At 42.2% G+C, this 72,089-nt stretch overlaps 1 long non-coding RNA gene across 1 annotated transcript; it reads left to right on the plus strand.

Annotated features, from left to right (window-relative positions):
* Nucleotides 1–40,107: 40,107 nt before the first annotated feature.
* LOC133474452 (uncharacterized) lies at nt 40,108–50,177 on the plus strand. The gene is made up of 3 exons (XR_009787511.1): nt 40,108–40,166; nt 48,392–48,461; nt 49,986–50,177. It is a non-coding gene; the product is annotated as an uncharacterized LOC133474452 (long non-coding RNA).
* Nucleotides 50,178–72,089: the final 21,912 nt, after the last annotated feature.

Genomic DNA, 72,089 nt, shown 5'->3' on the forward strand with positions numbered 1-72,089 from the left:
GGTCACATCCTACCTGTGGGGCATAGCCACTAATCACATTACACATAACACCCTCAATTTCAAATTTCAGCCTCATCACTCGATCTGATACTCTTTTCACCTCCAAGACATTCTTAGCCAACTCTTCTTTTAAAATAACCCCGACTCCATTTCTCTTCCCATCTACACCATGGTAAAATAATTTAAACCCTGCCCCTAAACTTCTAGCCTTACTGCCTTTCCACCTGGTCTCCTGGACACACAATATATCAACCTTTCTCCTAATCATCATGTCAACCAACTCCCGAGATTTTCCTGTCATAGTCCCAAATTTATGAGACCACCCTAACCAAAATAAGGTTCCTGCCAATTAACAGCATAGGTAATTAACAAATTGTTTTTATGTTTCTGCAGTGGTTAATACACCAATATGTAGAAGCTCTAATATATCTGTTAAGCTCTGTAGCAAAGAACGGGTAGCATCAAACTACTAACTTAGATATTGTGTAGTGTCCTAGTGCACAGTATCATAATGTTAACATTGTTCAGCATTAAATCAAATTGCTGAAATATACATCATAGGCCTAGCCTACTTGTGTGGAAATGGAGAGTCGTCTTCAAAAAACAAAACATTCTGCAGTACTGTAATCTACAAAAAAAGGTTTACAATAGCAGCACTGAGCAAAGGCACTTCCCAAATAAGTCAAACATAACACATCAGACTAACTGCTCAGCATCAGGGAACTTGTAGGTTCTTCTGTAAGAACACTAGTTGAGCCTCATGTTCAGGTTTAGGCACCCTTCTTTTTGCAGTGACCACATCACCTGCAGTCGAGAAAACCCGCTCTGCTAGAGCTTTGGATACACATGTATCGCTTTGACATGTGTGAGAGGAGGGGGAATGTGACCTGATGGACACACCACCAATTCAAAGGGTCTTCAGTGAGAAGCAGGGGTGGGGATTTACAGTAGCTCTCCATTTCCTCTTCATCCCTGGCATAAGGTGTCTTTGCTTCTATTGTACTTTCAGTGTCACTGAAAGACTGTCCCAGCAAACTCACAAGTAGGGATGAGGTCTTTCTCTTTAGAGCAGAGGGTCCATGCTCTACATTTTTTTCTTCTGTAAGAGTTACTGTTCCCCCAGGTGCTTCATCCACTTTTGTCCTCATTAGCACTCTCTCATTCTATGTTTGAATAAAAAAATAAAACAAAAAAATAAAATTATTAAGCAATTAGCACATTTTAGCGAATTTTACAGCTCATATCTTGTAAGAAAAACATTTTATCTTTTAGTCTCAGTTTAACTTTTGTTCATTGTATCTTAAGTTAATATTGTGATAACCATTTTAATGTCACAAGTCTTAGATGAAACATTGTGCAATTACCTCCAAAGATGCAGCCTCTTCAGTCAGTTGTCTGTAGATGTCCAATCTTTCCTCTTCTGTGAGAAAAGGATCTAGGGCAGAGGAAGTATGAAGGATCTTCTTTTTCTCTTCACCTTTGTACTTCTCCAGGAGATCTGTTTTGATGACATTCTAGAGGTCGAGGATCATGGGTGAGTCTCCGATGGTGTCGATCATGTTTAGCAGGAGGTGCACATTTATCGGAGCAATGAGAGACTGTTGGATTTTTCTCTTCCAACATCAATGTGGTTGGATCCTTCATTGGCTTTAATTCACACAGAGCATCCTCTGCATTTGACACATCTGTTTCATTTAGAGTGCAGAAGTCTGACTCTCCCTTTCTCACCTCTGGAGACAACAAGGTGGCACAAATTGCAGGTTCTTGTTCCAAGAACCTTTCGACCATGTCGTATGCACTATTCCAGAAACATCAGTTATTAGCTTGTGATTTTTCAGGGCCAGACATTTCTGTTTCACTCTCAATCAATGATTTGCTGTAGAATTGTTATGGAAGACTGTTGATATTTTTCGGACTGTTTCCAGAAGCCTGGACCGCGTGCTCACTTTTAGCAAGATTCAGACTTTGGGCAAAAGATTTTACATGAGGGAATTTCCCAACTTGAGCTGCAACGATCACGTTTGCTGCGTTGTCTGTCACCAGCACAATGTCTTTGTCTGACAGCTGCGATTCATCAACATCCTCAGATATTAGCAATGCCAGATGACCACGCGTGTGAGACTCATACACGGCTCTTGTTTGCAACACATGAGACAAAATTTGCCAGTCCTCACTTATGTAATGTGCTGTAGCTTTTAAATAGGACTCCGTCGCGACAGAAGTCCATGAATCACATGTTATGGCTACACGGCTAGCCTGGCCTATTGAGGCTATTACCTTAGCTTTGGTTTCGTTGGATAGTGCAGGTATAACCTTTTCAGGGAAGTGGCTGCGTGATAGTAGCTTATACTGTGGCTCCAATGTCTTTACCAGGTGGTTGAACCCTTGGTTTTCTACGACCGAAAAAGTACGTAAATCCTTTGCTATCAAAGCGGCCACAGACTGGGTAATTCTCTTCACCTTCTCTGAACTGGGAGGCAAAGTTGAACGCATTTGAATTATCGTTGTTTGGGCTGGGTCCACTGATCTAGTAGCAGTAGCAGGCGTTAGCTTCTCTGGGTGGAAATGGCTAACGTGCTTTCGCAGATTGGTGGTATTTCCAAGGTATTTGATTTTTGAGCGACATATCTTACGCACACCGTGTGTCTTGTCAAGTTCTTGCTTTCCTATGACTTTGTAAAATCCAAAATGAGCCCAGACATCTGCTTTCTATATACCAGGAGCGTTTTCGGCTGGTCAAGTTCCATGTTTTTTTTTTTTTTGGTCTTGCGATTTGCAGTGATGTGTCCCTTCAGGATTACTGTCGCCTGCCATAAAAGCTGTTGCGGTTGTTGTGATCTAGCTCGCATACGCTTGTGTTTATGGAATAAAGATGATGCTTGCTGAGTGTAATGATAATAATAATAATAATAATAATAATAATAATAATAATAATAATAATACTCGATTATATCCCATCACTGCATCAATGCAGAATCGTTCATGTCTGCATTGCAATGCATCAAAAATGATTATTTTCAACAGGCCTAGCGTCCATGGGCATGGACGTGTCCAAATTCTGATATTCCTATTCAGTTGGTCCCTTATTGTGGGGTGTGCTTTCTTCAATTGTTTCTGCAGTAAGTACTACACCAATTCCAATGAAGTTGGGACGTTGTGTTAAACAAATAAAAACAGAATACAATGATTTGCAAATCATGTTCAACCTATATTTAATTGAATACACTACAAAGACAAGATATTTAATGTTAAAACTGATAAACTTTATTGTTTTTAGCAAATAATCATTAACTTGGAATTTTATGGCTGCAACATGTTCCAAAAAAGCTGGGACATGTGGCAAAAAAGAATGTAAAAGTTGAGGAATGCTCATCAAACACCTGTTTGGAACATCCCACAGGTGAACAGACTAATTGGGAACAGGTGGGTGCCATTATTTGGTATAAAAGGAGCTTCCCTGAATTGCTCAGTCATTTACAAGCAAAGATGGGGTGAGGTTCACATCTTTTTGAACAAGTGCACGAGAAACTAGTCCAATAGTTTAAGGACAATGATCCTCAACGTACAATTGCAAGGAATTCAGGGATTTCATCATCTACGGTCTATAATATCATCAAAAGGTGCAGAGAATCTGGAGAAATTAGTGCATGTAAGTGGCAAGGCCGAAAACCAACATTGAATGCCCGTGACCTTCGATCCCTCAGGCGGCACTGCATCAAAAACTGACATCAATGTGTAAAGGATATCACCACATGGGCTCAGGAACACTTCAGAAAACCAATGTCAGTAAATACAGTTCGGCGCTACATCCGTAAGTGCAACTTTAAACTCTACTATGCAAAGCAAAAGCCATTTATCAAAAACACCCAGAAACACTGCCGGCTTCTCTGGGCATGAGCTCATCTAAGATGGACTGATGCAAAGTGGAAAAGTGTTCTGTGGTCCGACAAGTCCACATTTCAATTTGTTTTTGGAAATTTTGGACGTCGTGTCCTCCGGGCCAAAGAGGAAAAGAACCATCCGGACTGTTATGGAAGCAAAGTTAAAAAGCCAGCATCTGTGATGGTATGGGGCTATAGTAGTGCCAATGGCATGGGTAACTTACACATCTGTGAAGGCACCATTAATGCTGAAAGGTGCATACAGGTTTTGGAGGAACATATGCTGCTGCCACCCAAGCAACGTCTTTTTCATGGACGCCCCTGCTTATTTCAGCAAGACAATGTCAAATCACATTCTGCGCGTTTTACAACAACGTGGTTTCGTCGTAAAAGAGTGCGGGTACTAGACTGGCCTGCCTGCATTCCAGACCTGTCTTCCATTGAAAATATGTGGCGCATTATGAAGCGTAAAATACTGTTGAACAGCTGAAGCTGGACATCAAGCAAGAATGGGAAAGAATTCAACCTACAAAACTTCAACAATTAGTGTCCTCAGTTCCCAAATGTTTATTGAATGTTGTTAAAAGAAAAGGTGATGTAACACAGTGGTAAACTTTTTTTGGAATGTGTTCTAGCCATAAAATTCTAAGTTAATGATTACTTGCTAAAAACAACAAAGTTTATCAGTTTGAATATCTTGTCTTTGTAGTGTATTCAATTAAATATAGGTTGAACATGATTTGCAAATCATTGTATTCTGTTTTTATTTATGTTTAACACAACGTCTAACTTCATTGGAATTGGGGTTGTAAAATTACTATTCACAAAGAATGTTAAATAGCATGCTTGAGGGCCACTGACTAAGCATCCATTATTTAATGAGCCACAAAACGAGAGTGTTGCTCACCCTAAATGCCAAGTGAAGACAATGTAAGTGGAGCAACTACAGCCTCTGAATGCAACATTAAGTAATATTCATTCCAGTTCATTCCAGACGAAAGTAAGGACACATTTCCATTTTTTCCCTCTTTAATGAGTACTCTATTGTATGTCAACCTATAAGATCTTTACCTACCCATGTGTATGCCCATATAGTATTTAATTTTTTTTCAGAAGAAGGGAATTCAAGATTACAATGTTTGATCCCGAATGAACTTTACTTTTTTACTTATTAGTAGGTAAGTATGTATGTCCTTTCATCCATCTCTCCATTCGTTCATCCATTAATCCATCCATCCATCCATCCATCAATCCATCCGTTTTCTATACCACTTATTCTGTTCAGGGTCATGGGGAGCTGGAGCCTATCTCACTTGTGCGAAAGGCAGTATTCACCCTAGGCTGGTCGCAGTCAATCACAGGTCACATATAGAGATAGACAACCATTCATGTACATACTTTCACTCAATGGGAACTGAACCCATCTCAAGGAAAAGTTAGGAGGCTGGAATTTGGCAAAATGATCCAAAAATGGTGGTTCATTCAGACCAAAATGGCAGGCTTCCTGGAATTTTTCAGCATGTGTTTTTAAGACTATTTGTGGGTCGTCTCATGAAAGACACGTCTAGTAAATTTCATGTTGCAAAGCTAACCTATATTTTGGGGCTGAATTAAAAAAAAAAAAAAAAAGCCACATCTCTAGGTCTTCTAGTTCTCTAGGTTGTCTTTAAAGAACACCTGGAGATGGGCAAAATGACCCTTAAATGACCACTTGTGAGGGAACATATTGGCACTTTACTGATCATCCATCCAGCCTTTCATTTTCTTCCCCTCATCCAAGGTCGGGTCGCGTGGGCAGTACCTTTAGCAGGGAAGCCAAAACTTCCCTTTCCCCAGCCTCTTCGTCCAGCTCTTCCATGGGGACCACGAGGCGTTCCCAGGTCAGTCTGGAGACGTGGTCTCTCCAGTGTGTCTTGGGTCATCCCCGAGGTCCCCTCCCGGTGGGACATGCCCGGAACACCTCACCAGGGAGGCATTCAGGAGACATCCTAATCAGATGCCCGAGCCACCTCATCTGGCTCCTCTCAATGCGGAGGAGCAGCGGCTCGACTCTGAGACCCTCCCAGATGATTGAGATTCTCACCCTATCTCAAAGGGAGAGCCCGGACACCCTGCGGAGGAAACACATTTCGGCCGGTTGGATCCGGATCTTGTTCTTTCTGTCACGACCCACAGCTCGTGACCATAGTTGAGGGTAGGAACGTTGATTGACCGGTAAATTGGAAGCTTCGCCTTACGGCTTAGCTCCTTCTTCCCCACACCGGACCGATACAAAGTCCGCATCACTGCAGACGCTGCACCGATCCGTTTGTTGCTCTCCCGTTCTATTCTTCCCTCACTTGTGACCAAGACCGCAAGATACTTGAACTCCTCCACTTGGAGCAGGATCTCATTCCCGAACTGCAGAGGGCACTCTTTTCCGACTAAGGACCATGGTCTCAGATTTGGAGGTGCTGATTTTCATCTCAACCGCTTTACACTCTTTACAACTGCTCCAGTGAGAGTTGGAGATCACTGCTTGATGAAGCCAACAGAACCATATCATCTGCAAAAAGCAGCGATGCAATACTGCGGCCACCAAACTGGACCCCCTCTACGCCTCGGCTGCGCCTAGAAATTCAGTCCATAAACGTTATGAACAGAATCGGTAACAAAGGGCAGCCTTGGCAGAGTCCAAACCTCACCAGAAACGAATCTGACTTACTGCCGGCAATCCAGACCAAACTCTGACACCTGTCGCACAGGGACCGAACAGCCCGTATCAGGGGGTTCGGCACCCCAGAGGCACTATCCCCGATGTCCACGTGATGTTGCAGAGGCATGTCAGCCAGGACAGGCCCACAACATCGAGAGCCTTTAGGAACTCCAGGCAAATCTCATCCACCCCCGGAGCCTTGCCAACGAGGAGGTTTTTTACCACCTCGGTGACCTCAACCCCAGAGATAGGAGAGCCCGCCTCAGAGAACCCTGACTCTGCTTCCTCATGGGAAGGCGTCTTGATGGAATTGAGGAGCCGACTCAATACGTCCCAATTCGAGGTCGGCAGCGCCCCATCCCCGCTATACACAGTGTTGATGGTGCACTGCTTCCCCCTCCTGAGACTCCGGATGGTGTACCAGAAAGCAGTCCGGAGGTCTTTCTCCATGGCCTCACTGAACTCTTCCTACGCCCGAGTTTTTGCCTCAGCGACTACCAAAGCTGTGTTCCACTTGGCCAGCCGGTACCCATCAGCTGCCTCAGGAGTCCCAGAGGCCAAAAATGCGGTATAGGACTCCTTCTTCAGCTTGACGGCATCCCTCACAGCTGGTGTCCACCAACGGGTTCGGGGATTGCCATCACGACATGCACGAACACCTTACGGCCACAGCTCTGGTCGCCCCCCGCAGAACATGGTCTAGTCAGAATTGGTGGGAATTGAAACGCCTTCTGACAGGGAATTCTGCCAGACGTTCCCAGCAGACCCTCACAATACATTTGGGCCAGCCAGGTCGGACCGGCATCTTCCCCCACCATCGGCATCTTCCCCCCACCATCGGAGCCAACACGCCACCAGGTGGTGATCAGTTGATAGCTGAGTGTTCAAGACATGCCGCAAGTCCGATAACAGAACCACAAAGGTGATCATCGAACTGCGGCCTAGGGTGTCCTGGTGCCAAGTTCACATATGGACACCCTTTTACTTGAACATGGTGTTCGTTACGGACAATCAGTGATGAGGACAGAAGTCCATTGACAGAACACCGCTTGGGTTCTGATCGGGGGGGAGGGCATTCCTTTCAATCACACCCTTCCAGGTCTCACTGTTATTGCCCCCGTGAGCATTGAAGTCCCCCAGCAGAACGATGGAGTCCCCAGCGGGAGCGCTCTCCAGCACCCCCTCCAAGGACTCCAAAAAGGGTGGGTATTCTGAACTGCTGTTTGGTGCATAGCCACAAACAACAGTCAGGACCCGTCCCCCCACCCGAGGACGGAGGGAGGTTACCCTCTCGTCCACCGTGCTGAACCCCAATGTACAGGCGCAAAGCCGGGGGTCAGTAAGAATACCCACCCCCGGCTCAGCGCCTCTCGCTATGGGCAACTCCAGAGTGGAAGAGAGTCCAACGCCTCTCGAGAGGACTGGTACCAGAGCCCAAGCTGTGTGTGGAGGCGAGCCTGACTAATAACTGATACTAATGCATATTTTTTTTCCTATCTCTGTAGTGTTGATGGCATCTTTGTAGATTATCTAGCTTAGTCTCCTTTTCACAGCCAAGTTGATGGTGAACACGTATTCTCACCCAGCTAATTATCAGCTTGGAGCGTAATGAAGGTTTATAGATGAACAAACATAATTAGCAGGCATTATGCAGACCTAATGGATGGAGGGGAGTGGGGGGAGTGAACAGGTGAGCGTGGAGGTGGTCTTTTGTTTATGAGCTAAGGGTATATCATAATGAGCCAGGAGAATCAGAGTTGATTAGTTGTGACCTAAATGTGTTCTTAAGCTGCTCTAATGACGAGTATGTGAGGCGATATCCGCTCAAGCACGCAAGTTACCTTATACCACTGTCATGTGGTGCATTATTAAGGCAGCCAATCATTGATCATCCGGCAGAGTATCCGCACTTCAGCTTGTTGAGGACGAAGGTCGTGAAATTTGTATGTGAAAGGACAGAAATTAAGGGTATATATTATGTGTATGGATATGACCTTATATATTATGTGGCTAGATATGTTTACAGTATGTATGTATGTACTGTATATATGTTTACAGTATTTATATATGTATGTAAGTATGTACTGTATGTATGTATGCATGTATGTATGTGTATATGTATGTATGTACTGTATGTATGTATGTATGTATGTATGTATATATGTGAATGAACATATAACGAGATTACATTATGTGCATGAATGAACAGATATTTTCAAGCGAATGGCGAGTAAAGTGTGGATGATAGACATTTTTACTGTATGTTTTTACTGTTATGTGTGTAAATGGACGGAATGTTGAGTGTGTATGTGTAAGTGAATGGACAGAAAGACATTTTATTTGTCTTGTCGCTTGGTCAAATGGATGTTTACAATAGGCGTGTTATTGGATAGCCATTTACTGTATGTGCGTTTAGATTATGTGTGCATGTGAACTGACATGTTTACATTGTGTGAATGTATATGGGGGACATATATTTACATTATGTATGTGTGAGCTGATAGACATATTTTACTGCACTGCAAACGGAAATAGTAAAACTTACCAGGAATAAAAAAGTAAAATTAGTGGTTAAGTATTGTGCACCTTAGTGGCACTAGCTCACAGAATGGTACTGTTCAAGTTAACTTACTCAGAAAGTCTGAGTTGTCGGTTGGAATAATGAACAGCAGGTGGCGATAATATTGCTAATGCAGCTAAATCGCTGTTGAAGAAGGCGCAGAAGAAAAAGTAGCTCAGTCTTCACATTTGTACTGCAAAATTTCCCACTGACCCACACGTATCCTATGTGCCACCTGCATTGTCGAAGAGGAGGAAACTACTTTTTAGAGAAAGATAAAAAACAAACCTTGATGTTCTGAATTTAGACTATCCAAATGAATTGAATGAATTTATTCAGTTTCATTAGAAGGCAAGTCTCTGAAACCCAAACTACAAACATTGAAAAACCTGCTTCTGATTTTGGTTGTTCATGGCAAATAACTGGAATATGACAGTGCAAACAAATGCACAACTTTAAGTTGAAGAATAACATTGCTGTTCCAGTGTTTTGAGGCACTACATTATGACTGCCAAGATTAGTCAACTAATCGATTAGTCGATGTCTAATTTAATAATCAATGTCATTGTTGTCTCGTTTTTCTCTCAAAACTGCATCTGTACCTTCCGCTACCTTGTCTGCCTATTTGCTGTGCCGCACATGCGGACTAGTGGTAATCCGGGTCTGCCGTAATGTCACCAGAAAAGCTACCAAACAGTAACATAGGCTAATGCAGCTAAAACATTTGGGAGCATATCACAAAATTGTAAAAGAGAAGAATTAGCAAAGCAAAATCTGCAAGGAAGAACCCTTTTTAGGGGTACCATCATTTTTTTGTCGAAGTCACTTTCATCAGTTTAAAAAAAAAAAAGAATTCTGTTAAACCACAATTCATTTTTATTTTATTAGTGTTATATTTTTATTTATTTATTATTACTTTTTGTCAATTTCAAGTTACGGTATTTCTGTGACCACTGTAGGTTTTTCTTCCATTAACAGAGGGGTACTAACAATTTTATCCACGTGTATGTCTGCATGAAAATGGCCTGACGATGTTTTTGTTATGTATGTGTCTGAATAGAAAGTCAGATGTTTATATCATGTGTGTGACTGGTTAGAGATGTTTAGTTTGTGTGTATCCAAAGGAACAGACTATGTTTGCATTTTTAATGGTGAGGCAGATGTTTAAAAACTGTGGTTTAAATCGTGTGTGAATGGACAGACTGTTTACATTATGTGTGCATGAATGGAAGACAGCTTTTTTCATTATGTGTGTGAATGGATTTACTGTATAGCTCAATATACAACATTCTATTCCACAAAATGTGTGTGTGACACACCAGTAATCAAAGCGTACCTAACAAGTGGCACTGTTATTGGCCTTTAGGGAGTCAATCATTGATCATCCAGCGGCGTATCGGCATGGTGGCTCGTTTACAATGAGACACGGCCGGGCAGGTAAGCCGTCGAGGTTGCACAGAGGACCTAATAATTGGGCACATGTCATCCACCGAGTGAAAAAGTGCTCCTGGCTGCTGCGGTGGCGGCGAAAATCCTGTCCTACATTAAAACGAGGCAAGAGTAAATCTGCCATGCCGTACAAACTGCGCTGTGCAAGTGCGTGCTTATGGTCAATTGAGTCTGGCCCCGGCTGCCAGGCTGGCATAGAGAAACAACATCATCGTGATAACGTCCCCCCTAAAAGAAAGTCTTTGAAAACAAGGCTTGATTAAAGCAGTTTTCTATGAGCAAGCGTGCTATGTTGTCCTTACCCGCGTCCCTCGTGAGTGGATGCGCTGGATCCGCAGGTGGGGTTCCTTTGTGGAGAACAAATCACTCCACTCGATAAACCCTGATGGACCCGAGATGAAAAGAACATGCCAAAGTCACCTTTATTCATTTTTTTAAGAACACAGTTCATTGTGAGTGGGATTACACTCATTCATCCACTCACACTGTGTGTGAACTGACAGACTGTCGTTGACGTGAGAACGGAGGGACATTTTTATGGGAACGCGTAACGGTGGAGATTCTGCGCTTTCTAGCCACACCCACGCCACCACGGTCTCACCAGTTGGAAGTCGAGTGCACTGACCACTGAGCTAAAAGCCCGGGCCGCAAACACAGCAGTCAGCACTCTCTTTTGAGCATTCCAAGGACTGAACTTTGACGAACGTAAATTCGCATCGCGCAAGCTGGCAACCATTACAAATGGACGGACAGAATTTTACTTTTTGTGTGTGAATAAATGGACATCTTTACTGTTTGTTGCATCTAAATAAACAAACACTTGTTTAAAATATGTGTGTAAATGGATGTGATATGTTTATACTATGGGTGTAAGATTAGACATGTTTGGATAGTCATTTGTATTGTATGTTTGCATGCAAATGAACATACAATTGTTAATATTATGAGTGTGACTATGCAGAAAAAATGTTAACATTGTGTCTATGAAAATTAAAAGGCAGATGTGCGTATTATGTGTGGAAAGGGACACACATACATTGACATTATGCTTGCATGAATGAACAAACAAAACAGTTTATACTATATTTATGCAAAAAGGAAGACATGTTTGCATTGTGTGTGTGAAAGGATATTCATGTTGTAGAATCCCATAACGCGATAACGGCCCATAACGTAATAAATTTGCCCTTTTAAAAATGTAACTGGCTCATAACGTAATAACCTTTGGCCAATAACATAATAATTTATCACGTTATTGGCCTGGGGAAAAAAAGAAATCTTTGCAAAGGTAATAACTGAGCCAATAACGTAATAATATACTAATATCACTTTTTTTAACTTTTTGTTTTTGGGTGTAACTGAAAATGCATACGCTCTCAATCTCTGTCAGTCTCTCTCGCTCTCTCCATGTATTTGTCTATTTAACTTGATGGTTAGCATGTACTCTAGTTTAGTTCAAGCTATCTTCAAATGTAGTGAACATTATAGGTTCAGAACTTGTATTACGTTATTGGCCAGTTATTACGTTATGGGCCTATTACATTTCAAAATGTATTAGGCCCACAACGTAATTTAATATTATGTTATGGTCTCAGTTATTGTGTTTTTTTTTTTTTAGTAGGTCAGTAATGTAATAATCAGCCACGAATGTAAGAAGGTATTATGCTATTGTTATAGGTTCAGGACTTTTATGATGTTATTGGCCAGTTATTACGTTACGAGCCCACTACATTTTAAAAAAGGGCAATTTTTTTTTACGTTATGGGCCGTAATGTGCACACATTTTTCTTTATGATTTCATGTGAATGGGCAAACATTTACCTACATTATGAGTACTTCCTGTTTGGCAAAGAAAAAGCAAACTCTCTCTTTCAGACTATATTCTTCAGCTTTGACCTCCACAGTTGGCAGAATTAATGGTGAAAGTTTGGAAGGTTTGTTATGAGCAGTCGCCCAGACCTTGCGCGCCATAGGGACTATTTTGGAGAAGGACAACACGAGCGGTCGATGATGAATAACCTCATGTCTGTTTCATCATCATCACCATACTGTTGATTGGTTTTGAAGGTCAAAGAATCCATCTGTTTTTTCGGTCACATATTCAATAGGACGGGATATTGCGGCTGCATGCCGGGGAGGAAATAAATCAGTGTTTGTTTGGCTTTGGAAACAGCGCATTGAAAGACTTGAGCTTCTTTTCATTGCGAACATAAAAGTCGACTACTACTTGGTATGGTACACAACATTTTGTGTCGAACATTGTTAAGAACCCATCTATAATCGACCCTTACTTCTTTGTGTGAGTGTGTGTGTGTGTGGGGGGGGGGGGGGGGGGGGGTTGAATAGCTTCATATGTTTACTGTATTTGTGCCTATTCGCAGATTTTTGGGGGGAGAACCTCAGGCCAAAGTCATGTCTAATAAAAATAATGTTTGTGGCACCATCATGTGGCCAAGGAGCTCAACTGAACTGAGGGGAGGAGCTTCGTTTAGTCAGGCAATAAAGCCTTATCTAATAAAAAAAGAATAAAAATTCAAAAGTGCTTTCCCGCATCCTGTGACACTGATAGGCAATTCCAAACCTCTTTAGGTGGATGTCAATTACTCGCGTATTTTGCTATTCGGCAGGGCTCGACTCCTATGTCTGGAATTGCGGAGGAAAACTGTACATAATAACTGTATGTGTGTTGGCAAATGGTCAGACAGATGTTTAAATTATGTCAATCTGTGAATGGACTGACAGCTCTTTTCATTGTAAAAGGAAAGACGGATGTGTGTGGATGGATAGACATGTTTTATTGTATGTGTGTATGCAAATTGCATATACTGTAAATTATGTGTGCATGTGAATTGGACACACCGGTGTTTACACTTTGCATGTGAATGGATGGTCATGTTTCCAATGGACGACAGATCCGACAGACCTTGTGCGTACGTGAATAAGACAAGTGAGGCTGTGTAAAAAAAAAAAAAAAAATAGAAGATGCCCAGTGGCATGCATTGTGACATCCGCAACTATGCACTTGTTAGTTTATTTGTGTGTCGACAGCAGTAGCCTTGTTGGCATAGACATGGAGCAACCGTTCAGTTGTCTTTTGTCTGTTGTCAAGTCTTTATGATGCCACTGCATGTATGTTGAATGGGTGCTTTTAACCCAGCCAATAGAAATCCAAATACTCCCACCTGCCCCCCTCCACCATTCTACTGTGACCAGTCCCCTGTAGGTGCTTAACCTCCTCTACTCTATTCTCCAGCCTAAAATGTCACTCATCACTGCAACTGACCACGAATTCTGCCCTGGGTACATTATTAAATCCACAGCAGTGGCCCCCACATTCTTCCTCTCTGGTGGATCCATACTCAGCGGGCGGCCACCTCCTCCTACCCCTCCTGGCCGTTTTATCAATCTCATTGCTTTTATTCTTTTATTCTGCTATTTCTCGCTCTCTTTGGCTTTAAAGACCAATGTCGATGCCCAGCGAAAGAAACAAGTTTGGCTCAGCTTTTAAAAAACAGCAATAAAAACAAAAAATAGAAAGTTGAATTGCCCTTTTTCTTTTTCTTTTTATATGGCTAAAAATAAGTCTTTAACCCCGCTGTTATTTTGTTTTTCCTTTCTCATACGTGTCCAACATGTTTGAATGTAATCTTTTTTAAAGACAACAAAAATAACAAGAGGACTGTATCTAAGATGGTAGCCTTCTGTTTGAATGTTGATTTCTGTGTGTGTGGATATATAGATATTACATTGCGTTTACATTGTGTGTGTGGACATTGACATAGCGTACAGATGTTAGCATTTTCTGTGTGAATGGATGGACATGGTTTATATATACGTAAATGGAAAGACACTTATTGTAAGTGTACATGTGACTGGAGAGGTAGATGTTAACGTTACACTTGTCGCCATGGGAATGGACAAACTTTTGTTTACTTATGCATTTGAATGGCTACAAATGCTTCCGATGTACTGTATGTGTGTATGTGAATAGACAAATTATTGTTTACATTATGTGTGAATGTTTTATGTATGCGAATGAACATAGGTTTTTACATTAATATATATGTACTGTATATAAATAGAAAGACAGGCGCTTACATTTGTGTGTGTGTGTGTGTGTGTGTGTGTGTTTGCATCCGTGCACTTGAATGGACAGACTGATGTTTACTTTTTAGTACTTTTTTTTTGTTTGTCTAAAAATACACGCTGGCATCTTTACCACCGCTGGCATTTTGTTTTTCCTTTCTCATGCGTGTCCAACAAAAGTAATCTTCTTCTTCGAAGAAAACATTAATAAGAGGACTGTATCTCAAGTGGTTGCCTTCTGATTTAATGTTGATTTAGTTCAACCTGTGTGAAATTGTTTTGTTGTTGGCATTTGCTAAAGCCTTATCACACTTTATGTCTGGTTTGGAAAAGTAATTCAGATTAACATATGCAATGAGTGTACAAACAACTATACTTTATATTTTATAGTAGTCATGAAACATTTAAGTTATTAAATATTAAATTTAAATATTAATATAATATTAAACATTATAAAAGTTATGAACAAATTGCTAAAGATGGATGTGTTTGAACATCATTGTGCATACAGCCAAAACGTAAAAGAGAAATGTGTGTGTGTGTGTGTGTGTGAGAAAGAGAGAGAGAGATGTGCATTCATCCATTTTTCATACCACTTTTCCTCACCAGGGTCACGAGGCGGGGTACACCCTGAACTGGTCGCCAGCCAATTGCAGGGCACATAGAAACAAACAACCATTCGCACTCACATTCACACCCATGGGCAATTTAGAGTCTTCAATTCACCTACCATGCATGTTTTTGGGATGTGGAAGGAAACCGGAGTACCCGGACAAAACCCACCCAGGCACGGGGAGAACATGCAAACTCCACACAGGCGGGGCCGGATTTGAACTTGGGTCCTCAGAACTGTGAGGCAGATGTGCTAACCAGTCGGCAACGGTGACGCGAGAAATGTGTAGTGTGTATGTAAATAAACGACTATTTTGCATGTTATGGTGACAGAAATGTAATATTATCAAACATTCATTAAGGGGCAGTACTGTATGTGCCTCCCTGCATCCAGCCCTGTCCTCAGGCACGTCTCTGATACTGTGATAGAACCTGAGAAAACTTCGCAGGACTTGAATACGGAGGGGGAAAAAATGGCCAAAATCCATTGTTTCAGGCAACGGGGCTGCCGTGGCTGCCATGAACATAGTGTAAGCATAGCTTTAGCAACATAGCGGTAGAAAAGCGGCAAAAGCATGTCTTACACATGTCCTGATTGCTCAGAGTAACATTGCTAAATAATCAAAAGAAAGTTATTTTGTTACATAGCAATAGAATAGCAATGTAGCCCTATGGGGGGCACAAGCCAGTGCAAACTGTAGTCCGGTCCCAAGCCCGGATAAATGCAGAGGGTTGCATCAGGAAGGGCATCCAGCTTAAAACTTTGCCAAACAAATATGAGTGTTCATCCAAAGAATTCCATACCGGATCGGTCGTGGCCCGGGTTTACAACGTCCGCCACCGACGTCGTCAACCTGCAGGGCGCCGTTGGAAATTCAGCTACTGTGGGTCGAAGTCGAAGAAGAAGAAGAGGTGGAAAGCGGGTTCTTTGGCAGAAAGAGAAGAGGAAAGCACAGAGCCTAGAACTGAATGTGGGGACTTTGAATGTTGGGACTATGACAGGAACATCTCGGGAGTTGGTTGACATGATGATTAGGAGAAAGGTTGATATATTGTGTGTCCAGGAGACTAGGTGGAAAGGCAGTAAGGCTAGAAGTTTAGGGGCAGGGTTTAAATTATTTTACCATGGTGTAGATGGGAAGATAAATGGAGTTGGGGTTATTTTAAAAGAAGAGTTGGCTAAGAATGTCTTGGAGGTGAAAAGACTATCAGATCGAGGGATGAGGCTGAAACTTGAAATTGAGGGTGTTATGTATAATGTGATTAGTGGCTATGCCCCACAGGTAGGATGTGACCTCGAGGTGAAAGAGAAATTCTGGAAGGAGCTAGACGAACTAGTTCCGAGCATCCCAGACAGAGAGAGAGTCGTGAATGGTGCAGATTGTAATGGACATATTGGTGAAGGAAATAGGGGTGATGAAGAAGTGATGGGTAAGTAAGGCATCCAGGAAAAGAATTTGGAGGTACAGATGGTGGTAGAATTTGCAAAAAGGATGCAAATGGCTGTAGTGAACACTTTTTTCCAGAAGAGGCAGGAACATAGGGTGACCTACAAGAGTGGAGGTAGAAGCACGCAGGTGGATTATATCTTGTGAAGACGATGTAATCTGAAGGAGGTTACCGACTGTAAGGTAGTGGTAGGGGAGAGTGTGGCTAGAAAGCATAGGACGATGGTGTGTAAAATGACTCTGGTGGTGGGGAGGAAGATTAGGAAGATAAAGGCAGAGCAGAGAACCATGTGGTGGAAGCTGAGACAGGACGAGTGTTGTGCAGCTTTTCGGGACGAGGTGATACAGGCTCTCGGTGGACGGGAGGAGCTTCCAGAAGACTGGACCACTGCAGCCAAGGTGATCAGAGAGGCAGGCAGGAGAGTACTTGTTGTATCTTCTGGCAGGAAAGAAGAGAATGAGACCTGGTGGTGGAACCTCACAGTACAGGAAATCATACAAGGAAAAAGGTTAGCTCAGAAAAAGTGGGAAACTGAGAGGACCGAGGAGAGGCGAAAGGAATAAATTGAGATGCGACACAGGGCAAAGGTAGTGGTGGCAAAGGCCAAACAAGAGGCATATGATGACATGTATGGCAGGTTGGACACTAAAGAAGGAGAAAAGGATCTATACAGGTTGGTCAGACAGAGGGATAGCGATGGGAAGGATGTGCAGAAGGTGAGGGTGATTAAGGATAGAGATGAAAATATGTTGACTGGTGCCAGCAGTGTGCTCGCTAGATGGAAAGATTACTTCGAGGAGTTGAAGAATGAGGAAAATGAGAGAGAAGGGAGAGTAGAAGAGGCAAGTGTGGTGGACCAGGAAGTGGCAATGATTAGTAAGGGGGAAGTTAGAAAGGCATTAAAGAGGATGAAATATGGAAAGGCAGTTGGTCCTGATGACATTACTGTGGAGGTATTGAAGCATCGAGGAGAGGTGGCTGTGGAGTTTTTGACCATCTTGTTCAATATAATTCAATATAATAGAAGATGCCTGAGGAATGGAGGAAAAGTGTGCTTGTGCCCATTTTTAAGAACAAGGGTGAAGTGCAGAGCTGTGGGAACTATAGAGGAATAAAGTTGATGAGCCACACAATGAAGTTATGGGAAAGAGTAGTGGAGGCTAGACTCAGGACAGAAGTGAGTATTTGCGAGCAACAGTATGGTTTCATGCCTAGAAAGAGTACCACAGATGCATTATTTGCCTTGAAGATGTTGATGGAAAAGTACAGAGAAGGTCAGAAGGAGCTGCATTGTGTCTTTGTGAATCCAGAGAAAGCCTATGACAAAGTACGCAGAGAGGAACTGTGGTACTGCATGCGGAAGTCTGGATGAGGTTAGACTGGAATCCCCGTGGACCATGATGTTTGCAGATGACATTGTGATCTGCAGTAAAAGCAGGGAGCAGGTGGAGGAACAGTTAGAAAGATGGAGGCATGCACTGGAAAGCAGAGGAATGAAGATTAGCCGAAGTAAGACAGAATATATCTGCATGAATGAGAGGGGTGGTGGGGGAAGAGTGAGGCTACAGGGAGAAGAGATAGCAAGGGTGGAGGACTTTAAATACTTGGGGTCAACCGTCCAGAGCAATGGTGAGTGTGGTCAGGAAGTGAAGAAACGGGTCCAAGCAGGTTGGAACGGGTGGGGGAAGGTGTCAGGTGTGTTATGTGACAGAATAGTCTCTGCTAGGATGAAGGGTAAAGTTTATAAAACAGTGATGAGGCCAGCCATGATGCACAGATGAGAGACAGTGGCACTGAAGAGACAACAGGAAGCAGAGCTGGAGGTGGCGGAAATTAAGATGTTGAGGTTTGCTCTCGGAGTGACCAGGTTGGATAAAATTAGAAACGAGCTCATCAGAGGGACAGCCAAGGTTTGCAAAACCTTTGCAATTGCAAAACAATTGTCAGGCGGGCGGGGTTGAGGAGTGGGGGGGTGGATGCCCTCAACAAGGTAAATGCCCGTTCGCCTCCTCTCCATGCCACTGCTTGCCATGTAGTGGTAGCCACGTGTCCTGTACCATATGGCTAAATATTAAAAGCAGCGCAGGAAATAGAAGCTGTTTTGTGACACAGCGATAGGATAGCGACAAAATATGCATCTTACATTCCCTGGCTACTCAGTACGATAATGGCTAAATACTAAAATAAGAACACGAAATAGAAGTTATTTTGCCAAGTATTGGTAGCATACCTCTGGAGACGAAACAGCCGCACGTTTTACATGGCCTGGCTACTCAATATAATATGGCCCAACAAAGGAAGAAAAGGAAATGGAAGCTATTTTGCGACACAGTTGCAGCATAGCTAAAACTTTCAGTGGCTGCAGCTCACACGTCCCGGGTGCTCAGTACAATATGGCTAAAAATAATAGAACAGGAAATTGACTGTAATTTACGACATGTCGATGGAATATTGACAAATTTATTTGGCATGTCTCACACTAGCCCAGGCTGTCCTGGACACTTGGCCGACTGTTATAAACTGTTACTTTAAAACACATTACTTGTATATATTTTATTTTTATTGTTAACATACAGTATGTACACATACACACACAATAGCAACTTGCTTGAAGCCATTCCAGAAACAAAGTGTTAGAAATTATGTTTTCAATTTTAAAGCAATTTCAAGGCAACGTTAAGGATCACATCCCTCTCGAAGAACCTTCATAGTTGCTTCAAACGCCATTGAGAATAAATATTATTAACTCAATAATCCATCCATGGAATTGAAGGTACACTATTTCCCCAGCAAATCCTCTGTGTCTTCTGATTGAGTCAAACGGTTCCACTGAAGTTAGAAGAACTAATTAAATTGTTTAAGCGTGAAGGCAAGCAATACATTCTGGACTCTGATGGAAGTTTTGGGATGAAAAGTAAATAGAAACTCTTTGAAAAGAAGCATTATTGTCCCTGGAAAAATGTGTTGTTACCTGCTATAGAAACCATCAACATCCATCTCTTGTATCCGGTGTGAGTGTCATGTTGGGCATTCCCAGACAATGAGTTACAGTGCCCTCCCCACACCCCTCCTCCCTTGCAGTGTAGCCTTTTCGTGCTAAACTTTACATGTTTTTTAATCAACATTTAAATCCATTTATTATAGCCACTAACAGCGGGATAAAGATAAAAAAAAAAAAGAATGATAACAAAATAAAAATAAGAAAAACAGTGCTGATCATTTTCAAATGGTCGTGTCACTTCCCGTCAAAGTATTATATACACACATCCGACGGCCATGCCAAGTGTTAAGTGAGCTCACTGCTTTCAAATTTGGCGCTTCCACTGCACTATGCGTGAATTCATTCTCCACTCTGAAAAAAGTGTTCTTAGACCACAGGTGCACATTGCTCCATGAAAATCAAAGGCCAATTGGTTTGAGAGACCCGAAATGCAGGAGTGGAAGGACTCCGTCACAAATAGAAAAATGCCCACACTCATCACCTCAACTCTTCTAAACCTAAGCCATGTTTTTAATTTACCCAATGCCCACCGTGCCATACCATGTTTGCCTACTTGTATGTGCCCCCTTGTGCTTACCTAATGCCCCCCTCCCGGATGTGCCCTGACGACACAGCTTGTATGGGAATAAAGTATGTACCTGTATATGTGCCATTATCACTGCATATAACTGCTGTCATACAAAAGGATTAACCCTCTCGTTTGCTTTTTCTTTGGCTTTTGTTAAATTTTTTACTATCAGTCACAATGCACACAGCCACTTTGAAAAAAAAAACTACGAAAAAGTAGGGCTGCAACAAATGCTGTTTTTAATAATTGATTAATCGTTTTTTTGTAATTCCATCCCTTCATTCTGAAACAGGACATTATTTCAAATTGGCAGTGCAGAAAATTGCACAAACATGTTGCTACATGAATATCCATCCATCCATCCATCCATTTTCTGAGACACTTCTCCTCACAAGGGTCGCGGGAGCGCTGGAACCTATCCCAGCTATCATCGGGCAGGAGGAGGGGTACACCCTGAGCTGGTTGCCAGCCAATCGCAGGGCACATACAAACAAACAACCATTCGCACTCACATTCACACCTACGGGCAATTTTGAGTCTCCAATTAATGCATGTTTTTGGGATGTGAAAAATATTATTATTCACGATTTATTTTGATGATATAAACATCTAATAATTTTGTTTGCAGGTACTGTGTGGTGATTGACAATTGGCTAAATCTTAAATATGCATATTTATTTAAATGAACGCTGCCTCTGAGATCCCGATCTCTGCATGATCAGGAAAAAAAGGAAAATGAACAAGGTAATGAAGAAAAATTATTTTTCTGACTGTGAAGTTGCTTAATGAAGTGGAGGTGTGCAAGAAAATCCTCTTTGGCATGCTGTCCTCCACCGTTACTTTGCATAATACCCACCCCATCAACAAAAATTTATGAATACAATATGGTACAATTTTTTTCTGTTTTCATTCGTGTACACTTACATTTACATGCAGGGGTGTTAAACTAGATGGCTGTTATGAGTGCAAATAAATGTTTAATGGGCTCATCATATTACCTATACATACACAACAAATTGATGGATAACTCGTTTTAAGAGCAAAAGTCAAAGATAAGAGTTTGTTCAGCTATTTTTCAAGTTACTTTTAAAATGGGTTTGGTCACAAAAAATGCTTTTGCGATAGCTCAACATTTTTTACATAACAATTTGGAAAGCGCTGTGATTGGCTGGCAACCAGTTCAGGGTGTACCCCGCTTCCTGCCCGATGATAGCTGGGATAGGCTGCAGCACTCCCACGACCCTAGTGAGGAGAAGCGGCTCAGAAAATGGATGGATGGATGAATTTGGAAAGCGGCACAGTGGACGAGTGACCCGGACCCCGCCTCTCGCCCGAAGATAGCTGGGATAGATCCAGCATGCCCGTGAACCTAGTGAGGATAAGCGGTACGAAAAATGGATGGATGGACAATTTTGAAGTTTTGGTACAAATTTTCGCAAGAATCATGGTAATTTCACCTGTAATTTACAGATTCTAAAAATGTGTGTGAATGTGTGTGTACAAATCATGTGACTATTAAAAAAATAACACTTTTATCCATCCATCCATTTTCTGAGCCGCTTCTCCTCACTAGGGTCGCGGGCGTGCTGGAGCCTATCCCAGCTATCATCGGGCAAGAGGCGGGGCACACCCTGCACTGGTTGCCAGCCAATCGCAGGGCACATACAAACAAACAACCATTCGCACTCACATTCATACCTATGGGCAATTTAAAGTCTTCAATCAACCTATCCTGCATGTTTTTGGGATGTGGGAGGAAGCCAGAGTACCTGGAGAAAACCCACGCAGGCACGGGGAGAACATGCAAACTCCACACAGGCGGGGCCGGGGATTGAACCCCGGTCCTCAGAACTGTGAGGCTGATGCTCTAACCAGTCGTTCACCGTGCCGCTATTAAAAAATAACACTTTTAATTCTTTATTATTTAAAGCTAAAACTTAAATCATCCAGCGGGGGTGTAAGCAAAACAAGACAAAGAAAGACAGGCAGAAACATAAAGGCAAGAATTTGAGCAGTCGTCGAATTTGTACTCCATGCATCCCCTTTCCACCCCAACAACCGGGAGTCCTCAAATCCATACAGAGAGCAGTTTTGGCTGCAAACACTAATTCTGGGCTCGACCAATACTTGAGATTGGGTTGTGGTGGTTGCTTATATTGGGCATAGATCATGCAGCCATCCTCTCGCCAGTGCAGCAAGTTGCTCGGCTCATCCCGCAAGTCGGCCAGACACAGAAACCAAGGAATTACCAGGACCCCAGCGCCAAGAAACCACCAGGAACCCAGAAACCCACCCATCCGGCGCAGCCAAAGTGCTCAGGCACACTGCTAGGGCGCCGGAGAGGTAGGCCCCAAAGGAACAGCCTAAGGCCCCAGGCAGAGCTGGGACTGCAGCCGGCACGGGGCACATGTTCACTGCACCAACCATCTGAGCCCCCAGCAGCCACCACCCAAATAGCAAAGCCAAGCCATGCGGCCCCAAGGCCACCCTGCAGGCCAGTTGCAGTCCACCCCCAGAGTCCCCCAGGCTGTGGAAACGCTCCCGACCCCTGTGGTGCAGTGCTGGGGCAGGAGGAGCGGGTGAAGAGGGAGGCAGGGACCGGCGAGAACCCGGGCACGCCCCAAACTCTACACCACATGGAGACCAGAGCACCCCAGTAGACACCCTCCAGTGGTAGGTCCTGGGACCACAGGCAACTCTGCAGTACCAAAGAACCCATACCCACAAGGGACCATATCCCAGATGCTAACCCCACCAGGAAGACAGGCCCACTACCAAGCCTCAACCATGCAAATTTCATTGTGTGTGGGATTTATCGTTAGCGTTCAGTTTTGACATGATGGTGCATGTGTATTTTGACCATCACTTGTGAGAAGAAAAAAAGTAGTTGGATGTAGGTGGTACACTATTTGTAATATATTTGTGAGTTTTTTTGTTTTTTTTGCAGGCTATGTTTAATTGTTTTAAGATATTTTCTCAAGTGTTTGAATAGTATAGGCTGATAATTTGACCTAAATTAAGTACTATTTTATTTTATTATTTTGCTCTTTCCACAGAATAAAATGCATACAGGTGAAATCCTAAATAGTGGACTCCAAAGAGGCTTGGGTTTGCTGTTTGTCCTATTTAAAGTAAAGCTACGAAGGAGAGACATTTGATTTACAGGAGGCACCTTTAAGGAACATTTTTACACGCTTCATTACAGACAAAAACAAACAACATCAGTGTTTATAGCTCCTGCAGTGGCACCTTGGGTTGTCCTTGATCCCCCTTTGTGCCAGAGTGGTCTCTTGCATTATTCTACAGCTATCATGTAGGAATTACCCAGACAGCCATTTGGCTCGAGTTTTTGTCATCCATTTGCGAGATGCGTAGAGGGGGGCCACGACGGCTCAGGGCCTCGGGACTGGCTGCAAAAATCAATTGGCTAGAAATGACATCTGCCAGCATGTGCCACTGGGGCCGCTCGCAGGTACCATAAATGAAATCACGACATCCTAATTGCGCGCTGATTTATGCATTTGTCTCAGCGCATCTTCCCAGCTCGGACAGGGCCAGTCGCCCGGCGGAACCCTGCCGGGGCCCGCTCGGTTATACATAACACATTTATTTATTTAGCTGCCCCTTCAGATTCCCGGCGTCACTGGGGGATATACAGCAGTGACACCCCTCCTCCTCACCCTCTATTCCCAACCCTTGCCTTCCACTCCACATTTCATTAATTCACTTTTTTCTTGGGCTTTTTTTGCGGCAGTGGTGGCGTGTAAAAATGAAATGGCCGCACAGACAACTGTCACTTTGCTCAAGTAAGATGAATATGTCCATGCCTGCGGTGGTTAAGGCGCTCTTGGGTTTGCCCGCAATCAACATCAACAGTGCGTTTTTTATCTGTTTCCTTTTCCTTTTTTTTTCTTTTTATCTTTTTAAGCATAGAAACCCAATCATGTCATTTATGTAGCCTCAAGACAAATCTGATAGATATAAAGATACAGTGGGAGTCAATTTGTGCTTCTGAACCAGAAATCACACAATCCCTCCACCCACTGGATTCTTGAAATTAGCCCCCCCAAAGTAATTTTTACCTAGCAACATGACATTTGATATGCATGTCTATTGTAAAAAGATTTACTAAAAAGTCTCAAGAACCCATGCTGGATAAGACAGAGAGTCGGCCATTTTGGTTGGAAGTGGACATTTTAGGGTCATTTCAACATTTTTGTACCTCCTTGATATTTTTTGGGGGGGCGGTGGTAAAATCAGCCCCTGAATCCCATTTCTCTAAGCAACATGAAAGTACACACGTCTATCACGAGTCGAGCCACAAAATGTTTTCAAGAACCCATCTTATCATATCCACAGAAGGTCTGCCAATTTGGTTGGAAGTGGCCAATTTAGGGAAATCTTGGCCATTTTATCACATTTCCATGAAATATCATTCTGCGTGAAAATTACGCCACTGAAGCCAGTTTCTCTCAGCAACATGACATTTAGTAGACATGTCTATCATGAGCAGACTCATGAAAACAGTTACTTGAACCCATGTTGAAAAAGATACAGGAAGTCTGCTATTTTGGTTTTGAAATAGCCATAATCGGGTCAGTGGACTGTTTCCAGGGGTTCTCCATTTTGACGAGCCATACTAATTTTCAAACAGCCAAGGTTCTAAAGGTAAAACGACATATTTTTCCTCAAACTTGAATTGTACGACTACAGGTAGGTTGTACGTTTTTTTTTATTTTTATTTCTCTAGTGCCATGTAAACATTCCGAGTAACAAGATATCGTACCCTAAAGATGCAATAATGTTCCTTTGGTATGGTATGATGCGGCAAGAATTCCTCCTTTTAGCACCCTCTCACACTTGTACCCCCCCCTAAACGAGGAATATTGCCCTTCTGTGTGATTTTTCCTAGACATCGCTCAATTCCTTTTGGCAGCAGCGTCCTGCAACTTGAACTTAGGATAAATAAAACATGAGCCAACGCTTGCAAAAGGTGTCCGCCAGGCCGACGGGCATCAAAAATTGATACAGCCTCAGCGGGCCATGGCAGAAATGTATCGAGTTCATCTCGTCCATCCCGTCACCTAGGTGACAGCCCTATTGGGGGGGGGGGGGGGGGGCGTGTGGAGACCTTGGGAACCAGACAGACCCTGTTTTTATGACATCACAGCTCTGGCAGAGAGCAAGCAAATAAAGAGAGAGAGAGATGCACTGATTGGAAGAGAGTAGAATGAAATGGACTTACGAGAATAAAGATCAAGAGAGAGACAGCAAGAGAGCAAGCAGAGCAAATGTGAAAGCAATTTCTGGGATGTAAAAAAAAAAAAAAAAAAGAGAAGTTGCCAGTAAATGACCTCCCAGAAAATGAGCAGGGAGGGAATATATGGGAACGAGACAAATTAGACAGCAGCGTGCCTTGAAGCCATAGCAAACACGTCAAGATGGCCTCCCCGCTTAAAGTGACATCTCCCAATATTTGTCCTGCGTTTGCGGCTATGCGTCAATGTGGCGGGAGGCGGAGTGGGGCATTGGCGCTGGACCGACGGGGGGTGCGGTTGCTATCATTTAATGCCATGAACAGCCCTGCTTTTTCCAGCTCATTAGTCGTCCCCTTCTTTGTCCCAGGCCATTTGATAGCAGCATTAATCTACGGCTCCACTAGGCTTCCTCTGCCTATTTACCGCTATTTCATGAAGATTACACCACTCAACCGTGTAAATGTATGCCCCCCACCTCCCACCCCCTATTTTCCTGCCTAAACTCGCTGCAGTACTTCGGATAAACTTGTGCGACACAAAATTTATCCTCTTGTCATGTTGCACGTAAAATGTATCCATTGTAATGGTAAAGAAACGCAATTAAAAATAGTGCGAGAAGTGCACCTTTTTCATGGCAAATTTTCGAAAAAATGAGCAAATTTTGATGCCATGCTCCGCCCACATTAGGTGCCGTAATTCGTCAAAGTACAAGCTTTGGAATTCACCCAAAATGCCAGCTTCAAACCAAAATGGTTACATTTTGGGCATGGGTCTTATAGAGTTTTCCATGCATCCTGTTTCCAGGGGGCACTACTGAGTGAGACTTGGGGTGGGGTGGGGTGGGGTCGCCCGTGTTTGGTATCATCAAACTTTGTTGCCATGCTTCCCCCACCTGAAATGGCATAAGCAAAAAAAGCTTTGCAATGGAGCAACACCCTACTGTCTAGGATAAATATCGGAAAAATCCCTGGAATACATACAAAATGGCTTCTTCAAACCACATACATGCAAATCAGTCGCCTTTTGGCGAAATTCTCCATTTTCATCGCAAAATAGGCCATTTACGTAAATCGTATAGTTCCGATGAGTTTTTCCCGTGGGGGGCGCCGTCGCCGTCACTGACGTCATAGGCTGTTGAATGTTGGCAGTTAGATCCAGTACACACATTCAACATCCACACACAGATGTAATCTTACTCTCTTTTGATGTAATCTTACTCCGCGGCAGACTAATATGTGACCTGAGGTTCCGCCTGTGCGCTCGAAGTCACAGGAGTTGGCGAGACTAGAAAAAAACTTCCGCTGCTTCTGGTGTTAATAAGTCACGGTAAGTTTACTCCATTACAATGATCTAAATGTCGCTCAATTATTATCAATTATTGCTTATTTATCAACTATTTCATTTCGTGAGACTACGACTTCGACGTTTAAGTCTAGTTCACCAATCAAACGACACAAGAAAGTCACATGACCTCATACAACATCTTTTATTGGGCTTCCGGGGCACAGGTTTTCACACAAGATAAGCCTGCCCCGCTGATCGTCGTGCGTACGTGGCGGCCATCTTGGGAAGGTCGTCGTTACCATGAACGCAACGGCGCGCTACTCTTGTTTACATTCAGACGAACAAAAACAACATCTTTCATGTATTGTAGTATTTGTCTGGCACTGTCTGCCCAAACGTGGATATTTCAGCTCACTTATAACTTGAGTAAGCACCGTGCAGTAAATTGCAGATGTTTTTTTGTAGTTTTGACTGTGCATACACACACACATCAACATCAGAATTTGTACATTCACATTTTATTTTGTAATTATTATTATTATTTTTAATTGATGTTCATGCTGTGGTAAAAAAAATAATAAAAATCAGAAGTTACTCACTCTTTACTCAGTATTTGAGTAATAATTTCATGGCGTACTTTTTACTCTTACTCGAGTAATCTTTTGGAGGACGACTATTTATTTTTACTTCCGTCACATTATTGTCAAGTAACAGTACCCTTACTTACAATGTTTGGCTACTCTACCCACCTCTGGAGCGGTCATCCTCTATTGCTTCTCTTACATTTAAGCAACATTTTTGCTCATCGGATCACCCAGTGTCATATTTGTTGCGCTGGTCTTTTGTATTTTCGCGTTGAGGGGCTGCTGGTCGTGGCCCCAGTTGTGGTCCCAGCGGAACTGCGAAGCACACGTAACATCGCTGACAAGAGTTGATCCGCTAGTACATTTTGTATTAATTAGGGAACACGGCTAAAATGATCTAAATAGTTTACTGATGTTAATGTTAAATGTATTTAGCGACGGAGCGCTGTTAAGGATTATGTCACGACACAATGAATTAACTTCAAATTCAGAAATGGCCAATAAAAAATATTGTACTTAATATTTTCCTGGAGGATGTATTTGGGATTGGCCTTTGAAGTTGGTAATAGTGAAAAACGAAATTAAACAGACAATGTTTTTATGAAATTCTTTTCCAGAATGAGAGTGCTGAAAGAGGAGGATGGTATTCATGTGGCACAGCTTGAAGCAGGCATCAGGTGCAGGTGGAGATGGTCCTGCCTCAAGTTGGAGGCCAGAACAAAAAAGCAAACAAATTTAATTTTAATCTTAAATTTGTACATCAACATGTACTTGAGTGGTGTAAATAAATGTTTTTCTGCTTGACGAATTACTATTATTATTATTATTGTTTGCCTTATTGTACTCTTCCATATTGCTTAATTTATCCATCCATCTATCCATTTTCTCAGCCGCTTCTCCTCACTAGGGTCGCGGGCGTGCTGGAACCTATCCCAGCTATCGTCGGGCAGGAGGCGGGGTACACCCAGAACTGGTTGCCAGCCAATCGCAGGGCACATACAAACAAACAACCATTCGCACTCACATTCACACCTATGGGCAATTTAGAGTCTCCAATTCATGCATGTTTTTGGGATGTGGGAGGAAACCGGAGTGCCCGGAGAAAACCCATGCAGGCACGGGGAAAACATGCAAACTCCACACAGGCGGGGCCGGGGATTGAACCCCGGTCCTCAGAACTGTGATGCTGACGCTCTAACCAGTCGTTCACCGTGCCGCCTGCTTAATTTATGTTAAAATAAAAAAATATTCTCTACGGTGGCTCGGGGGATCCCCCCAGACCTCCTGTGAAATGTTGTTTTTTTTTGTCACCTTTTTCATGCCTTTGGTGTTTGCATGTCTGAAAAAAAATGGCCGACTTTCTGTTCAGTCTTGGACATGATTTTTGAGTCTTTTCATGCTTTCTATTATTATTCACATGTATACATGGAGGCATCTCACCGCACGTCCCTGTTTTGATCATTTCCAGACAATGAGATTTCTCACATTTATGGACAAAGACCACTTTACATTTGTCTCCATCCAAAAAAAATGGGCAATTATAAACCAAAATAGCAGACTTCCTGCGTCTTTTCGGACATGGACTTTTCAGACTTTTTTGTTGTCAACGGCAACCCCCAAGAACTGATAAACTTTTGCATTCCTGCTTCCTAAACCTCAACCAGCCGGTTTGTTTTCACAAGACACAGGAAACCTGGTTTATATCATCTGGAGCCACAAAACTGATTGCATGTCTCCTCGTGACTGGTACAGCATGGTGCCGAAGTGATTGATGACTGTTGAACAATGGATGTTAAACATACGTCGAACTAAACCGGACGTAAACGCAGACGTTCGCTTTCCGGCGTATTCCTTTCCAAAATTAATAACGCTTTTATCCAAAACCAACATACACGACAAGGGACTGATAAAAGAACCCCAATGAAACTAAAATGTCCGCCTCAACTTCTTGTGTATTTTTGAGCATGGTCTCGTGATACTTTTTTGCGTGGCTCTTTTTATGACAACACGCCTATCAAATTTCCTGTTGCTAAATACAACTGGCTTTAGGAGCCAAATTATTTTTGTAACTGTTGTGTTTACAATACTGTGATCCCAACAGTGGTTTTGTTTACTGGGAGCGGTTTGCATTTACACCAGGAATCTACTGCCTGGTAGGAGAGTCGGCCTGACAAGGAATGCGTTGGCGGTGATACAAATAAGTCATGTCGCAAAGGTAAATTGTCCACCACTTGTTTAATGAGTGATAGCAGGCAGCAGTCGTGGTGCTATCGCTTCGGCTAACCACCACTTGTCAATGTGTCAGTTGTGAGGCAAAGTGTCTGTTTTCCCGCCTCCTCGCAGATGCCTCAATGGAAACAAGCAATTACGCGTGCCACTAGCGTGCTTTGTTGGAAAAATAAAACTGAACGGCGGATGCCGTTGACCCAAAAGTGTTGTTTTTACACACAAACAAATTATAGTGTCTGTGTCGCCTCATTTGTGAGCATAAATGTTACATTGTTATGGCGACAGTACACACACACACGTAAAAAAAAGTCTGAGCAAGGAGTGTTTTGTGTTTAAATCCGCTTACAGCGTGTAAGCAACATATGAAAAACACCTCCACACTTTTCCTCAAGGTACAGAACCTAAACTACATTTAGCATGATGCATCTGTCACATGCACTGCAGTTGAACACCCAGCGGTCTACTTAAAATATAAACGCCTACCTAATTTAATGTTAGACATTGAAATTGACTTCAGGGGCTTCATAATAAAATCTCAGCTTCAAACCAAAATGGTCGATTCCTGTGTCCATGTTCATGGTATTGCTTTTTTTTTGTTGTTGTTGTTGATCTATTTATGATAGACAAGTCATAACAAATTTCATATTCGCAAGTGAAACTTTGGGTGCTGTATTTGATTTTGACCAAATTTTTCAGGTACACAGTTTACCAAACATCTAAGGGTTAATTTAAAACTTTTTTTTTTTTTTTTTTTTTGGTTTTTCTTTGGCTTCCAGCATACACCACAGAACACAGCCCTTTGAGAATCCAATGACTAATTAATTGCACTGTTTTGCCTTTTAAAAAACAAAACTTGCGACTGACGCAATTTTTTTTTGCGCTTCAGTCTTCTGAAAATTTGGAAATTTCCCACAATTTGGAGGGGAAATTCACCCAAGTTACACTAAACCTTGAAGGAAGGTTTTGTGTCATGCATGAAGCGTGATGCATCGCAGACATCCCTCAGTTAAGCAAGCATCAAAGGACTCTTAATTTTTTCTTTTTCTTTGCATTTTCTTGGCAAAGATTTGGAACTTGCGTTATGCATGAAGTCATGCTCGAACTCAGCATACCTCACAGATCTCAGTTTCTTTAGCATTCTTCAACACTTACTCCAAAAGAAGCATGACCCTCAACAAGAAGCTGAGTCGAGAAGAAGAATATATGTGAGGAGTTGTGGACTCACATTCATACCACTCCAGGTGACACAATGATTACAGACCATCCATCCATCCATCCATTGTCTGAGGCGCTTCTCCTCACGCGGGTCGCGGGCGTGCTGGAGCCTATCCCAGCCATTATCGAGCAGGAGGCGGGGTACACCCTGAACTGGTTGCCAGCCAATCGCAGGGCACATACAAACAAACAACCATTCACACTCACATTCTCACCTACGGGCAATTTAGAGTTGTCAATGAACCTACCATGCATGTTTTTGGGAGTTGGGAGGATTTTTTGGGATTATTTTTTTTAAACTGATGGTGTTTTGCAAAAGGGGGCGCGCCGGCTGTCAATATGCACGGCCATGATGGTGCGGAAAGGCTGCCAGTTCCAATAACGCAGCCCAGAGATCAGCACAATGAAAGGTGACCTTGGCATAATTGAGATTCATCAAGAGAGAAAAATGCTGGGACCAGGCGGCTGGAGTGACAGCACCCCCCACTGCTCCCCCACTCATAGACTCCCCACCCCCCAAAAAAACCACACCATAATAAATACTGCTTGCATTTTATGAAGGGGAAGAGGGCAGACAACTTTTGTGAGGCGTGGGACTGAATCTCAATGTCATTGATTCATTTAGGACCAAATCACACTCGGCCATTACAGCTTGGCTTGGATTGCATTGGAGGTATGGATTAATTGTAGTTGTTCTGTTTATTTAGATTGTGGAAGGAGGTTGTTTTCATGAATAACTGGCAAGGGGAGCCATTGCATTAATTATATGACACGCACATTGCTCACGTCTGTGACTGAACGTGCCACAGACTCTGTTGACTCTAGATTATTTTGAGTCATTTGGTTTAATTTCTATTGTGATGGGTAGAATTGGATTGGAGTTATGGATTAATTGTAGTCGTTCTGTTTATTTCCATTGTGCAAAGTGGATATTATCATGAATAAGATTTGAATATAGCCACAACCAGTAATTGGCATGCCCGAAGGGTGCGATCGCACAGGGCGAACGCGGGTGAATTTCAGCAGTGGCGGGTAAAAAACGCTATTCCACCACTTTACCAGGTTGTATTTCGATCAGGAAAAAGATCTGTCAATCTTTCCCCATTTATTTTTATTTTTCAGAGGTGGATATTTTAAGGCGGCACGGTGGACGACTGGTTAGAGCGTCAGCCTCACAGTTCTGAGGACCGGGGTTCAATCCCTGGGCCCGCCTGTGTGGAGTTTGCATGTTCTCCCCGTGCCTGCGTGGGTTTTCTCCTGGCACTACGTTTCCTCCCACATCCCAAAAACATGCATGAATTGGAGACTCTAAATTGCCCGTAGGTGTGAATGTGAGTGTGAATAGTTGTTTGTTTGTATGTGCCCTGCGATTGGCTGGCAACCAGTTCAAGGTGTACCCCGCCTCCTGCCCGATGATAGCTGGGATAGGCTCCAGCACGCCCGCGACCCTAGTGAGGAGAAGCGGCTCAGAAAATGGATGGATTGATGGATGGATATTTTAAAATAGTTTCAGCAAAGCTCCTGAAGCCCAAGCTAACCAGTGACCGGCTGAGAGTGCGCCCAAGAGTACACGACAATTGATTGAAACTTTGTCGGTGGCGCATTCTGTCTCTGTATTTTTTCCTCAGCCACAGTGGTTTCTTAAAAAAAAAAAAAAAAAAAATGCAAACTTTCCCTTTAAGTATAGGTACAGATATTTCTGTAAAAAAGGCTGGTAAAAGAAGAAATACTCCTTCAACTCTACTTACATAAAATATAAAAAGGTAGACTGAATTGTGCAAAAGTGAAAGTCAATAAAACCTGTTTTGATAACATGGCATGAAGAAAAAAAAACTGTTCGCTGCACACAAAATAGTTTCCCTCTTTTAATTGACACAATGGAGTTAGCTAGCGGCTTGACTTTTAAGATATCAAAACAATGTGTTCCCATAGCCTTGCTAACATTGTGAACTGACAAAAAACTGCTAAATTAACTTGTGATAAAAGAAAAATACACCTTACCTGTATGTGTTTTTTCAGTTTTTTTTCAGAGAAGCTAGTGGTTTTGAGGCTGGCACAAGACAAAACATTCACCACAAATCATTCCTATAGATGACATTACACAATTCTCTAAAATAAGAATATCGTTAATGCTTCTTGATTGACATTTTGCTGCTGTCCTTTTTCTTATTTTTCTTATTTTTTATTTTTTTTACCTGTCGTGTTCAGCCGCATGGTCATGCAGAATGGTGAATCTGTATGCCTTGTTATGCTGAAACGGTTTCTCTGTGCAATGGAGGAGTTTGAAATACTCACTCTGTGGTTGTTTATATTGTGATGTTTATCGAAAATGCAGCTGGACACAAAATGGTTTGAGGGGACAGGCAAAGACAGAACAGAGTAGTAGGGACGTAGGGTTACAAACCACAGCAGAAAAGCAGTGGAACAATCTAGATCTATGACTAGAAGTAACGTTACGTTAGTCATGTTTTTACTTGTGGGGACACCCTGTGAGGAAGGGATGCAACAACTAACCAATAGGACAGGAAAGGACAGCGTAGGTTAGGATAGCGGTAGTGAGCAAGGCAGTGCTAGTGATGTGTGGTGGAGTACTTATATTGTGTCTTATCACCTGTAAGTACTGGGGAGTTGACATCTGAATGCAAGCTGTGTCAATGATAGTAGTCCCATCACACACACACACACATCACAATTAAACCTATAGCATGTCTATGGAAACTCATTAGGGAATAAACACCATCTCACATGCATGTTAACCAACTGGTGCTGCTGTGGCGGCAGACTGAAGGAGGGTTCAGAAAGCACAGGGGCCCCAAACATCTGCTGTCCGTGCTTTTGTTTGTAAGACCCCAGGATCTCAATTAATCAATGTCCTGATGTCATTCATGGAGGTGTGAAAAAAGTGAAAAGCCTATTTTGACAAAGTAATTAGTAGAAAGTACAGACATCTCTTTTCAAATGTAAGGCGTGAAAGGTCCCGTATTTTCCCAAACCAACTTTTTCTAGTATTTGGGTTGTAATATTGCTCTATGGTGCCTTAGTAAACATGTGAAATATGAATTCAACTCGTCCACGCATTCCTGAGTTCTAGACGTTTTTCTCATGAGAGGCCTAAAATCAGGTCATTTGAATTTCATATCTACGTCAATAGCGAAGATACCAACAACATCAACAAGATAGCTACATACCAATGACGTGTGCTGTCACAAGTGGGTCTTCTACACAGAGGCAACTAATCAGAGAACAGGGGCGGTCTTAGCCAAATATAGACAAAGCGGATGCAAACCTGGGTCAAACGGAAGTAGCTTTTTCTGGACACTCGTATAACAAATCCAAGGTGTTTTTTTAACTGAATGAAACTTTTATCCTAAATCCATATTAGAGTCACTCTATGGAAGTCTAAATAGCCAAAATATTAGACCTTTAAATTTAACAGAAAAGTAAAACAGTCAAACTACAGATACCTGAAAAAATCAGTACAGTATTTGTACTTCGTTACGTCCCACCACTGTCAGTGTCCTGCCCTTGAGCCGAGATTACACAGGCTCATAGGTGACTCTTCCAATCCCCCCCTCCCCAAATGTTTAACATGGCCTGAATTAAGCGGATGAGATAAATGACTGGAAGCACACAATGACAGCGCTCCATCACGTCGAACGTGAGCAGCAGCACGACTCTGGAGGGATGGGATAAATAAGAAGTGTTGGCACATATTAGGGGTGGATTATTGTGTCCTTTCAGACCTGCACAATATGCACGTTGGGGCTCCCTAGACGTCGACGACAATAATGACCCACATTCTGCTCGGACAACCCACCTGGCTTGGTCTGATAAACAGGTTGCAAAAGACGGAGCGAGCGCGTAACCTGAAGGCATCGCAGCCAGCTGTTCCATTCATCAATATTTACCTCTGAACATCTTTCATGTGTTTTTTCTTTGAAATGATGCATGAGGGCACAGATATGAAAAGGTAGCAATGCTGCATGCAGCCTTGGAGTACTTGGAAATAAAGATAAACGACCCATGTCCCGTAATGCAACACAAACATTTCATATACAATGAACCCCTGCATATTTGCGGTTCGGGATTTACAAATTCGCCTAGTCGCTGTTTTGGATCCTCTATTATCCATCCATCCATTTTCCATACCGCTTATCCTCACTAGGGTCGCGGGGGTCCTGGAGCCTATCCCATCTGACTCCGGGTGAGAGGCAGGGTACACCCTGAACTGGTCGCCAGCCAATCGCAGGGCACATATAAACAAACAACTATTCACACTCACATTCACACCTACGGGTAATTTAGAGGTTTCAATTAACCTACCATGCATGTTTTTGGAATGTGGGAGGAAACTGGAGTACCCAGGAAAAAAAACACACAGGCACAGGGAGAACATGCAAACTCCAAACAGGCGAGGCCGGATTTGAACCTCAGAATTCTGAGGCAGATGTGGTTACCAGTTGTCAACCGTGCCATGGATCCTCTATCATTCCCGAATAAAATTCATTTATTCGCAGCCCAAAATGTGTGACTGACACCATCTTTTGGCATCTTGGTGCCAAGAAACTGTTTTGAAGTGAGTTAAGGCGCTTCATGTTGTACTTTGGCAACATATTGTGGCATCCAGGTGACAAAGGACTTTGTTAAAGTTATTTGAGTAGATTCATGCGGTGCTTTGCCTCAATCTTGTGGCAATTATAAAGCTTATGGGGAAGTCGTAAATTACCGGTCGATTTTCGCTATTTGCAGTGCTAGGTCCCCATCCCCCCGAAAATAGCGGAGGTTCAGAATCAGAAACTGAATCATCTTTAAGTATGTCAAAAACACACAAGGAATTTGTCTCTGGTAGTTGGAGCCGCTCTAGTACAACAACAAACAGCCATTTGACAGAAAATACTTTTGAGACATAAAAAAATAGTGCGGAGAGTCACTGAACAATAAAAGGATAGCAGTAATGTGGTAATGCCGGTACTTTTTTAGGGGGGACAATTGTGCAAATGATGCAGAGTCATCTAGTAATTTAGAGCACTTTGAAATTACTAAGAGCAATAGTCTCATACAGTGGCCATTGTGCAAATGATGCAGATACTACTCAACCACATGAGTAGCCAGTATTGGTCAACAACAGACATGCAAATAGTGAAGAGTGGCGAGACTACTGGAGTGAGTGCACAAATAATGTATAATTGGCCCGACAGAGATGTGACAACAATCTCAAGACAAAAATTGGCATCATGTTACAAAGGCATTGTAAATTAACTGTTTAATAAGTTAATGGCAAGAGAAAATAAGCTGTTGCAATGTCTGCTAGTTTTAGTTTGCATTTTTCGATAGTGCCTACCAGAGGGAAGGAGCCGGAAGAGATGGTGACCAGGATGTGGAGGGTCCAAGAGGATTTTACATGATCTTGTCTTAGTTCTGGCAGCGTGCAAGTCCTCAATGTTAGGTAGGGGCGACAATATTTTCAGCAGTCCTGATTGTCCATTGTAGTCGAAGTTTGTCCTTTTTTTGTGGCAGCACCCAACCAGACTGTGATGGATGAACACAGGACTGACTCGATGACTGCTCTGTAGAACTGCCACAATACCTTTGTGGCAGGCCTTGCTTCCTCAGAAGCTACAGGAAGTACATCCTCTGCTGGACTTTTTTGAGGATGGATTTGATTTTGGTCTACTCCTTGACGTCGGCACACCATTTTTCGTTGATATAGAAGCATATCCCACCGCCTTTTGTTTTCTCCGGTAACTCCGTGACGCGGTCTGCCCGGTGCAGTTGGAAGCCTGGCAGCATTATGGCGCCATTGGTGTTCACAAAGCCATGTCTCCGTGAAGCACAGGGCAGTAGAACGTCCAAAGTCTTTACTGGTCTTTGTGAGAAGATGAAGCTCGTCCATTTTGTTGGGTAGGGAGCGTAGATTTGCGAGGTGAATCGACAGGAGCCGCATTCGGAATTCTCTCTTACGGAGCTTGACCTACATTCCGACTCGTTTCCCTCTGTGGTGTCTCCTTCGCCTCCATGCACCGTACACCGAGGCCGCCGTGCCGGTAAGTAACTCAGAGAAAAAAACTGAGCGGATTTGTGAAAGTTGGTGAAACAAAGTCCGGGGTAGACTCTCTAATGTTTAGCAAGTCTTCCCTTGTGTAAGTGCCATCCATCCATTTTCTGAGCCGCTTCTCCTCACTAGGGTCGCGGGCGTGCTGGAGCCTATCCCAGCTGTCATCGGGCAGGAGGCGGGGTACACCCTGAACTGGTTGCCAGCCAATCGCAGGGCACATCGAAACAAACAACCATTCGCACTGACAGTCATGCCTACGGGCAATTTAGAGTCTCCAATTAATGCATGTTTTTGGGATGTGGGAGGAAACCGGAGTGCCCGGAGAAAACCCACGCAGGCACGGGGAGAACATGCAAACTCCACACAGGCGGGGATGGGGATTGAACCCCGCACCTCAGAACTGTGAGGCTGACGCTCTAACCAGTCAGCCACCGTGCCGCCCTTGTGTAAGTGATTTGCGTAAATTCTCCAAAGACGAACAAAAACACATAAACAGAGAGCACGGAACCCACACGGTTAGGAATATGTACAGTATGTACAGTTCAGTTTTCAAGTCAAGTCAAGTTTATTTGTCGAGCCCTTTATCACAAAAGAGTCTCAAAGGGCTTCACAGGCCCACAGTTCACAATGATTGACGACATCCCCTAATCTAAACCCCCCAGTTGGGCAAGGAAAAACTCAAAACCCCACTTGGGGAAAAAAGAAACCTTGAGAAGGGACCATAGATGGAGGGCATCACCCTTCCAGGATGACCAGGCTGCAATGGATGTCGAGTGGGCAACATTTATCACATAGTATATTCAATAGGATGGCCTAAGAGTCCATTTAAAGAGAAAAGGCACCGCAGGGTAGGCTAGGTTTGGTTCGACCTTTTGATGACATTTTTGAAAATTAACCAATATTTGGGGAAAATCCACCAATTAGGTTACAATTTACTTTGATATATCTGTATCAAGTCTGTTTTAATTTTTCTTTAGTTTTCTTCCCCCAAACAAAAGGAAATATACCAACATTTTGGGGAGAAATTTGCATCTTAAGACGAACAAAACTTAAGTTTAAAGTACCATCATTCATGGACCTCCGTTTTTTTTTTAGATTTTTTGCTTTACTTTTCACCCAGATTTGGAAAATTTACCACAATTTTGGAGGGTTAGGTAAGATAGGTGTGTGATCTCAGCATACTTAACCAGACGTCAGTTCAGCGAGCATCAATACATGCCGATTACTGACCCTGTTTTACATTGTCTTTGGCTTTTTTGGGGAACATTTGAAAATTGTTCAAGGAGTAATACGCACAGAACTTGGATTACATCACACTTCATCTCAGTGTACTACAGTTTAGCCAACACCAAATGACTAATTCGTAGTCTATATTTAATTTTTTTCTTTGGAATTTTTTCACAAAATTTCGAAAATAACTAACATTTTGGCGAAAATATGCCTCGTCTCGAGAGCTTGAACTGCCTTATGCATGACTTCACACATACTTAGCATACTGCGCAGACCGCAGTTCAGCAACCACCATAGGTTGAATGAGCATGTTTTGCTTTTTTTGGACATTTTGCAAAAAATGGAAGTTGGACAAAATTTTGGGAGAAACTTCACCTAAGTTGTAAAAAAGGTCCAAGCTTTGAACCTTCATGCCAGAGCGCCACATAATGCACAGACATCAGTTCTGCAAGCACTAAAGGAGTAGTTCTTAGCTTTTTTCTTTTTCTTTTTTTTTACTTTGGCTTCTTGGCAAACAGTTTAATACTTAATTTGAGAGAAAATGTTACTTTTGCCTTTGTCATTAAAGTAAAAAAAGGTCTTATTCCTTTTAGCTTTAATTTTCAACATTGGTTAAGTTATTTTTACTTTGTATGACTGTTTACGTTATTAATTTTATTGACGAAATACAACTAAATGTCTTCAGCTGTTAAAATGTTGTTGCATCTCAGTCGACTTTATGGATGCGTTTGTATGCGTAAAAAAAAAAAAAAAACACTGCTAAACCTATTTTTACACAGACATCAGAGTGCTGATTAATGCCCCCGAAAATGTTTAATTTGTCCAGCTCCTTGTCACTGAGCATTTTTAGTATATCCATCTGCTTCAACAAAATGAGATGAAAATAATTGGCGGATGCTTAATTAAAGGTTACAGCTTGATGTAATTCTGCACGACAAGTCAATTAAAAAGTCCAATTATTCAATTACAATACACATGGGGTAATTGGTGCGTTGGTCCCCTGAAAGACTGGCCAATGTTCTGACCCGCTTCGGGTGGACAGCTCTTCCTAAAAAACGTAGCCAGCTTGGAAGTCCTTCAGAGATACACACATGCATCCAGGCAAGGTTAAGCTTCACAAGAGGGGAAACTTGAGGTATTCCAAATAATGGCATGCCATTATTATAACGTATAACGTTATTATAACATTATAACGTATCTGCCATTCATATCAAGAGATGGAAGCTCTCCTGAGTGGTTTTTGAGAGGTGATTCCTAACGGTGCGACTACCTCTTAGACAGTCTTACATTTAAATGTATGTAAGCAAAATCACAAATGAAGTCGGGCTGACCGATACGGCCTATCAATGATATGTTTAGCCTACTTTTGGCATAAAAAAGGCAACCAAAGCATGTATGTGATTTATTCCTGTCTATGGAAATGACCATGGCATATTTGCTGATATGTTTCATGGTTTTAATTTATATTGAATAAATATGGGCACGGCAGTTATTTTGAGTGTAGTGAATCACTAGAATCAGTTTGTTAAAAAGATTAATTTGAAAGATTCGTTCATTGAATCGTTCAGTTTTTTTTCACGAAATCATTTAAGTGCTTTCCTTATTCAGTTCATGATTCAGCCCTGAGGTTTACGTTCACTCAACACGTTCCCCGAAGGACTATACATTGTTGTTGTCACACATTGTAAAGTAAGAAAGTTGGGGAGATTTAAAAAAAAAAAAAAAAAAAAACGTAAGTTAAACTATCACCTATCTAGCTCTCTCTGAGCAAGCTCTGAAACACCCGGCTTTGGTCGTGCCTCATGAACAACCATGCGGCGAGCTCAGCCACCACACATATCCTTCCGCGTCCCCGCTTCATCCATCCACACAGGCTCCCGCCGGCCGCCGAGACTTGTCTGCATTCCACCGCGGTGGACAGCGTCGCTGACGCCAGCACCCGGGTTTCCTACTCACCCACATTACTGTTATTGTTATCTGATTGGTGTAAAGCGTCTTGAGAAGGGCTATGTAAGTTTAATGTATTATTATTATGATTATTGTTATTATTCAAAAAAAGCTTGAATAATCACATTAGAGACACAGAGGGGATGATATGTATCTGTACGTATATAATTTATTTTTAATTTAAATTACTTTTAAATATGTGTGCTTGTTTTCATGTGCATGACTTACTCAACATTAGCCGTTAGCTTGGAAAAACAGATCCGAGTGAAAGCTATCCCCGTGAGGACGAACGGTTAAAATCACTCATTCACTGTGCATATTACGTCGTTCCTTGCGCGAACGAATGACTCATCGTACTAGTTCGCAGTGAACTTCCTCTTGGGTCACTCATGGTAGTGATGGGCACGGCAGTTCTTTTGAGTGTACTGAAATACCTTGAATACCTGAGATTAACGGTCACTCAACACATTCACTGAAGGAATATGCGTTGTTGTTGTCATGTATTGTAAACTAGTATAGGTGGGGAGATTATTACAACTTTGGCTAAATGATCACCTACCTATCTCTCAAACACCCGGCTTCGGTTGTGAGTCGTGAACATGCGTGCAGCAGGGCTCAGCTACCGACCATCCTTCCGCGTCTCCTGACGTCCAACTCGGCTCTAATCAGCCGCCGTGACTTTTCTGCATTCCACCGCGGTGGAACGTCACTGACAATAACAATAACGTCACTGACACCAGCCAGCCGGGCTTTCTGCTCACTCACCTTACTGTTATTGTCATCTGATTAGTGGAAAGCGGCTGAGTGTCTTGAGAAGCGCTATATGTTTAATGTATTATTATGATTATTATGAAATATAAAGCTTTAATAATCACATTAGAGACACAGAGGGAATGATATGTATGTGCACATATATAGATTTATTATTAATTTCCATTTATTTTAAATATGTGTGATTAACTTACTCAAAAATTAGCTGTTGGCTTGAAGCTGCTAGTGAAAGCTATGCCCGCGAGGACGTCAGGACTTGCGGTTAAAATCACTCATGAGTACGTTCACTGCGTAGTATGTCGTTCCTTGCGCAAACGAATCACTCATCGTACTAGTACATCGCTCCTTAGCGGATCACAAACGAAGAAGTTCAACGAACGAATCACTTGTGTCTAACGGATCGCCAATGATAAGTTCAACGAACGAATCACTCTTCAGTTCTTCAGTTCTTCAGTTCCTCAGTACACGAGTTCACTGAACGAATCACTCAGTTCACTTAAGTCCCTCCCCTGAACGAATCACTCTTCAGTGCTTTAGTTCCTCAGTACACCAATTCACTGAACGAATCACTCAGTTCACTTAAGTCTTAAGTCCCTCCCCCACCTGTACGGCGGTACTTGACGCTAGCTGCTCATTGGTCATTCGCCGAAGTGAGTGACAACGCTGGAGAATCGCAAATCACATGGCAGTACGTTTAATGAAGTACCGTCCCCGACTGCACGCTGGCTGCTCATTGGTCATTCGCTGAAGATTCAGAAGTGAGTGACAGAACGCTGCAACAGTTCCGTTTCTCCTCCCAGCCGACTGGCTGACAGTACGTTCACTTCAGTCCCTCCCCTACTGGCATGGTTCTGCCTGATGCTGGCTGATCATTGGTCATCACCAAAGTGAGTGACAACACTGGCGGATCGCAAATCTGGCAGTACGTTTCGGCATGCCCCCACTACACGCTGGCTGCTCATTGGTCATTCGCCAAAGATTCAGAAGTGAGTGACAGAACGCTGCAGCAGTTCCGTTTCCACTCACAGGCGACTCACTCATGGTGGCGGCCAAGCTCCAAGAAGAATCATTTCATAAACTGATTCAGTTCAGTACGTTCACTAAAATTATTTGTTCTTCTAAACGAAACGTTTGCGAACAAAACAACACTAATATTTATGAATTATTATTAGTGTAAATCACAAATATACCACAGATTATGATACCAAAACACTTGAATATCATTTTAACCTCATCTGACAACATTAACCTAAAAAATGTAAATGGTTTACAGATTATTTAATTTTGAAAAAAATTTCTACTGGAAATGCAGCTGTACATACAGTATACATACCGTACAGATCCTATGTAACTAACTTGTGTAATACTTCCCGTATTAGCCAGGGCTTTGGCGTTATCTTTCGGAATCTTAGAGCGTTACAGAAAGAGTAAAAAAAAAAAATATATATATATATATATGTGTGAATAGGTGAGTTATTAGCTGAGAATAGGTTCCACAGAAAAAAATCCCAAATAGGTGACTCCATGACTAGCGGAACGCAAATAGTATGTTTCCAATAAGTTTCATGACTAACCCAACTCCGATTGATTTTTATGTCCCGAGATTTTTGAGTCAAGTCTGCAGGAAGGATGAATTCAACCACACTAGAACTGAAATGGATTGCTCCTTCAGTTTGTAAATCAAGAAATAGTCGTTGTCAAAGCCAGATGAGTTCATCCAGTGTCTGAACACTCGGCTAAGGGGAGACGATAACTTCCTTCGTCTGCGTTTTCTGGGTCAGCCTTAATCAAATGTCACATTCTGCAGCCCAGTGACAGTCTCAGATAGCAGCCATCACTCAGCCCACTTCGCTGCCCCGGCTTCATCCTTCACCTCCTCATCCTAATGGACTATGGACCCAGATGCTTTCCACAGATGTAATACTCTTCAAGGTAGCTTTAATTACCAATCATTTCCTATTCACGGCCAACATATTCATCACCATTTGGCTCATTGCTGGCAGACTGAGCGATGAGTTTTTGCCCCTCGACAATGGGCTAGGGCGGAATAGAATTGCACTTCCCAAGGATATATAGACAATTGCGGAGGTTTGCATGGTACGCAAAGATTGCCCCCATAGGGGCGAGGGAGGCATTTCATAGCTGGTGTTACTTTTCCTCCCCTCGACTTGTCATCACTTTCACAATTACTCTCAGAGTAATTGCGCTGGGAAGTGTTGATTCATATGCCGCCTTTAAAAGCTCCCCGAGCTATTAATCTTTGCCTGGCTCCGCAACCGCCACGTTCCGTAATTATGAAGTTATACGTGCTCATTTAAACTGTCAACATAGCCGTCTCCTATAATTGGTTCATTGTTTGGTCATCTGTGCGTCTCTCTTTTAAATGTTTTGGTCTTGTCAAATTCGATTTGTAGAATAAAAATGATGTCCAAAGATTCCGGACAGGAGGGATGCTAAAACTGACTGACAAATCCCATTAACCCAAGCAAAAGAAGTGAATAAAAGTGTAGAAGCAATTTTAATATATCACATCTTTGCATAGCAATCCCAAGCTATTTAAGAAATGCGACAGTTTTCCTGTAATACCTTGACATCATTGTTTTGTTTTACCACAATCTCAGTATTTGATGTTTTCCTCGAAGTTGGAAAAACAGTTGCCTGCTTGTTTTTTTGGCTAAATCTGTGGGATGAAAAAAAGCACAACTCAGCTGAGCTATTCGATTGGACACTCAGTAGGTTCTATGATCTTACTGGAACACCACTACATCATTATGTTTTACCATGAGCTCGTCTGTCGTCTTTAAGGAGCCCCGGCGCCACGCCCCCCCCCCCCCAAAAAAGTTGGAATTTTTAGGTTCTTGATACATTTGTGTGTTGAAAAACATAAATATGCCCCTTGTGCAATTAAACTGGACACTGATTTACTGAAGGTTTGATATGCAGGCGCAAACTTGATTGCTCATGCAAACAGATGTGAGCTCATTTTGGCAGGAGTACCTGTATCTGAAAATACTGTACATGAATTTAGCACACACAAATGTGATTTATCAAACCTGAGATTAATTGTGATAATTAACATTACATCTAAATACAGCATCTGAAAGGTAGGTGCAAAAGAGCACGCAAAGCAGTGCAAGCATGGCGCAGTCAAAATGAGAGGCAGTGGAGAGAACTTTTCCACTTGTATAAACAGTTTTGAAGAAAACAACCTGTGGGAAACAATTAAAGCCTACCAAGAAGGACACGACCAGCAATAAAAAGAGAGGTTTTTCAGTTCTCCTGTGTCCACCTCTTGGCTGCACCTGTACCATGAACCTTGGTGCAATACCGTGAGTCTTACTGCAATACCGCAAGCTTTAGCACGATATGGCAATTATCGTACCGTGAGATTAATACCATGATAAAACCAAACCGTGAGATATATATAGTTACATCCCTACATATCATCAATGAAAAACTCCTTTCAACTCTGCATTTACGTGTGGTTCATTTCAGCGCACCGTGATAATTGGTGCTGGGCTTTCCCAGAGCAGTTTTCCAGGTGAACTGTCCCAAGTTTTAAACACAATGTTAACCAGGATGGGCACATACATCAAATTGCCACACACTTGGAACAAGTTAAAATCAGACAAAATGTAGTCCTTGTGTAGTTGCTGGCTTCCTCAAAATTGTTGGTGTGATCAATTTATTTGTTATGACTCAGTAATATGTTTGCCTTTCCCCCTATCACTTCCAATTACAATCTTCATTACATGCCATATTGTCTCATTTGCAATTCTTTTTTACGCGCCTGGCTTGAGCACCTTCCATCAACGCACATTTTCCCATCCAGACTTCTCACCCACCCACCGTGTGTAACCTGGGAATTTGTGTGCAACCACCAAAGAAGCGTGACTCACTGAAGTCTGAGGCTGGCTGTAAATCATGGAGCATGGAGTTTTCTTGAGACTTGTGAAAGTCATACAAAACTATTTGAAAAATATAGCATACTTTAAATCTGAAAATACCTTCCATATGGATGTGTCATTACCAGTGGGACGTGCACGCGACTCTGTCTAACACACTACACTTTGAAGGAGAATGATGTATGAAATAAATTACATAGTAATTTCATCAGAATGCTGTATGTATGACTGTCTGTATGTTTGGAGGTCCATCAATAAAAAAGAGGGTGTGTCTCCCGTTCTAAAGGTTCCTTGCGCCACTGACTGGGTGAGTTCTTTTTTTTTTTTTTTTTAACCTGTCCTGTTCAGCTGCATGGCCTTGTAGAATGGTGAATCTGTATGCCTTTTGTGCTGGACCAGTGTTGCTGTACATCAGGGGAGTTTGAAATACTTCCTCTGCTTATTTTTTAATTTTTAAATTATTCTGATGTTTATTAAAAATGCAGCTGGACAGAAAAGGGTTTTTGGGGACAGACAGAGGGACAGAGTGGAGAAGGGGAATAGGGGTGCGAACCATAGCAGAACAATAGTTATACAGTATACAACCCCAATTCCAATGAAGTTGGGACATTGTGTTAAACATAAATAAAAACAGAATATAATGATATGCAACTCATGTTAAACCTATATTTAATTGAATACAGTACAAAGACAAGATATTTAATGTTCAAACTGATAAACTTTATTGTTCTTAGCAAATAATCATTAACTTAGAATGTTATGGCTGCAACACGTTTCAAAAAAGCTGGGACAGGTGGCAAAAAAACTGAGAAAGTTGAGGATTCCTCATCAAGCACCTGTTTGAAACATCCCACAGGTGAACAGGCTTATTGGGAACGGGTAGGTGCCACGATTGGGTATAAAAGGAGCTTCCCTGATTTGCTCAGTCATTCACAAGCAAAGATGGGGCGAGGTTCACCACTTTGTGAACAACTGCGTGAGAAAATAGTTTAAGGACAATTTTCCTCAATGTACAATTGAAAGTAATTTAGGGATTTCATCATCTACGGTCCATAATATCAGGGTCAGAGAAATCACTGCATGTAAGTGGCAAGGCCGAAAACCAACATTGAATGCCCGTGACCTTCGATCCCTCAGGCGGCACTGCATCAAAAATCGACATCAAAGTGTAAAGGATATCACCACATGGGCCCAGGAACACTTCAGAAAACCAATGTCAGTAAATACAGTTAGGCACTACATTCGTAAGTGCTACTTGAAACTCTACTATGCAAAGCAAAAGGCATTTATCAACAACACCCAGAAACGCCGCCGGCTTCTCTGGGCCCGAGCTCATCTAAGATGGACTGATGCAAAGTGGAAAAGTGTTCTGTGGTCAGACAAGTCCACATTTCAAATTGTTTTTGGAAATTGTGGACGTCGTGTCCTCCGGGCCAAAGAGGAAAAGAACCATATGGACTGTTATGGACGCAAAGTTCAAAAGCCAGCATCTGTGATGGTATGGGGCTGTGTTAGTGCCAATGGCATGGGTAACTTACACATCTGTGAAGGCACCATTAATGCTGAAAGGTACATACAGGTTTTGTCGAAACATAAGCTGCCATCCAAGCAATGTCTTTTTCATGGACGCCCCTGCTTATTTCAGCGAGACAATGCCAAACCAAATTCTGCACGTGTTACAACAGCGTGGCTTCGTAGTAAAAGAGTGCGGGTATTAGACTGGCCTGCCTGCAGTCCAGACCTGTCTTCCATTGAAAATGTGTGGTGCATTATGGAGCGTAAGATACAGCAACGGAGACCCCGGAATGTTGAACAGCTGAAGCTGTACATCGAGCAAGAATGGGAAAGAATGCCACCTACAAAGCAACAATTGGTGTCCTCAGTTCCCAAATGTTTATTGAATGTTGTTAAAAGAAAAGGTGATGTAACACAGTGGTAAACATGACCCTGTCCCAGCTTTTTTGGAACGTGTTGCAGCCACAAAATTCCAAGTTCATGATTATTTGCTAAAAAAAATCAAGTTTATCAGTTTGAACATTAAATATATTGTCTTTGTAGTGTATTCAATTAAATATAGGTTGAACATGATTTTCAAATCATAGTATTCTGTTTTTATTTATGTTTATCACAATGTCCCAACTTCATTGGAATTGGGGTTGTAGATATTTGAGGACAAGTAACATCACAACAGTCAAATCGTGTTATTTATGGATATACAGTTAAGATAAACAATAAGTAACCATGAGAACAAGATGAGAGAGGACAGAAAAGGACAGGACAGGATGTGGGAAATGAGCAAGGCAGTGCTACTGACGAGTGGTACGGTGGGATTCATTTTAGTGTCTAAACACCTGTAAGAACCTCTGAGTTGATATGTTAGTCTAAAATGTGTTGTTATTAGTGGTCCCAGCACAAGCAATTAAAGCCTATAATCGTGTTTATCAAACTTATTAGGAAATGAACACCATATCACATGCATGTTAGTCAACTGGTGTACGGAATTGCTGAGCCGGCACATTGAGGAAGGGTGAGCCCAGCCCCCTCCACACGCAAGGGGGTCCAAGCCAGCAAACCTGTCCAACGGGGGACCCAACCAGGGGGACTCCACCCACTCCCCAGGGCCCAGGGCGGTCACGAGCCCAACTGCAGCACTCCAACCAGTCCCAAAGGGAGGGGCACAGGCACCAGCCTACCACCCCCATGCCCAATCCCCCCACCCAGCGCGTCCCACCACCGCCACCCCTATCACCACCCCCGCAGACCACGGGGGCCCCAGCCACCAACAAGGCCCAACGCAGGAGCCAGCCGCCACCCGAAAATGGGCATAGCCCACCAGAAGCGAGCCCATGTTCAGCGCCCTTTGTGAGCAAGGACGGGCAAGGGCACTAAGAGAGGGGAGAGGAAGGCGGGGCCCAAAAGAGGAAGAGGGGGATGTACCCCCATCTTTCTGCTCCCTGACAACCAAAGGCAGCGGGTCGCAGGCCCCAGGAGTCAAGTCAAGAGAAATTTGAATACCCCCCACCCACTGTGCTATGGTTACCAGGTCCCAACTTGCAACCATTATCCCTGTACCATGATCCTGTGTGGTGGGGTGTGAGGTGAGACGGCAAGCCTGGATGAAGCAGAAATAGCTGTCAGAGGGCCTTTTTCTGGACACTGTTTTTCTCACACTTTTTTTTTTCAATGAAATTGACACTTTTATACCAAATCCATGTTAGAGAGTCACTCTATGGAGGTCAAAGTAGCCAAAATACAGGACCTTTAAGGAGTTTGAAGTTTATTCTCTGGGGGATGGGGAGTCAGTGGAATTTGAGGAAGAATGGTGTGATGTTGTTGCGATAGTAAGTGCTACGATTTTTCTACGATACCATGACATTTTTTTCTGCCATGATCTCATCTTTTATGTTTTCACCCAATAAATATGGTTACTTTTTGACAAAGATAAATAATTTTGGGTATTTTGTGTTTTGATTAATTAATGGGTCCAAATAGTACAAATACAGTATGTGCCCAGAGACATTTGATTGGACACTTAGTAAGTGCTATAGTCTTCCTGTGATATACTATGACATTATTTTGTTTTGCTATAATCTTGTGTTTGATCTTTTCCAGAAAAAGTTGGGATATTTTGTGGGTTGAATAAAATACAACAATGCCCCAGAGCAATTTGATTGGACGCTCAGTAAGTGCTATGCTCTTCCTGTGATACCATGACATTATTATGTTTTACCACAATGTCGTCTTTGAGTTTGCCACCCCCCCCAAAAAAAAAAAAAAAATTGTGATATTTAGTTTTCCTATAAAATAATTTTCCTCTCTTGGTTACTTTTTGTTCTGACCTGTGCACGTGCCTTTCTGAAAATCCATCCATCCATTATCTGAGCCGCTTATCCCCACAAGGGTCGCGGGAGCGCTGGAGCCTATCCCAGCTATCATTGGGCAGGAGGTGACCCTAAACTGTTTGCCAGCCAATTGCAGCCTTTCTGAACAAGTATTTGCAAAACATAATAATAATAAAAATACAGTACAGTGTAGTAAAAAAAAAAAAATTACGATAAAAAACTGCAAGCTGTATTGTGTATCTTACGCTACTGTGAGATTGGCTGCTGCAGGCTCCCTTTGTCGACTGGATTTGCCTTGAAGAAACGAACAATCTAATCAAAGCCCATTCCCCTGATGAGTACCGCTAATGAGTCGCGGCAATGTCGACATTTCCATTTTGTCTCATGGCTACATTTTCTAATAATTCCTGATGTCTAATTATGTGCCGTTAAGTGCTGAAAATATGGACATGGACAAGAGTTCCAAGGCGTATCTTCGCCATCCGTATAGACAAGAAAGCCACCAGTTTCGGGGGAGAATCTGTTTGATGCTCTACCGCACAAATGTAGCACCGGGAACATACACAACCGATGTTGATCAAGGGTGATAGACTGGGTTGAAATATAACTGCAAATTATCAATTAGGCCTACATGTCAAAGCAACAGGTGCTACTATGCCCTCAGACTCCATTTCAGCAATTGCAAATGTAGTAAAAAGCTGAGGTAGGGCACTCAAGTCACATGAATTCTCTTGACTTGAGACAGATTTAAGATGCATGTCGGACTTTGGACTCCTCTGGTTTGAAACTCTAGACTTTGACTTGGTATTCATGAGACTCAACCTACAGTGTACATGACTTGACAAGTGTTGCCTGTTTACATTTCAAAATCTTCACTTTGTGCATGTGTGCCCTTGGTTTGTTTTTTGAAAAATAGTGTTGTTTTTTTGTGTAGTGTAGTTGTGTAAGCGGTAATGAAAATGGATGGATGGATGGATGTTTAAGTTAAATGTATTAAGCAACAGAGCAATGTTAGGGATTATGTTACAACACAGAATGAACTAACTTCAAATTTAGCAATGGCCAATTAAAATGGAAAAATATTGTACTTAATATTTTCCTGGAGGATCCATTTGGGATTAGATTAGATTGGGATTAAAATGATCTAAATAGTTTACTGATGTTAATGTTAAATGTATTTAGCGACGGAGCGCTGTTAAGGATTATGTCACGACACAATGAATTAACTTCAAATTCAGAAATGGCCAATAAAAAATATTGTACTTAATATTTTCCTGGAGGATGTATTTGAGATTGGCCTTTGAAGTTGGTAATAGTGAAAAATGAAGTGAAACAGAAAATTATTGTTGTCAATTCTTTTCCAGAATGAGAGGAGCGTTTAAAGAGGAGGATGCGTTTAAAGAGGAGGATGCTATTCATGTGGCACAGCTTGAAGCTGGCAGGTGGAGATGGGCCTGGCTGAAGTTGGAGTCGAAAACAAAAAAGCAACGAAATGAGGCAAATTAAATTTGAATCCTAAATTTGTACATCATCATGTACTTGAGTGGTGTCAATAAATGTTTTTCTGCGTGAAGAAGTTTATTTTGCCTTGTTGTACTCTTCAGAGTCTTCCAGATTGCTTAATTTATGTTTAAATCAAAATATTCTCTGCAGGAGCCCGGGGGATCCCCCTAAACCCGCCCTATGTTTTTTTTTTTTTGTCACCTTTTTCATGCCTTTGGTATTTGCATGTCTGATTAATGACAATACAAAGTGTTGAAAATGGCTCTCTCTCTGTGATGATGCGATGTTACTGGCTCAACAAACATGTTTTGTTTCTTGAAAAGTAATGGTTTTAAAAATGCAAGGTTTCTGCCCGATTCCAATGATATGTATTTGTATTTTCTTTTGTTTTGCTTTGTTTTTAAAAATGTGAATCTGTTCTCAAGTGCCTTACCTGGATAGATAAACATTAAATAAATAAAAGATAATAAATCTGGGGAGTCTGTTCATCTTCTGCGTCCAGACTCTAAATGAATCCCACTTGGGCAAAGCCACCCATAAAGACTAGAGTGTATTTTCATTGGTAGAGGCAGCACTTAATCAATAAGCCGACGTACTACGTAGCATATGGTGCATGCACTCGACATAAGCCAAACACAAATACCACCCACCGCACGTCAAAATTTTTTTTTCACGAAAGCATGTCACAGACATCTTATTAAGACAACTAGGACCTGTTTTAAATTGTGAAATAAAAATTCAAAATGTCTTATTTAAATCTAAACTCAATACAATAAACCACAAAAATTCTTGCTAAAATATGTTTTTCTTTACATATGCTTCATTGTGTACAGCTCCTTGCCTCGGTCATTGCCATTTTATGAAGTCTTTATTTTGGCATGAGTCCCACAAAAATAACCAAAGGCAAAAAAATAATAATTCCAGTCAGTGGCAGATGGGCTTTGATTAAGCCAGAGGATGCAAAACAACTTCTGCAGCACCTGCAAAAAAAAAAAGAAAGAAGAAAAAAAGAAAAGAACAAAGTTAGCATTAGTGGTACGCTCCCACTTCCCAGGCCAGTGAGACAGCAATCAGCCGAGCACATATTCTCCAAGTCATTTTTTTTCTCCCATTTTAATTTGTGATTGAAAGGTGTCTGCAGTAATGGTAGAACTTGTGTCGGTCTGGATGAAATCATACATACTGAGAGATGATGCATACTGTGCGATCATGCTAACTCTTGACTCTTACCATGAGATCATGCCTATTGCGACATCATGCTAACCATCAATTATTGCATTGTGCAACCTCATGCTGTGAGATTGGTAAATACACAGACAGACATAGTAAATAGATAGATCATACATACCGTGAGATCTTATGTACTGTGAGATCACGTATACCATGAGACCATGCTAACTGTGAGGCTATACTAACGGTGCAATCATGCTTATTGTGAGATTGTGCAAACAGAGATCATGCATACTGTGAGATTATGCTAACCCTAAGATTATGCATACATTATAAATGTACTGTGAGATCACGTGTACCATGAGACCATGCTAACTGTGAGGTCATACTAACGATAAAATCATGCCTATTGTGAGATTGTGCAAACAGAGATCATGCATAAAATACGTTATTTTAAAAATAAAACACTAAATAAATATGCTAACAGTTTATTGTTTTTAACTTTAACTAAGGAGGGGAAAAGGGAAGAGGACTACAGCTCCTCATTGGAGAAGAGCCTTTTTCCATAATAACATGGGGATAATTCGGATTTATGTTTTTTTCTTTTGTCTGTTTCTCTTCTAATTCTTTGGTTGCTTTTGGCACAACAAACCGATCCAGGGAAACTTTTCTTTTTCTGTTCAGAAAAAAAATCTGAATGTGCGACATCACATTGTCATTTAATATATTAATTGCTCTATTGGCCAATTTGCTGCACATTTCTTTCGATCACTTTTTGTATTGCCTCTCTCACATTATTACCAGTAAGCGCTTTCTCAGTTTTGTCAGTCTAACACAAAAAAAGAAAAGAACACAAAAAAAGCAGCAAAGATACAGTGCCTACCTTAGTTGCATTTATTACGTCAACACACAGATCTTTCTGCTCATCGATGAAAAGTGCACTTATCTTGGTGGCCATTCTGAATGTTTAACCTTTTGTTTATTTTTTTTAGAAAACGTTCCTTGTGACAATAGCGCACTTCCTTCAGACTTCATTCATAATGTGGCAGCTCCTGTCCGCATGTGGATTGGCTTAATGTGCGTATAGGCGGAACTTCCGCCGAGCAAACATCTCCATCAATAGCTATTTTGACGTGATTACGCCAACATTAATTGTTTGTTGTTTTAATTAAAGAGATGCTACAATTCAATAAATAACATACATACTCTAAATAGTACTTTTTTAAGAAAAGAAAATGATTTCCAGACTTTTTCAAAAACGCTATTAGATTTGTGATTGGAGGATCGAGGATGTGGAGGAGGAACTTTTGCTGAGAACAGATTTCTGCCATACGCCACAAAGGAGACAATTTGTTTAGCGCTTACATCCAAGCAGTATGCAGAGTCAATGATCGTCGTAGCACGAGTAGAAGCACAACATAGATCCTTCTGTTCGTCCATACCAAGACCGGTCACAAACCAAAAATAACAAATAACTACAGGTAAATTATCTATGAAAATTGTGTACGTAACCTGAATTGTTCGTAACCCGAGGTTCCACTGTAATTCTCTTCCACAAGATGGCAGATGGTACAATGAACCTGTGTATCCACCAGTTGCCATTATTGGAACAGAGTAATGTAATTTCACATGGCGTAAATTAATTTGTGAGGAAATTGAGATGGGGTTGTCATTATTTCAGTATTCAGTATACTGCACTTACTTTTGTGACATTTTGAGGTTTTTCTAATGTAAAATATGTGCCTTGGCTCTATAAAAGTTAGGAAAAACTGCAATAAAGTAAAAGATGTACACATAGCGGCACAGTGGACGACTGGTTAGCACATCCACCTCACAATTCTGAGGACCGGGGTTCAAGTCCCAGCCCCGCCTGTGTGGAGTTTGCATGTTCTCCCCGTGCTTGCATGGGTTTTCTCCGGGTACTCCGGTTTCCTCCCACATCCCAAAAACGTGCATGGTAGGTTAATTGAAAACTATAAAGGTTTGAACGTGAGTGCGAATGGTTGTTTGTTTATATGTGCCCTGCGATTGGCTGGCAACCAGTTTAGCGTGTACCCCGCCTCTCGCTCCAGCAACCCTCTTGTGCGGATAAGCGGTACGGAAGATGAATGAATGAATGAATGAATGTGACACACAAACCTTAACCCTTAAGTTATTGTATGCATTCAAACGGTAAAACCAATGATCCATTGAAACACTTGTTTTCCTTCCAAGGGCTGTAGGAAAGAAAGAAAGAAAGAAAGAAAGAAAGAAAGAAAGAAAGAAAGAAAGAAATAAAGAAAGAAAGAAAGAAAGAAAGAAAGAAAGAAAGAAAGAAAGAAAGAAAGAAAGAAAGAAAGAAAGAAAGAACGTAGACTGCCAGTTGAATGTCGACAGGCGAGGCCTGTAGCTGGCTGTAGATTTAATTATCTGGCTACTGGGAAATAATTTCAGAGAGACAATAGATTCCTCTGGGATTACTTCTTGTCAACATCAAAAACCAGCAGAGATGTGCTAAAAATTTTTGTGCCGTGTTGATTTCATTTTATGTCACTGTCATCGAGCGCAATTAGGAAGGTTTTTCCCCACCCCATCTACTGGAACAGCAACTCAGGATTTACTAATCAAGTCGATGACACTGTGGTTGACTTCTAAAGATTGTTAGTTATAGTACAAAAAGACAAACATTTAAAAAAAATTAAGGACAATGTTCACCACTCCAGGGTCAAGAAAATGTATGCATTCTCCAAGTGCTTACCCACCATAAAAGATGGTAGGTGTACTGTGAGATCATGCTAACCATGATGACATAATGTACGAAAGATAATACAAATTATGACATCATGCTAAATGTGGCAGCATTAGTACTGTGAGATCATGTGTACTGTGAGGTAGTGAGCACTATGAGATCATATCGTGAGTAACTGTGAAATACTGCTCACTGTGAGATTATGCATACTGTGAGATCAGGTAAACAGTGAGAATACGTGCACTGTGAGATCACGTTCATGCTATCTGAGAGAAGCATGCAAAAGTGAGATCGGGATTACCATGAGATCATGCATACTGCAGAGCTGCCAACCTGTAAAAATTCACTTGCAGAACAATTTGTCCAAATTTGTCTGAATTTCCATATTTTTTCAAAATTTTGTCAAGAACATTTCCATGTGACAGTCTGGATCATAATTGTTAAGAGATTATGTCTTAAATATTTGTCATTCTAATGTTTTTATTACATCAACCTTGTAATGGTGGACACATTTGCAGCCTGAATCAAAGTACCAGTATATGAGATTTGGACATTCCATCATCAAAAATATCTGTGTCTATGGATTAATTCGTATTTTGCCAATTCTGTTCTCAACCCTGGTAACAAAAAAACAAAAACAAGCAGTTTTATTAAACTATTAAAGCAGATTAATCAGATCTCAAACATCAAAATTAAAGTTTAGCACTCTATTTTGTAAACAAACAAATAACATTGCTGATAGACTGATATATAGAGAATAGTTTTGGTTTCTGTTTTTGTGCAATGTACTTCTTGTACATGTACAAGTAGTACATGTAAGAAGAAATTAATTTTCTCGTGCATGCTAATTATATTACATATTTATATTTCCTATATCCACAATTCTTGCTGAAATGATGTAAATTTGCCCATTGTGGGACTAATAAAGGTGATCTTACCTTATATTGGAAATATTATTAATAATATAAAACTTTTAACCACATTCTGAAGTGACGTGTGCAGTGACGTACTAATTAATTTCCAGTTCAGACGTGGCGTCCTGTGTGGACGTGTATTATTTTATATTTATATCTCTAAACACGTATTCATTGGCCTGTTATTTTGCTTTTGAAAGTTGGTTACTCTCTGCGAAAATGCGGTTCCAGCCAGACATATTGTATTGTTTCACCAAATCACTTATTTCGATGTTTTGTGACTGCATGACACGATACCTTAGCAATTAGCATGACTTTGACATCATCTTCGCCACTCCACTCCTTGTCCTTCCTTTGTGAGACTTTTGTAAGAAGCATGGTAAGAAGTGAAGTTTATCCGCTACCATAGAGGCGATGGTCAATGACTTACAGTACAATGCGTTGACACCGGACACAAAGAAAACTTTCACCTCCACGGCTTAGCAGCCCGGGGGGATTGGTGTGCAACAAGCAGCTGTTCAATGTGGACGTGCCGGTAATGTCAGACGCTGGATTTTTTTCCCCCAATATCTGGAACAATCATTGTTACGGCCGTAAGGAGTCAATGTCCCCCCCCAACAAAATACAGACATTCCGTAACATTTGGCAGCTTTGATACTGTGAGGTAGTGGTTACATACATATTGTGTGATCATGCTCTCACAATATGATTTCATTTGTACAAATGGTCGTATAGGTGTCTATTGAATATTGTTGAAGGGCGTGCAGAGACCTTTGGAGAGGAAGGTGTTAAAGTGAAAAGGGGGGGGGCACAAGGAACAAGAGTTTGAAACGCCTTAGCATAGCATTGCACGCTATTCACGAAAACAGAATGAGAAAAGGCACTTGCCTTAAGAATACCAGGAATTGCAGTTTCTTGCAAAAGTGTGCACCATTTGCTTAGTTGTTCATTGGAATGATAATAAACTCACCAATTAGTATTTTGTGCACAATTTACACTTATTTTGAGGTCACGTATGAGCATTTTGTGTGCATGTCACAGCTATATTGTGGCCACAATAAAATTCCCATGTCATGTCTGGAGCTCTGTAGATGTTAGTGGATTTATTCTCTAGAACTGTTTACAATGAAACACACAATTAATAAATCAATGTTACAAGGGGGTCCACCTCACGTTATCCATCCACAGCACAGCATTGCTTCTCTGCCCTCAATTACTTTGTAATTATGTAGATTTTGTTTTTTACAGTGTAACATGAGACACATTAATTAAACACCTTTTGCAGGACATTGAATAAAATATCTCAACAATACATTCATAACACTCCTGACCACAACTGAATCGACCAAACCATTATCATAAAAGGAAAAGGCATCAGTAAAGATTTCACAACTTCGAGTTACAATACGTTAAATCACAACTAGCCATGTCCAATGATGACACAAGATGGAAAGGAAATGAAAAGGAATGGAACTATTTCCTTAAAATATAATTTTAAAGAGTTCATATCCTCAGATTTTCAGTCGAATCGCATTACTTTCTGATTTCCTTAGTCCTCAGTGAAAGCAAACAAATTACCTTTGTGTTTTAAGTAAAACAAGACATTCATAGAGTTCAGCTTTGGGAAACTTTTTGCCCATTTTCTGACATGTTTTGAATCAAACACTACTGCAGTCATTCCCGAAGAGAGCCCGGTCTGCTGAATTTGAAATCCTAAAGCCCACCAAACCCTTAAATCAAACGTTAAATTAGGCTAGGATCAATAATGTTCATAACAATGTTCCATAAATATGTGCAAAGCAGTGATTGCCTTTGTTTATTGCATTAAAATAGCTAGCAAGCAAGCAAGCAAACTAATATAATGTAAGTAACATTAGTCTTATTATCAAGGCCCTGATTTGACTTTTTGACACATACAAAAGTATATCAAAATTCTCCCAGCTTTTGATTTGGAAGTAACAATCAGACATCAGTGGACTTTTCGAGAGCTGACAACCTACAGAAAATCACTTCCAAAACATTTCGTCCAAAATTGTTTGAATTTCCATATTTTAAAAATGTTGTTAAGAACATTCCCGCGGGACAGTTATTGCATTGTATTTTTTAATGGGATAAAAATAATTCAGCATACTTCGGGGTTTGGGGAATAATTAAATTTGCTGTGCCCCCAAGCAGCTTTTCTCCACTTTTTTTAAAAAACAATATAGTGTTATTTCATCTAATTCATTCATGAAATTTTTTTCAACTCATATAAAAACACGCTCACACATAAAGGGCAAATAAGCTCGCATAAACATGTCAAATCTATTCACATACCATCCTCAAATCCATTCGTAAAATATACTCAAATCCTTTCATATCTTCTTCTTCTTTTCCTTTCGGCTTGTCCCGTTAGGGGTCGCCACAGCGTGTCATCCTTTTCCATGAGAGCCTATCTCCTGCATCCTCCTCTCGAACACCAACTGCCATCATGTCTTCCCTCACGACATCCATCAACCTTCTCTTTGGTCTTCCTCTAGCTCTCTTGCCTGGCAGCTCCATCCCCATCATCCTTCTACCAATATACTCACTCTCTCTCCTCTGGACGTGTCCAAACCATTGAAGTCTGCTCTCTCTAACTTTGTCTCCAAAACATCGAACCTTGGCTGTCCCTCTGATGAGCTCATTTCTAATTTTATCCAACCTGGTCACTCCGAGAGCGAACCTCAACATCTTCATTTCCGCCACCTCCAGCTCTGCTTCCTGTTTTCTCTTCAGTGCCACTGTCTCTAATCCGTACATCATGGCTGGACGCACCACTGTTTTATAAACTTTGCCCTTCATCCTAGCAGAGACTCTTCTGTCACATAGCACACCTGACACCTTCCTCCACCCGTTCCAACCTGCTTGGACCCGTTTCTTCACTTCCTGACCACACTCACCATTGCTCTGGACGGTTGACCCCAAGTATTTAAAGTCCTCTACCCTTGCCATCTCTTCTCCCTGTAGCCTCATTCTTCCCCCACCACCCCTCTCATTCATGCACATATATTCTGTTTTACTTCGGCTAATCTTCATTCCTCTTCTTTCCAGTGCATGCCTCCATCTTTCTAACTGTTCCTCCAGCTGCTCCCTGCTTTCACTGCAGATCACAATGTCATCTGCAAACATCATGATCCTTTCATATATCCATCTCAAATGCTCACATACGTACTTTTGAAAAAAAAATGGTGGACGCGTTTCTACATTAAAAATCACTTTATTTCTTGAATTAATTCACTATTTCGTTTGACGTTATATTTTAGTTTCTCAACATGGGGAATTTTTTTTATTTGCTATGTGCAACAATCATCAAAATTATGCATATTTTAAATATGAAATACTTCACTCTGAGTGTGTGCAGTTTGCAGTGCATCTCTATAACTTCACTTTTTGAATTGAACTATCCAAGAAAAGATTTACACTATTCACATGTGAGCATGATTGACATGAACCCGTGAATGCCAGTGATGTGTGAGAGAATGTGATTGACATGCTCGCGTGAACGCATTTGAGGAGTCTTTATGAGTATTTGAGTAGCCTTAATGAGAGCAAGACTTGTGCGTATGAGAGTGTGTAGTCTTTAAGAGAGCAAGACTTGTGTGTATGAGAGGGTTTGAGTAATGTTTCTGAGAGTGTTTGAGTAGTCTTCATGAGAGCAAGACTCGTGTGAATGAGAGTGTTTTAGTAGTCTTTATGAGAGTGTTTGAGTAGTCTTTATGAGAGGAAAACTCGTGCGTATGAGAGTGTTTGAGTAGTCTTTATGAGAACAAGACTCGTGTGTATGAGAGTGTTTGAGTAGTCTTCATGAGAGTGCTTGAGTAGTCTTAATGAGAGCAAGACTTGTGCGTATTAGAGGGTTTGAGTTGTGTTTATGAGAGCCTTTCAGTATTTTGTGTGTGTGTAAAAGCATTTGAATTGTAAGTGTGAGAGCTAATCCTGAATAATGTCCCTAACGGCCCCTCATAAAATAGGGACATTCCGTAACATTTGGCAGCTCTGCTTTTCACAATCTTCACTCCACACTATCCCCCAACGTTAACATGGCCTATTAATTTGTTATACATTACTCAATTTATATGGTCTGTTTGTCCGTTTTATCATCTCCACCGTGTGATTGTTCGTGTGTGTGCCATGACTTGTGATGCATTCACGAGTCGCTCGGAAATGTGTGTTACATCATGTTAAAAAGGAATTTAACAGGTTAAATGGCTGTAAAATTGTGTTTATGAGTGAGACATATTCTTTGGTGCCTTGTTTCTCTGCTCTTTTGCAGTGCCACTGATTCTGGTGAAATCTTTGTAAATATTATGTCTGATAAATCTCACTCGTTGAGCAGCTCAGTCAGACGTGGAGAAACTGGCCAAATCCCTTCCCTCATGCACACTCGCTATTCTAATGCTAATAACTTTATCAAATCCTTAATAAAAAATTTTTTTGCATGGTTATATTACATTTTATTGGTTAAAAGCCCCAGGCAGGCTTACACACACTCGCTCACGTAAAAAAAAAAAGAATAAATGAATAAAATGAAATTGACCAAAGGGCACGCTGGGCATCAGGGGCAAAGGGGTAAAGACCCCTCAAACCCCCCACCCCCCTTCCCGCCCGTACCTGTTACTCTCATCTTACTATGGGAATAACGTGTTAATGGCTGGGGAAAAAAAACAAAAAAAACAAGGTGATTGAAGTGAGCTATTTATTTGGGACATGGCCTCTTTAAAGTGGAGGCCACTATTTTAAAGTGGAGGCCGCAGCATTTTTTTGATGTTTGTGTTGAAAAAGCTGTCATAACAGAGGAACACTTGTTGTAATTGCATCAGTATTTTTTACTTTAGCTCTTCAGGCCCCTTCAAAATGCAAATATAGCATTGCAGGAAAAGTACTCTGCTCCATTAAAAAAAGAAAGACACAACACGTTCATAACACGTTCACACAGCCAGTGAATTCACCAAGTTACTTTCCCTCCCTCTCTCACTCTCCTTCGCACACAACAAGCCTTCCTGGGATCTGCTTCTTATTAGAATTCACCCCAGAAATCATGTCGAGCCGGCGTGCTCCTGCAGCTCCAGACTCTATTAAATGCCTCATTCAATTTGATCATTTAGTTTCTTTATTTGACATTAAGGACTTTCACACAAAAAAAAGCCTGTGGAATTATTAGTTTAAAAAATATAGAGTGCAAGAGAGAGAGAATATGAAATTAGACATCTAAAAATTGGGATTCACAGTCTAACCTCTCTGGGAGATCTACTCCTTGAACTCGCCCTCGCTTTCTTTGTATGCCACACCACAGCTGCTTTTGCCCTTTATTCAGAGGGTTGATTTTGTGTCTTGATAACGTGGCATGATGTAAAGCTTGCATTATGCTCTGCACATCTACCCACATGTGGCTTTGCATGATCTCGGAGTTAGCATCAGGTCACATACTGTACCGTATGTACTATCTCACAGTACATAAGATCTCCCAGTTAGCATCACTTGCGAGATTTAACACTGGATGACCTCACGGTTAGCGTGATGTTGCATGATTTTACAGTATGCATAATATCACACTATGCATGAGCTCCTGTTTCAGAAAACCAGCTTCACTGATTGACACGAATTTGGGTGGACATGTCTATCATAGGGCGGCATGGTGGTCGACTGGTTAGCACATCCGCCTCATGGTTCTGCGACCTCGAACTGAGTGAGGATAAGCGCTATAGAAAATGGATGGATGGATGTCTATCACAACAGGATATACAAAAAAGGACCCGTACTCGAAACTGAACAAGAAGTCAGCCATTTTGGTTTGAAGCAGTAATTTAATACATTTCAGGGTTTGTTCTTTGACAAATTCCGACTAGTGAAGATAAGATGAGCCCCAACCAGAAGCAGTTTCCCAAACTTTGAAGGGCCAAGGCACATAATTGACATTAGAAATATCTCACATGCACCACCAAACAAAAATTGTCCTAAAACGTATATGTGTGCGTATACGTATGTATGTATGTATATATATATATATATATATATATATATATAATTCTGATCTCTTCCCAATTTACTCAGAAACTTTAGTTGAAGACAAAGCTATTTATTAAGTTGTACAAATGGCAAAAGGTGGATACACAAGTTATTTGTACCTTCTGTTATCCAGTGGAAGGGCATTTAATTGTTCTTTCTATCAATATGTTGCTGGCATGAGAGATACAAATAAGTCTCAATTGTTACCTTAAAGTTTCAAACAATCCAGTTACTGTGGCAAAAATCAAGCAAGTAAAGTTGAGCAAGTTGAGTCATCACTTGGGCTAAGCACGTCAAAAGTCAAGTCATACAGTGTTTTCAATGTTTGTGTGGTGTTTACAGTGACTTATGTCGTTTTTGGAGCCTACAGGTATCTGTTTCCCCAATATATTAGTATATTTTTAAGAAGGGGGACCGGAGGGTGTGTTCCAACTACAAGGGGATTACACCCCTCAGCCTCCCTGGTAAGGTCTATTCAGGGGTGCTGGAGAGGAGGGTCCGTCGAGAAGTCGAATCTCAGTTTCAGGAGGAGCAGTGTCGTTTTCATCCTGGCCGTGGAACAGTGGACCAGCTCTTCACCCTCGGCAGGGTGCTCGAGGGTGCATGGGAGTTCACCCAGCCAGTCTACATGTGTTTTGTGGACTTGGAGAAGGCGTTTGACCCTGTCCCTCAGGGAGTCCTGTGGGGGGTGCTTCGGGAGTATGGGGTACCGAACCCCCTTATACGGGCTGTTCGGTCCCTGTACGACCGGAGTCAGAGTTTGGTCCGCATATCCGGCAGTAAGTCGGACTCGTTCCCGGTGAGGGTTGGATTCCGCCAAGGCTGCCCTTTGTCACCGATTCTGTTCATAACATTTATGGACAGAATTTCAAAGCGCAGCCGAGGCGTAGAGGGCGTACGGTTTGGTGGCCTCAGTATTGCATCTCTGCTTTTTGCAGATGATGTGGTTCTGTTGACTTCATCAAGCCGTGCTCTCCAACTCTCACTGTAGCAGTTCACAGCAGAGTGTGAAGCGGCTGGGATGAGAATCAGCAACTCCAAATCTGAGACCATAGTCCTCAGTCGGAAAAGGGTGGCGTGCCCTCTCCATGTCGGGGATGAGATCCTGCCCCAAGTGGAGGAGTTAAATTATCTTGGGCTCTTGTTCACGAGTGAGGGAAGAATTGAACGGGAGATCGACAGGCGGATCAGTGCAGCGTCTGCAGTGATGCGGACTTTGTATTGGTCCGTTGTGGTAAAGAAGGAGCTAAGCCAAAAGGCGAAGCTTTCGATTTACCGGTCGATCTACGTTCCTACCCTCACCTATGGTCACGAGCTGTGGGTCGTGACCAAAAGAACAAGATCCCGGATACAAGCGGCCGAAATGAGTTTCCTCCGCAGGGTGTCCGGGCTCTCCCTTAGAGGTATTGTGAGAAGCTCGGTCGTCCTTGAGGATCTCAGAGTAGAGCCGCTGCTCCTCCACATCGAGAGGAGCCAGATGAGGTGGCTGGGGCATCTGATTCGGATGCCTCCCTGACGCCTCCCTGGTGAGGTGTTCCGGGCACGTCCCACCTGGAGATAACCCCGGGGACGACCCAGGACACGGAGAGACTACGTCTTTCGGCTGGCCTGGGAATGCCTCAGGATCCCCCCCGGAAGAGCTGGATGAATTGGCTGGGGAGAGGGAAGTCTGGGCGTCCCTGTTAAAGCTACTGTCCCTGCGACCCGACCTCGGATAAGCGGTAGAAAATGGATGGATGGATGAACCCCAATTCCAATGAAGTTGGGATGTTCCATCCATCCATCCATTATCTGAGCCGCTTCTCCTCACTAGGGTCGCGGGCGTGCTGGAGCCTATCCCAGCTGTCATCGGGCAGGAGGCGGGGTACACCCTGAACTGGTTGCCAGCCAATCGCAGGGCACATAGAAACAAACAACCATTCGCACTCACAGTCATGCCTACGGGCAATTTAGAGTCTCCAATGAATGCATGTTTTTGAGAAGAAGAAGAAGAAGAAGAAGAATCATCTTTTATTGTCATGAACATGCATGCATGCACACGAAATTTGTTCTCTGCATTTAACCCATCACAGTGAACACATACACATGTTAGTGGAACACACTGGAGCAGGGGGCAGCTGAAGCGCCCGGGGAGCATTTCGGGGTATCAGTGTCTTGCTCAAGGACACCACAGCCGTGAGTCCGGGGGATGTTGGCGGATGGTCCAGTCGGGGTTTTGAACCTAGGTCCCCCACGGTGGCAGGCGATGATCTTAACCATTGGGCCACGGCTGCCCACGGCTGAGATGTGGGAGGAAACCGGAATGCCCGGAGAAAACCCACGCAGGCACGGGGAGAACATGCAAACTCCACACAGGCGGGGACGGGGATTGAACCCCGCACCTCAGAACTGTGAGGCTCTAACCAGTCGGCCACCGTGCCAAGTTGGGATGTTGTGTTAAACAAATGTATGTACGTCACTATAAGGGTCATCCGTACGTACGTAGTGACGAATTTGCCGTGTCTCACTCTCTTATGTTTGAGTTGCAAACTTTCTATGTTGACATTCTCTTTTACAATTTTGTGGTGAACATAATCCTTGAATCCAAATGTAATGATCTTCGGACCATCCATAATTCAGTACTGTGCGTGTTTGAGTGACCTCTGCACTGCACATTAAAGCATGCAGTGGGTGACCATATTTTCAAGTATAGACAGAAAGACTTGTCAAGTCATGTAGTTCTAGTAAAAGTCAAATGAGTCTTTGATAAGTTTTAGTAAAGCCCCAGTTGCAAGCCCTAAAATTGCCGACTTAACTCTGACTTGAGTCTCGTCATGTGACATGAGTCTTGACCTCTGTTGTAAATAAAGGAAATTTATTATCAGAGCTATTATGTTAAATCCGAACTCTGCCAAGGCTCACTAATGTGATGCGGCACAGTGCTTGGGAATCACTGCATTATCATATTGCGCATTTTCCTCAAGTAACTTTCTGGTTGCTAAAATCTTGTGTTTGGCAACCTTCAAATGCAATTTCCCGACTGATTTTGATTTGTTTGCCCACTATGTGGATCTAAAATATGTTCATAGCCCAGCAAAGCATTATATAAAAAGAACTGGAACAGATTTGGGGTATTTTTATTTTATTTTTTTACTTCTTTGAACATTGCAATAATTTTTTTGACAAATTCCAGTGAATAGTGCATGAAAGAAGACCTACGGGGGCATATTCTTACTCCAAATTGATCGGTTGCTGTGTCTACACCCTGTGAGGGACACCAGGCGTCAATATTGTATTCAGCGGAAGATAATATGATTTACCACTCCACATTTCAAACTCTCAGGGTTGTTTTTGACTGGAGAACTTGTGGTAGAGTGCCCCTGACAAGAGTTTCTGAAGGGTAAATCTAAAGGGTAAATCATTCCAAATAAATGTTTCCTCTGGTTGCCAGGAGACTATTAACCATGACGTATGTGTGCCGCCGCCGCCACAGAGCACGACGCCCTTCGGCTGAGTTATCGCAACCATCTAAATGTATATTACGTGATGATCGGGCCTCGTTCCAGTTAGTTGTTCTCTCCTTTCGTATCTCAGTGTACTCACATGTCACCACTACGGCTAAAGGGTGGTGGGGGCACAGCTCGAGGAAAAGCAGCCCCCTCGCAGCCACCCCGGATTACTCTCAATGGCGCTGATGATAAAGCTGTTGCCCGCCAGCCAGACAGGATACTCACTCTCTACTCGGATCCTATTATGTGCCTTTTCACGTTCACCGTTTTACTGCGAGGTGACTGAACGTGCTTTAAAGTCTTCATCTCTTCTAAGACAGGTTCCTCTTGCCTACCTGCCTTGACGAGAAGTCTGACATTGACTGGAAAAAATACAAATAGCAGAATGAAACTTTCTGACCCTTAATAGCCTCCATACTTGGAAATCAAGTCCCTTTTCACGTCGACCAATTTACTCCACAGAGACGGAATGGGCTTTAAGACCTCTTCATCCCTTCCAGTTGTTTTTCATGCCTTGACAGATGTCACCCTGAAAAACTACAAAAAGCAAAACCTCTTTAGGGCACCCGTACTTCAGTAATGATGTGCCTTTTCACGCTTTCCTTGTTTATTCGAAGTGACTGAATGGACCATAAAGTCTCCATCATCAATTGCAGGCATGTTTTACTGACTGCCTTGAGGAGATGCCAGATGTCAACTGACAAAAATTGGGCTGAGTCCACCCCTCAGGTCAGTCTGGTGGCTGTCCAGGCCACCCGAGGTGAGGTACTTGGCTGAGCGGTTCAGGAGGTCGTCCAGGACGCCAAGCATCAGGGTCTTTACAGGGCCATTCAGGCGGACGGCCATGGTGCTGAACCCAATGGTAATGCAGGGGCCAGGCAATAGGGTCGGGTGGCGGCGACTGGACGAGCGCCGCCGGAACCGGGATGGGTGGCGGCCGCTGGACGAGTGCCGCCGGAGCGAGGTCGGGAGACGGCCGCTGGACGAGCGTCACCGGAGCCGGGACAGGAGGCGGAACAGAAGCCTGGCGCGGCCGCCGAGGAGTCGTAGCCAGAAGGGGCGCCGGGCCCCGCCGCCGAGGAGCCGGAAGGGTCGCCTGGCGCGGCTGCCGAGGAGCCGGAGGGGGTGCCTGGCACGGCCGCCGAGGAGCCGGAGGGGCCGCCTAGCGCGGCTGCCGAGGAGCCGGAGGGGGTGCCTGGCGCGGCCGCCGAGGAGCCGGAGGGGGCGCCTGGCGCGTCTGCCGAGGAGCCGGAGCCGGAAGGGGGGCCTGGCGCGGCCGCAGAGGAGCCGGAACGGTCACCTGCCACAGCTGCCGAGGAGCCGGAACGGTCACCTGCCACAGCTGCTGAGGAGCAGGAACGGGGCCTGCAGTCGCTTCCTCAGCCTGCCACCATTGAGGTTTGGGAATAGAGGGTACGAGAGGGGCAGAGTGCACAGGAACTAGGGAAGGTGAACTAGGAAAAACAGGTGGTACTGAACGTGGTGGCTTGGGGGCAGCTTTGAATAGACGTGACTTAATTGGAGCCGCGGAACAACGTGTAGGAACTGGTGAAAAAGTAAGTGATTTGGGAAAAGGGGAAAAAAACAAGTAGGCAAAATTTGACTTTTACTTGGGCGGTCCCGGGTAGATGGCCAAACGGGTGCCCAAGAAAAGGTCAGAGGAAAAGGATTTGGACTCACTGGGGTTGGAAACGGGTAGACGTGACAAAAACTGAGGAGGACGGGATAAACTAGGGAAGGAACCAGAAAAATCTAAATCTGCGTCAGTCAGACAGGAGGTTAACTAAATCGGGGCCATCTTCACAATCAGAAAAATCTGAATCTAAAAACACGTGGAGGTAAAATAGTAGGGCATGGTGAATAAGTAGGACAAGTGGGGGGACCCGATGAAAAGGACAGAAAAGACTCAACGATAGGGCTTACTGGAGGAGGGTAGGTATGGTTGGCAGGCTGAGGACAGTGGGAGGCAGTTTGGTGGTGTCCAGGGTGACGCCATGTTCTTCCCGCTCGGCCCTGTTCTGGTCTTTTCATTCTGTCACGTTTGGGGTTTGTTCGAAGGCGAGGAAGGCAAGGCAACTACATGGAGGACCCAAGTGCAGGGAAGCAGGGAGTCAACGCAGTAGTGCAGGAGTATATAAAAAATTATATTTAATTCCAAAAACAAAGGAAAACAATGATCATGAAAAAGTCTAAATGCTAAATTAACAGAGTCCAAAATCTAAACACAAAGTAACAAAGAAACACTTGAGTAAACCCAAAACAAGAAACAAGACATGACTGATAAAATAACTGCGCGACAACTGGCGACTATGACATGGCACAGACAGAGACAATGACACCTGACAATGACATACTGCAAAATCATGTGACAACGACAATGAACCGAAAGAAACCAGGGAACTAAATACAAACAGATTAACGAAACAACGAGGAACACCAGGACAAGACACGAGTGGCTGGAGAGAGCTGATTGGTCGACACAAGGTAAACGAGAACAGGTGGACACAACAACCAAATGAGCACACGACAAACATGGAACACAGGAAAACATGGAACAAAACACCAAAACACAGACCATGACAAATACATAATGTTGAAGAAACCTTTTTCATCATTTAGCCCTACCATACTTGTCAATGAAGTGCATTTTCACATCCTCCATTGTACTCTACTCTTGTGCTCTTACTTAAAAACTTCATCATCCCATTCAGGCAGTTTTTTTCCTGCCTGGATGGGAAGCTTACCAATGCTCTGCACCACTCCAGGAAATAACAACAAAAGCGGAATGAACCTTTCACCCATCCATTGTCTGCGTGCAGCGGGCGAAACAAAAGCAAAGCTCCGTCATTTCCGGACCCGACGCGCAAACCCAATGGGAGCGTCTTCTCTAAAATGTGAAACTAATCCTGAACTCAAGAGATTAAAAAAGGGAAGTTACGCTCGATGGCATCCAAAAAGCTGTAATAGTTGGTTGCCATTTGACATTTTTAGATGGGTGCGAGGCGGCATGCAAATGAGGCTCATTTGTTTAATCTTCAGCCAAACGCGAAACAGATCATCACATCAAAAAGCATTGAGCACGCACATTAATATCCAATTAGAAATTGCTTATGTAAAGTTGTGCAAGCGGAGGAGAACTCAAGATGGGGCGAGGTAGACGAATTAGTGTCACAGACATCCGTCTGCCTTTGTCGGCCATGTTATTGAGGCGCGACGCTACATTAGCGACGGCTGCTTAAAGACATGCGTAAACCGGACACTCCATTTTAGGACTAGTTTTACTTTGAAATGACACTTCTGTGTTGGAGCAAATTTCCTGAAGAATGCTGTTTTTAATTAAAAATACTTTGATTGAGAAATCCAGCTACAGACGTAGGTGATGAAATGATACTACTACAACCCAATTCCAATGAAGTTGGGACGTTGTGTTAAGCAAATAAAAACAGAATACAATGATTTGCAAATCATGTTCGACCTATATTTAATTGAATATACTACAAAGACAAGATATTTGTTGATTGATTGTTTTTAGCAAATAATAACTAACTTTGAATTTTATGGCTGCAACACGTTCCAAAAAAGCTGGGACAGAGTCATGTTTACCACTGTGTTACATCACCTTTTCTTTTAAAAACATTCAGTAAAGGTTTGGAAACTGAGGACACTAATTGTTGAAGCTTTGTAGGTGGAATTCTTTCCCATTCTTGCTTGATGTACAGCTTATCCGTTGTCGTATTTTACGCTTCATAATGCGCCACACATTTTCAATGGGAGACAGGTCTGGACTGCAGGCAGGCCAGTCTAGTACCCACACTCTTTTACTACGAAGCCACGCTGTTGTAACACGTGCAGAATTTGGTTTGGCATTGTCTCGCTGAAATAAGCAGGGGCATCCATGAAAAAGACGTTGCTTGGATGGCAGCATATGTTTCTCCAAAACCTGTATGTACCTTTCAGCATTAATGGTGCCTTCACAGATGTGTAAGTTTCCCATGGCATTGGCACTAACACAGCCCCATACCATCACAGATGCTGGCTTTTGAACTTTGCATCCATAACAGTCCGGATGGTTCTTTTCCTCTTTGGCCCAGAGGAAACGACGTCCACAATTTCCAAACACAATTTGAAATGTGGACTCGTCGGACCACAGAACACTTTTCCACTTTGCATCAGTCCATCTTAGATGAGCTCGGGCCCAGAAACGCTTAGGAATTGCTTATGTAACGCTGGCGGCGTTTCTGGGTGTTGTTGATAAATGGCTTTTGCTTTGCATAGTATAGTTTCAAGTTACACTTACGGCTCTAGCGCCGAACTGTATTTACTGACATTGGTTTTCTGAGGTGTTCCTGAGGCCATGTGGTGATATCCTTTACACATTGATGTCGGTATTTTGATGCAGTGCCGCCTGACGGATCGAAGGTCATGGGCATTCAATGTTGGTTTTCCGCCTTGCCGCTTACATGCAGTGATTTCTCCAGATTGTCTGAACCTTTTGATGATATTATGGACCGTAGATGATTAAATCCCTAAATTCCTTGCAATTGTACGTTGAGGAACATTGTCCTTAAATTGTTTGACTATTTTCTCACGCACTTGTTCACAAAGAGGTGAACAGTTCAGGGAAGCTCCTTTTATAACAAATCATGGCACCCACCTGTTCCCAATTAGCCTGTTCACCTGTTGGATGTTCCAAACAGGTGTTTGATGAGCATTCCTCAACTTTCTCAGTTTTTTTTGCCACCTGCCCCCGCTTTTTTTGGAACGTGTTGCAGCCATAAAATTTTAAGTTAATGATTATTTGCTAAAAACAATAAAGTTTATCTGTTTGAACATTAAATATCTTGTCTTTGTAGTGTATTCAATTAAATATAGGTTGAACATGAGTTGCATATCATTGTATTCTGTTTTTATTTGTTTAATACAGCGTCCCAACTTCATTGGAATTGGGGTTGTTCTTCTACCTCTAATACTACTGTGTCTACCACTTTTACCACGAAAAATACATCTTCCTCAACTACTACTTCTACTACATATACTACTACTACTATTTCTACTACTTCTACTGCCAGAGCTACTACTACTTTTACGAATACTTTAACTACTACTTGTACTATTTTTTTTCTACTATTACTACTACTTCGTCTACTACGACTTCTACTTGTTTTACTTCTACTACTACTACCACTACTAATATCTTACCTCCTGCAAGACCTATACTAAAACTACTTCTACTTGTAACACTACGGCTACTCCTATCACTACTATTTTCTTCTACTACTACTATCGCTACAAATACTTCTACCTCCTCCATCACTACTACTACTTCTTCTACCTCTACGACTAGTTCTATTAGAATGTCTACCTACTACCTGTACTACTACCACTGCTACTTCTACCAGTCCTCCTATCTCTACTATCACTACTACCACTCCTCCGTCTACTACACCTACTAATACCACTACTTCTACTTTTAAAACCTCTATTTATACTACTCCTACTACTTTTACTTCTACTTCTACAATCCATCAGCCACTAACACTAACATGAACAGCATCAGTTTATACACAATTTGTATCTAAATATATGTAAAATTATATATATTTTTAAAATGAAAAACATTACTACATGATGTAACATATTTGAAAGTTATAAATAATAAATATATTACATTGTTATTAATTGAATTCATATTAGTCTTCGGTATTATTCTTTTAATACTACTACTACTACTACTAATAATAATAATAATAATATCCACATTCTCTGTTGAGACAAACATCTTTGGGTTAAAGCAGAGGTGACCTAGTCCAGATGTGGCGCTGGCTGGCCTGGCCTGGCAGCGTTCGCCGGTGCATGCTAATGTGCACCTGCGGTGTCTGTGCCGACTTAATAAATAGACGTCTTGTTATCCACTCTCACCGGTGCCGTCTGCCCTCTTTAACCCACTGCCGCTGCTTCCCTGCGGGGCACGATCACGCCATCTTCGCGCAGAATTACGGAGCCCCATGGTATGAGGGAAAAGCATTAAATTGTGGCCATCATATAGATATGGAGAGCGCACAGAATTTGTGGCCACGGAATACGTACTCTTTTGGGGCCACCGAACATTTAATTCATGTATTAATATTAATATTTAATATAATTATGTAATGATATGGATATAACGTGTGTATGAAGTACTAATTTGCAGAGGTGGGAATAAGTCATTGCTTTGCTAGTCACTGCAAGTACTTACAAGTACTGCAAGTCTCAAGTCTTTGCCCTCAAGTCCCGAGTCAAATCTCAAGTCGAGACATGCAAGTCCTGGGTCAAGTCGCAAGTCCTACATTTGTAGTTTTGAGTCCTTTCGAGTCATTTTACCAACAAAATAAATATATTGAATAAATATATTTTATTATATATAATATTTATATTTATATTAATACTGTAACTGCATTTATATATTTAATACATTTTAAAATCCACATTTATGCATCAAAACAAATTTGATGAACAAGTGCATTGAAGAAAACTAGGGGGCTGATCAAAATGTTTCACCTTTAAAGCCAATAGTCGTGAGGGAGTCTTAGTTTATTGACCCTTCAAAACCGATCAATAGTACGTTTTCAATTATTCTATGAAAATGGGTTGAATATGACTTACCTTTTCTCACTTTATTTATTTATTTTTATTTTTTTTAACCTGTCCTGTTCAGATGCATGTCCATGCAGGACGGTGGATCTGTATGCCTTTTGTGCTGGAACAGTTTTGCTGTGGAACAGGGAAGTTTGAAATACGCACACTGCCTATTTTTTTATGTTTTAATTATTCTGATGTTTATTGCAAATGCAGCCGGACAGAAAATGGTTTTAGGAGACAGACAGCGGAACAGAACGGACAAAGGTAATGGGGTGCGAACCACAGGACAACAATAGTTAGACAGTCTAGATATTTGAGCAGAAGTAATGTTACAAGAGTCAAATCATGTTCTTATTTGTGGATGAGGCGGACACGCGGTGAGGACATGCAACAACTAACTTACTTTATTTCTGAAGTGACATTAAACAGACCTGTCACAAATAAGAATTTGCATCCAATAGTGTTGCAATTATCCACCCATCCATTTTCAACACCGCTAATCCTGGTTAGGGTCGCAGGGTGCTGGAGCTGACTTCGGGCGAAAGGCGAAGTGGTTGCCAGTCAGTCGCAGAGCACATATAGACACGGACAACCATTCGCACTCACGTTCACATCATCACTGAGTGGGAACTGAACCGACGCTGCCCGCACCAAAGTCAGGCGACTGTACCACTACACCATCAGTGACCGTGCTGCAATTAGTAATTGAGTAATTATACTGACAATTCAATCAGAATAATAAGGATAAAATATATTTTTGCTTGGTTAAAGAGCAATTATGAATACACAGGAAAAAATGAGCTGCACATATTTCTATAGTAAGAGTGAACTAAGAAGTTTCAGTTCCTCAGTGCTTTGGTCAAAGTCTTTTCAGTGAATGGGTTCAAGTCCAAGTGAACTCACAAATCATTGCTGTTCAAGTCCAAGTCTTTTAATGTAGTGTCAAGTCGAGTCTAAAGTCATGAAATTCATGACTTGAGTCCAGGTCATGTGACTCAACTCCACACCTCTGCTAATTTG

This window comes from Phyllopteryx taeniolatus, chromosome 2, assembly GCF_024500385.1.
Source record: "Phyllopteryx taeniolatus isolate TA_2022b chromosome 2, UOR_Ptae_1.2, whole genome shotgun sequence".
NCBI classification, from domain to species: Eukaryota; Metazoa; Chordata; class Actinopteri; order Syngnathiformes; family Syngnathidae; genus Phyllopteryx; species Phyllopteryx taeniolatus.